The 68,669-nt window shown below is 47.2% G+C and overlaps 1 protein-coding gene and 1 long non-coding RNA gene across 2 annotated transcripts; both read left to right on the forward strand.

Moving 5' to 3' along the window:
* Window positions 1–19,852: 19,852 nt before the first annotated feature.
* Window positions 19,853–23,273, forward strand: LOC147853968 (uncharacterized). The gene is made up of 5 exons (XM_087332289.1): window positions 19,853–20,502; window positions 21,251–21,356; window positions 21,481–21,658; window positions 21,735–21,940; window positions 22,516–23,273. The coding sequence occupies exons 1-5, from the start codon at window positions 19,997–19,999 to the stop codon at window positions 22,633–22,635; spliced, it is 1,116 nt and encodes a 371-aa protein (XP_087188415.1). The 5' UTR covers window positions 19,853–19,996; the 3' UTR covers window positions 22,636–23,273.
* A 1,284-nt stretch (window positions 23,274–24,557) lies between these two features.
* On the forward strand, window positions 24,558–25,112 carry LOC147853969 (uncharacterized). The gene is made up of 2 exons (XR_015531155.1): window positions 24,558–24,828; window positions 24,915–25,112. It is a non-coding gene; the product is annotated as an uncharacterized LOC147853969 (long non-coding RNA).
* Window positions 25,113–68,669: the final 43,557 nt, after the last annotated feature.

Below are 68,669 nucleotides of genomic sequence, written 5' to 3' on the forward strand. Positions count from 1 at the left end.
TCATCCATGTGAGAAGTTAGATTATCGGCGATTAGGTCCTTTCTGTATTATTGGACAGATTAATGATATCGCTTTTCATCTCGATCTACCTCCTCAACTTCGGATACTTCCGGTGTTTCATAGTTCTCTCCTCGAACCCTACCACGAGAGCACCATCCCAGGACGTCTTATCCAACCTCCACCCCCGATCGAGCTTGAAGATGGGCCGGAGTACGAGGTTGCCGCCATCCTTGATTCCAAGATTGTTCGCAACACTCTACTATCTAGTCGATTGGCTAGGCTATAGCCCCAGCGAACGTACTTGGGAACCGATCGAGAATGTCACCAATGCTCGTGCTCTTCTTGAAGACTTCCATCGCCAATATCCACACAAACCAGGTCCTCAATCCAAGACGACTCGTGACACTCGTCGTTTTAAAGGGGGGATAGTGTCATGATATGGCAAGACTCGAACCCATGACCTTAAGTTATATAGGTCGAGCTCTTGACCATTAGATCATCTATTGTAATACGTAGGATATTATTTTCATTTACATTTTATTATAGGAAATTAGTGTATATTCAGATTTCTCTGGAACATTCTAGAAGCTTCAGGATTACTCCTGAAAACACTATAAAAGAGGGCACTAGGCATTATGTTGAACCAAATTGGTTCAACGCCAGTCTTAAGCCTTTTAGCCACCATTGTATATTCTCTTCATATAATACATATCTTTCTTATCATCGCTCTCTCTCTCTCTCTCAATCTCTCTCTTTCTCTCTGTCTCGCTCACTTCTTCCTTCTCTCGAAGAAGTTCCACACCTCTCATAGTACTAATCCTTCATTTAGTACTAATTCCTTCTCTGTCTCAGTACTGTTCATGACAGTCCGGGCGTGGAAAATGGGGTTCTTCACAAGCTGGATGTTGCTCAGGTTGTCGCAGTAGATAGTCGTTGGATTGGACACCTCCACCTACAGATCCTTAAGTAGCCGCTTCAAACATATGGCTTCGCATGTAGCGATAGCTGCTCCTCTATACTCAGCTTCAGTGCTCGACAACGCAACTGTCGGTTGCTTCTTGCTACTCCACGCTATCGCGGCACTCCCAAGGGAGAACGCGTATCCGGATGTGGATCGGCGATCGGCGGCGTTGCCAGCCCAATCAACATCGGTGTAGCTGACCAAATGCGAGGCTGTACCGGTCCGATATAGCAGTCCCCAGTCCTTAGTGCAGCTTACGTACCGCAGTACGCGTTCCGCACAGTGAAGATGCTCCTCGGTAGGTCGCGCCATAAACTGACTAATCACCCCCACCGGATAACTAAGATCAGGTCGGGTGATTATCAAGTAGATAAGGCTTCCAACAATTTGTCAAAACCTTGTTGGGTCGCATACCTCTCCGGAATTGGGACGGAGCTTGACGGTTCTATCCAGAGGAGTCGAGACGGACTTACAGTCTGCCATCCCGAATTTGAAGAGCATATTCAACGCGTAATGACGTTGGCTGATCAGTATGCCTTCGGGGGTGCGGACCACTTCGATCCCGAGGAAGTAATGAAGATCCCCTAGATCCTTCATGTTGAACGATGCCGCAAGTTGGAGCTTCACACGGTTGATTTCACCTAGGTCGGCGCCGGTGATGACCAAGTCATCAACATAGAGTAAAATACTAACCGGACCGAGTCGACCTTTCCGGATGAACAGGGAAGAGTCTGATTTGGACGTTGCAAAGCCCATCTGACGCAGTTGTTGCGTGATCTTCGCGTTCCAGGCACGCGGGGCTTGCTTCAGTCCGTAAAGGGACTTCTTCAATCGGCACACCGCCGAAGTGTTCGTTCCGGAGTGAAATCCGGGGGGTTGTACCATGTACACTTGTTCCTTAAGCTCACCTTGTAGGAACGCATTCTTTACATCCATCAGATGTAAGTACCACCCCTTTGCCGCAGCTACTGCGAGCAAAACACGGACGATCGTCATCTTCGCAACCGGCGCAAACGTCTCATCGTAATCGATGCCGTGTTTTTGCGCGTAGCCTTTCACTACTAACCGGGCCTTGTATCGTTTGACCGAGCCGTCAGTGTTGTACTTGACCTTGTACACCCACCTACATCTGATCGGCTTCACACCCTTCGGTGCGTCAACCAGGTCCTAGGTCTCGTTTTCCGCCAATGCGTGCATCCCTTCCTCCATCGCGGCGCCCCAATTCGCGTCCTTAGCCGCTTCTGCGTAGCTCTCTAGCTCATGCACTTCCGCTACACGGGTCATGTACGCATAATGATGCACCATGTACTCGTTGTATCCGAACCGCACAACTGGGTTCTTCTGGCGGGTAGATCGGTGTAATCAGTCATTAGCCGATGTCGAGGTCTTCTCGGCCGACGCGAACTTCGCTCTTGAAGACCCATCACCGCTTCCCTCGGAGTCGGACTCGCATCGGTCTAACTCGTGCTTATTCGTGCTGGAATCCGACACCTTCTTCTTCCCTTTCTCTTTGTGTGTAAGCTGTCTCCTCGGCTTCCTGCATGGGGAATGCACGGCCGACTCTCCACTACTCACCGGCTCTTCATCGGACTGGTCAAACCGACTCAGTCGTCCATTCGGTCCACTTAACCGAAACGAAATCAGACTCTCTTCGCAGGTCCCGATTTCAGGCTTATCCGGAGGCATCTCAGCCTCGCTGACCTCATCGTCAGAACTCGGATTGGAGGTGAGGTCCGGAGTCGGAGGCAAGTACTAGGGCGCAAACTCATCAAACACAACGTCGCGGCTCACGTGCGCTTGTTTGGTGCAAGGGATATAACACTTATAACCCTTCTGCTTGTCCGAGTAACCGACCAAGATACATTTCTCGGCCTTTGTGTCCAGCTTCCTCAATTTCTCCTTCGGCACACGCACATATGCAATGCTACCGAAAACTCGTAAGTGTCGCTGTTATATTCTGACCGGACAAGGCCTAACACAAGGTGTCACGGAGACACTTCCCCAAAGGGTGATTACGGCATAGGATTAAGATTCAACGATTACACCGACTTACGTAGGTTACACGATTAGAGTGCTTTGGTTAATTACACGCGTAAGATATAACAGTAATTACAGAACGGAAATCAACACAGAAGTATAAACACCATATGCTCTATTAATTATCCGCTGCGATTACAATGGGGTCCGGGCCTTTAAATAGGTTTCCGGCCCGTAGTACAAAACGGTGCCTATCGCACCTATTCGGGATCCGTCCGGATCTGGAACGGCATACCGTTTCCAGTCCGTCCGTCCACACTATGCTTATTTACAACCATACTTAATTAATTCCTTCACTCCGTATTTTGGACTCCTTGTCGGCCGATAACACATGGCACGCCCGTGGGACAGTACCTTGTACGTCGAACCCTTCTCGGCCCCTTCATTGTTCACCCAAATTGTCCAAAATACTTTGTTCCAGAGTTTCCACTTGTTCTTCCGGTTGTGGTTGTTGTGGCTGTGCTTGCTGCTGCTGCTGTGGTTGCGGTTGGGACTGAGGCTGCTCCGGCTGCTCTATAGGCGGCTGCTCCGTTTGTTTCTCTGACTCCGGCATCCCCGTTTGACTGCTTCCGGTCCGGTCTCCTTCCAGTAACGGTTCCTCATCACTAAGGTTGACCGTAACCGGTTCTCGTGCTTTCTCTTCCCGGATCCGGGACCTCTCGTAGCTTTCAAACTGGATCTGCGCCTCCAGCCTGTCGTCGTCCAGCTGAGCTACAAGTTGCCGGACTTGCCCTAGTTGGTCCTCTGCCAAGGCTTGAAAGTCTTCGGCCAGCTCATCTCTTATGCCGGTGAAGTCTTCGGAAGTCAGCATATAGCAATCATCTCCCTCCTTCCGCCGGTTCTCTACGTCGGCCCGGAGCAATTGGAGTTCCGCCGCGTTCGTGGCCCACTTGGTCCACCATTTGACGGAACCGTTGTCAATCAAGCTCTTGGTCTGGTTCAACCAGGCCCGCATGATATCCTGGATGCGACTTGCTCCCATTTGCGCTCTACTTTCCACAACTTGTCGTTCCTCCTTCAACTGCTTGATGAGATTAGCCGTATCCTCCGCCTGCTCTCTGTAGCGCGTCAGCTGCCCTTGATATGTTGTTTGCAGCCTCTGCAGTACCTCCGCCGCTTTTTCTTTTTCCGCCTGCTGTTGCCTGAGGAGCTCTGTCCGAACCTTCTCCGCCTCTTCCAACCGTCTTCTGGTTTCCGCTTGTTCCTTAGCGTATGCCGTTGCGGTCCGATCAACTGCTTGCCGGAGCTCATCCGTCCGTTCCTTGTGCTCCGTTTGCAACCGTTTATACTCCCGGTGCAAGTGCTCAAATTCCTCCGTTTTTTGTTTGAGCTTGCCGTTGATCTGGCGATGGTTCCGGTCCTCCCGGTCCTTTAGCTGCCGGAGTTCCTCTTTCAGGCGTTCTACTTCTGTTTCAGCGTTTCTCCGGAGCCTGTCCTTCTCTTGCAGCATTTTCTCCTTCTCCTCCTTGAGCCGGTCGTACGCTTGGTGGCCTTTTCGTAAGCTCTCCTCGGCCCGACGTAGATTCTCAGCAGTCTTTTTGAGTTCTGCCTCCGCTGCCGTCTTCAACTCTCTTTCGCGGCTCCTCAGCGCTTCTTGGGCAGCTAGCTCATCCTTTAAGTCCGCAAGCTCTTGGGCTTGTGCCACATTTCTCTCCGGAACGGTTTCCGTTGCCGGGGTCTGATTGCTATGTACAGGTTGATCTGACGCTTTATTCTGTACATTGCCCGGAGTCACCGGTGCTTGGACTTGTGTTGTCAAAGCCAATTGAGCCATTTCCCTTGTGACCCTGTCCAAGTCTTGTTCAAGGCTCCGGATTCGGGACCGGGCCGTCTCTAGATCTACGGTTGTGACGAGCAACCGTTCGTGGTGCGCTCTCTCCTCCGCCTCTATGTACTCGACCGCTCCGGCGATTTGCTCGCCTACCCACCGTAGCCACATGCTACCGGTGCCTTGCTGCTGTACTGGTCGGGTCGGCTCGTTCACTGTGGAATTGTCTGGCCTGAGTGCCTGTATCTGCCGTTCTGGTTCTACTCCTTGGCCGCCGTGTGTGCTGGCTGGGCTCGCCGGCTGTTGAGTTCCGGTTCTCGCCGTCTCCGGAGCCGTTGGAATGACTTCTTGTATAGAAGTCGACAAGGCCGGTTCTATACGCACCGGTTCCGGTTCCTCCCTTGTGGTTTGCTCAGGTTGAGTTGGGGGCGTTTCTTCCTTTTGCGGGTCCGAACGCTCCCCCGATGTCCCGGCGGTCCTACTTCTTGACCGTCGTTGGAGGTGCTCCACTGGCTCCTCCGTTTCCTCTTCCTGGGTAACGGCATGTATCTGTGCCGTCAAGGGTTCCGGTTCCTTCTGTCCCGATCGCCGTATGGTTATCTTAACGGGTGGGACCGGTGACACCTCCTCCGGTTCTGGGAGTCGTTTCTTCCCTTTCGTCGCCTTCGACGCTAGCAGCTGCTGTCGTTTGGACGCCGGCTTCGAGGTGCTTCCTTCCGATAATCTTGGCCACTTCTTTGGCTGAACGGTCTCGACCGGCGGCACGAGCAATGTTATCCACTGAGCTACGGCATGCCACAGCTTCCGGCCCTCCTTGCCGTCCTTTCCTCGTACCATGTCGATTGCCGCGCACAAACCGTCTGCAATCAACACCGGCCAATCCACCTTGATCCCTTCATAGGTGGCTATGATCATCCCTTCCCGATTTTTTGGCATGACAGGGGGTCGGGGGTACACGTGGCCGTACTCATGGAGCACTCGAGCTATCTCCTTGAATAGCGGATCTTCGCCGCCCTGCGTTCGATAGCCTTTGCCGGCAACAGAGTATTCACCGAAATATCGGATGAGTTGCTCCGAGGTTGGGTTATCAATCTGAAAAATACCTCCCTCCGGAAGGCCTGTTAGCGCACGGATCGCTTCCTCGGTGATGACTTCTTTGTCGAGCTCCTTGATGACCTGGTCGGCTTCTTTGTGCGGTGGTGCCTCCATGATGGTCAAGAACCCATCCAGTCCGTGTTGCCTGAACCATTTCCTGGCCGCTTCCGACAGCGTTTGTGGTTCCATGTCTGCTTCGAGGTCGAGGAAAGATGGCGAGGTAGAGTGGTGATGAGAGTGAGAGCGAGAGAGAGAGCGTTCCGAACGTGGGGGTTCTCTGAGTGCAGGTTCGCGTTTGCTAAGCTTCCATTGCCTTGGTGCTTCTGTGCTTCTTGGCTCGCGAAAAAAAAAGGTCTCCATGCGTTCTTCTTTTTCTCTGTGCGTCTTGGCGCCTTTTTCGAGCATGCGCACGTCGTGTACCAATTTAGTATTAAGTAATGTGGCGGCTCTTAAATGCCCACTACGTACCTTTTCGCTCCTTGCTTTCACGTCCGTTCATACCTCGATTTTTAATGATTTTTTTTTTCTTTTCTTTTCTTTTCTTTTCTCTTTTTAATGACGGTATGTGATCTTACACATCCGTAGGTCCCTTCGGACCTTACCGTTTTCCTTACGGGTTGCCGTGTCTTCCTTCGCCTCTGCTACGGGTTCCCGGTGGGCTGCATAAACGGGTTACTTGGCATCGGTCCTTTATAGGGCTTTAGTCTAAATCCGTTGACCCACTTGCCTAGCACTTCACCGGCAAGTGTCCCTAACTGATAGGACCCGTTGTACTCCCGTGTCAGCCAATACGGGCCTGTCCATCTAAACCGGAGTTTACCCGGCATCTTGCCCATCCTTGTTTGGAATACTAGCACCGGCTTTCCGATTTCGAACATCTTCTCATTACCTTTCCGGTGACGGTCAACGAACGCTTTCCGTCGTCGTTGCTCCAGTTCCATGTGTAGGATGCTGGCCAGCTGTTGCTCCTCCAGTTCGCATAGTGTTGCTAGCCGCATTTCCTCCGACTCCTTTTCATTCAGCCGTTCCCGTAGTTGGATCCGTAAGCTTGGTACCTGAAATTCCACCTATCTTCTGATGCCACCGTGTCGTCCGTTGCCGTTTCCGGGGTGATGCGGAATAACTCTGCGTCCGGGAATTCATCCAATACTCCGTCGCCTGATTCTCCGGACTCTAACCGGCTCAGGTAGTCCGCTACGGCATGCTGGATACCGGGCCGGTGGAAGATCTCGAATTCGAACTCCTGCAACAGCAAGGTCCAACGGGCCAACTTACCAGTCAGGGACGCCTTGGACACTAAGTACAGGAGCGCCGAGTGATCCACATGGAAGGAGAACTTCCTTCCCAATAGGTAATGACGAAACTTTGTGACACTGTAGATCATGCCCAGGGCCTCCCGTTCCGTAGTCGAATAGTTCTTCTCCGCTTGGGACAGCTTCCGGCTGGCGTAATATACCGGCCGGTACCATTTTGGCTCCGTAAGTTGCATTAAGGCGTTGCCGATAGCGATGTCGGAAGCGTCAACGAACACATGAAATTCCTTGCTCCAATTCGGAGGCTGCACGACGGGTGCTTGCGACAAAAGTACCTTCAGGGCGTTGTATGCCTTATCCTCCGTATCCGTCCATTGGAACGGTGTCCGATGAACCGCGGTGTGTAATGGTGTAGCCAAGTCAGCCAAGTGACGGAGCATCCGGCTGTGCCACCGGATCTGTCCTAAGAATCGGCTTAGTGCTTTGGCCGTTTTCGGCGCCGGTGCCCCTAGTATCGCGTTTACTTTGTCCGGGTCGACCGCAATGCCCTCCTTACTTACAATGTGTCCCAGTAAGATTCCACTTGAAACCCCAAAGATGCATTTTGCTGGGTTTAAGCTTAGTCGGTATAACCTACACTTTTCAAGGCATAACCGTAGGTGCTGCAAATGGTCTTTTCCCCGGCTATAGACTGCAAAATCATCCAGGAAAACCTGCATGAAGGCAGGAATGTATTCGCCGAAGATCTCCATGATGATTCGCTGGAAAGTTGCTGGTGCCGTTTTTAGGCCGAACATCATTACTTCGGCCACAAACACCCCCCATTCGGTGACGAACGTTGTCTTCTCCTGGTCGTCCGGGTGCATCCGGATTTGATTGTATCCGCTGAACCCATCTAAAAAGCTATAAACTTCGTGGCCGGCGACGGCATCCAGTACTCCATCCGTGAACGGAAGAGGGAATGCATCCGTAATTGTGGCTGCATTTAGTTTCCTGTAATCTACACACACGCGGATTTTACTGTTCTTCTTTGGGACGACGACGATGGGGCTCAGCCACGTCGCTTTCTTTACCGGCCGGATGAAGCCCACTCTTAGGAGTTTGTCGATTTCCTCCTTCACTTTGGCGGCATAGTTGGGGTTCATTCGGTAACGTCTTTGCGCCATTGGTTTCGCGTCCTTGCCTAAGTGGATCTGATGCTGATATAATTGAGGGTCCAACCCTCGCATGTCTTCGTATGACCAGGCGAATACGTCGCGAAACTCCGTGAGAAGTTTGATCATCGCCGCTTTATCTTCCGGCTTCATTTCTTTGGCGATGTGTACCGGCTTAGGAACTGGTGCATGTTTGTCAGCCACCTATCTTCTGATGCCACCGTGTCGTCCGTTGTCGTTTCCGGGGTGATACGGAATAACTCTGCGTCTGGGAATTCATCCGATACTCCGTAGGCTGGCCCATTCGTTGGCATAGGTCACATTCCTTAGCGTACTTGACGGCGTCTTTTAACGTCGTGGGCCACCATAAGCCGCTCTGCCATACTTTCCTTGCCGTCGCTTCCCCGACATAGTGTCCTCCGGCAACCCCACAGTGTGCTTCCCATAAGATTACTTGTTTCTCGTCACTACGGACTGCCCGTCTCCATATTCCATCTGCTCCTTTGTGGTAGAGAGTGTCCCGTAACAGACAGAAATTGCGGCTCTGCACCGCCAGTCGTTTCCTCTCGTCCCGGTTCATTTCCTCCGGTGGCAGGCCCGTGCTTGCTCCGTTTATGGACCACGGCATAGAACGTTGTTAAGCTTTCAACTACCTGGCCGAGGTAGTGCCCTCCTTGGTCGCTGATTAATTCAATCGGACATCCATATCGGCACCAAATGTTCTCGTACAGGAATTTTGCTGTGGATGACGCGGTGTTGTCTCTCAAGGCCTTAGCCTCCACCCATTTAGTGCAATAATCTGTTGCCACGATGACATAACGATTACCCGTTCTCATTGCCGGTGGCTTGAACGGTCCGACAAAATCCAACCCCCACTTCTGGAATGGCTCTAGTGGAAGTACCGGTTGGTGTGGCATCCGTTTATAACACTCTGTCGGCTCGGTTCTATACGCACCGGTTCCGGTTCCTCCCTTGTGGTTTGCTCAGGTTGAGTTGGGGGCGTTTCTTCCTTTTGCGGGTCCGAACGCTCCCCCGCTGTCCCGGCGGTCCTACTTCTTGACCGTCGTTGGAGGTGCTCCACTGGCTCCTCCGTTTCCTCTTCCTGGGTAACGGCATGTATCTGTGTCGTCAAGGGTTCCAGTTCCTTCTGTCCCGGTCGCCGTATGGTTATCTTAACGGGTGGGACCGGTGACACCTCCTCCGGTTCTGGGAGCCGTTTCTTCCCTTTCGTCGCCTTCGACGCCAGCAGCTGCTGTCGTTTGGACGCCGGCTTCGAGGTGCTTCCTTCCGATAATCTTGGCCGCTTCTTTGGCTGAACGGTCTCGACCGGCGGCCCGGAGGACGACGGGTCGGATACCGTGCCGACTCCAGAACCGGAACCGCTCGACGAGGGCTATCCGGAACCGCAAACGGAAGCCGTCAACCCACCAACACCGGAAGTGGAAGAAGCAAAGCCACCGACACCAACGAAAGAGCTGGCAAAGGTACCGGAAGAAGAGCCGGCGAAGGAACCGGAAGAGGAACCGGAAAAAGCACCGGCAAAACAACCGGAAGTGGAACCGGAGAGAAAACCGGCAAGATATCAACAAACGCCACTAAACCGCGGCCTAATACTGGACGACGACATGCCGTTCCAATACTCAAAGTATCGCGATGATCCGGACGCGGAAGCGCATGTTCATGCCTTCGAGCAGACATGGGAAGCAAATCACACGTCCCAGCGAATGACACCGGAGGAAGAAGAACGCTCGAAGATAGCGGAATTCGGGGTCACGTTGGAAGGACCAGCGACACGATGGCGGCGGACGCAGGACCCGGCGACCATCACAACCTTTGCAGAATTAAAAGCAAAATTCTTGCATTTTTTCCACAAGGAGGTCGACCAGACGACAATGGTGGGCCTGTTTTATACGATCCGACAAGAGGCAGGGGATAGCATTCCCCAATTCGTCATCCGTTTCCAACGAATGCATAGCCAGCTTGCCCGTGCACCCCCGAAGGAGGAATTACGAACGATATTTTTAAACGCACTCCGGGAACCGTTACGCACGGTGTGTACGGTGATCGACTTTCGAGGAAGCACCATTGACCAGGTCATTGACCGGGTCAGAGAAATGGAAAAGTCAAGCTCATGGCTTACACTGGGAGCACTGCAACGGGCGTTACCCACAGATGAAGATCTCCGGTTCCGGCAGGCAATTCAATGCACAATCTGCTTAAATGCCGGACACTCGGCAGTGGAGTGCACCATGCGAACCCAGTGTGTGATTTGTCAATCCAAGAATCATACAACGGACCGGTGCGAGTATAACCTGTTAAACCAACAAGCACCACCCGTCCGACGGATCGAGCCAAGAAGCAACCGAGACGAAGATGACGATCGTTGGCAAAGAATGAACCGGTACCGACCGGCACAGGATGTTCGGTACAGAGACAGACAAGAGAATGATGGCCGGTACGGGAATCGGCATGATAACTACGACCGGTATGAGCGATCGGACCGTTATCGGGAGTCCAACAGACGACACGAGCAATACGACAGAGACCATTCCCCTGGTTACCGAAGGCACCAGGAGGACTACGGCCGATTTTACGATCCACCACGACCGGACTACCGAAATAAAAATAAGAATAATAAGAAACGTAATTTCAAGAAAGGTGGTCACACTAGGGACCCGGAACATGGAACCCCAAGGAGCCAACCGGCACAGAACGCACCACTCACTACGGGACCGACTCCGGATACCAGCAATGCTGAATCCAGCAATACCCGTAAAGAGTACTGCTATTACTGCAGGCAGGAAGGCCACTACAGTAACCAGTGCCCGGCAAAGAGCTACGATAAACGACCAGCAGTTAATATGGTGGTTCCGGAAGTGGCGGATTTACAGCAAGTAACCACACGGTCGAAAGGCATGGCCAAAGAGTGGGAAACACAAGAGGCCATACGAAAATAGGCGACGGAATGGGTGAAGGAAGCCAATGAAAGGAACGTCGCGGACGCGGAACGGCAAAAGGCGAATACCGTAGGGAGTGCCGGCGGTAGCCACGCAGAAAACGAGACATGGCAAGCACTGCAAGAATGTCAGATCACGTTGCCATTAGGAAGACTCTTGCAGCTCGTGCCACGATTTACGGAAGGACTAAAAACGGTCATAACAGACGGTATAGCCCCACCGGCACCAGTCCTCTTCTCGAATCCGGAGGAGGGACCGACGGTGGTGGACACTAGTAGTCCGGTGATTACAGCTATCGTCAAAGGGCACGAACTTCCCGGCACAGTAATCGATGGAGGTTCCGGGGTGAACGTAATAAGCCTCCGCACGTGTGATGCCTTGGGTATACATGAATGGGAGCCATGTCCGTTCTGGCTACGGATGGCGGATACGAGCTCTGTACGGCTGACAGGCTTAATACGGAAATTGGAAGTCACCATAGGAGGTCACACATTTCACATCTCGGCTGTCGTGCTGCAGCTACAGGCGCAAGGCGCATACCCACTGTTGCTGGGCAGACCATGGTTGAAAACAGCACACATCAAGCAAAATTGGCGGAAAAATATGATTACCTTCCGGCGCGGAAAAGCCAAGGTCCGGGTACCGACACAACCACGGACGAGCAACGGTAAGGAATGCACACCGCTGTATGCGGAATGCGTGAACATGCTCGAAGGGTTGGCAAACGACGAAGAAGCCCAGTACTTGGAGGAACACCCGAAGATCGTACCACTCTTCGAGATTGACGTAGCTGAAGCCGTAGCGCCATACTTGCCGCAGCGAGACGACACCGAAGCCGAACCAGACAAAGATTCGATTCGGGAATTACGGCAAGCACAGGAAGCGTTGGAACGGGAAATGGCCGTGTCCCAACGGGTAAAAACATCCCAGCTCGACGAAGTGAACCTAGGAAGCAAGGACGAATCAAAGCCGGTAACATACGCGTGTAATTAACCAAAGCACTCTAATCGTGTAACCTACGTAAGTCGGTGTAATCGTTGAATCTTAATCCTATGCCGTAATCACCCTTTGGGGAAGTGTCTCCGTGACACCTTGTGTTAGGCCTTGTCCGGTCAGAATATAACACAGTTTTGGCGACCACGATGGGGTCCGGGCCTTTAAATAGGTTTCCGGCCCGTAGTACAAAACGGTGCCTATCGCACCTATTCGGGATCCATCCGGATCTGGAACGGCATACCGTTTCCAGTCCGTCCGTCCACACTATGCTTATTTACAACCATACTTAATTAATTCCTTCACTCCGTATTTTGGACTCCTTGCCGGCCGGTAACAGTCGCAAGTTCGGCTTCGTTCCGAAGTATAGCTCGTGTGCCGACACTTTGTCTCCGATCCGGTTCTGAATGTATACCGCGGTTCGTACCACCTCGGCCCAATAGAACTTGGGTAAGCTCTTTTCTTCCAGCATTGCCCGTGCCGCTTCCACAACCGATCGATTTTTCCTCTCGCCCACGCCGTTTTGCTCCGGCGTGTATCTACAACTGAACTCGTGCCGAATTCCCATCTATTGTAGATAACCGTTGAATTGACTGGAAAAGTATTCTTTTCCGCCATCTGACCGCAGGCACTTGATCTTTCTTCCTATTTCTGTTTCCACGAACCCTTTGAGGTCCCAGAAATAGTCGAAGACTTCGCTCTTCCTCTCAATGAGGTAGATCCACATGTGCCGCGTGTAGTCGTCGATGAAGGAGACGAAATATCGGCTCCCGCCAAGACTAACGTTTTGTGTCGGCCCCCACACATCGGAGTGTATCAAGTCGAGCTTATTCCGGCTCTGGTTACGCTTGTTGGGGAAGGGAAGTCGATGTTGCTTCCCAAGCTGGCAGGCTTCACAAATTTGTGTCTTCCGGCCACTAAATTTGGGCAATCCGAATACCACCTGTTTCAATTGCAGGTCTTGAAGCCGTTGGTAGTTGACATAGCCTATCCGCTTGTGCCATAAGTCGATGTCCGACTCGAATTTTTGTCCCTTCGCAAACATTGCGATGCCACCGTCAGTAGAATCGAGGATGAACATCCTCCCATCTTTGCGCCCTTGCACAATAACATGGCCTTCTTCCTCAATGAAGCACCCAAGGTGTGTAAACCGAACCTACATCCCCTGGTCGACGATCTGCCCGACCGACACCAGATTCTTCGTGATTGTCGGGACCTTTAACACGTTCATAAGTTTCCCTTTCTGCCCGACATGGCTCAAGGGAACTTCACCGACATTCACAATCGGACGCGGAGTGTCGTCTTCGGTTGTGACTACTCTTGGTTCCGTCGGTTTCTCAAGGTATGAGAACCACTCCTCGTGGCATGTCATGTGGTTTGACGTGCCTAAGTCGACGTACCACACCTCCTCTGACTTCGGGGTGATCTTATTCATTGAGTTTGCTTCGTGTTTCGTCACGAAGACTGACCCTTTTCCGGCTTCTCCGGATCCTTCGGCATAGTGCGATCATTGCCGATTTCCTTTGACGGTCTATCCGGAACTTGTTCCGAACCCGGTTCTCTCCGAATTAGCGCGTTTTTTCCAACACTCGCTCTCCCTGTGGCCTTTCTTGCCACAGTACCAGCATTCCGCAGCGGATTTCCCTTGCCGGTTCTTGTCGCCTCGACTCCCTCTGTTTCCGGAGGGTTCGGAATTGCTTTCGGCATCACTGTGGTGCCTTCTTCCTTGATTCCGTCGGCCGCCTCCATTGCGTACCGACTCACCTCGTCCGCCACGACCACTGGGACCTCTCTCCCTCCGTGTATAACATCTTGTTGTTGGCATGCGTGCTTGTCGACGCACCTGCGTGGTTCCCTCTATAAGGAGCATCGACTGTAAGTTGAAAAACGATGACGTATTCTCCCGTGTACACACAGCAATTCGGAACGCTCCGAACTTTGACGCCAAACCCCCGAGACAGACCTGGACCATCTCGCTTTCCTCGATGTTCACATCGATGGAAGCTAAGGAGTCGCATATGTCCTTGATCATCGAGGTATAGTCAGCCACCGACAAATCGCGTTGTCGTAGGTTGCTCAACTCCTGTCGAAGCTGAAGCTTCTTGGCTGTGGTGCTCACAGCGAAGATCTTCTTCAGATTTTCCCACGCACCCTTCGACGTTTTTGCATCACGAACGTAGCTTAATAGTTGTTCGCCCACACAAGACGCGAAACAGTACAACACTTTGCTCGCCGATTGTTCCCACGCCGGGAAGTCTTTGTGTGTCGAATCGGGTGCTGTGTCATTTGCTCCATCGACATAGCTCTAGTAACCGTGTCCGAGCAGGTACTGGTGCATCTTGTAGGACCAAGATGCGTAGTTCGTTTTGTCAAGCTTCTCTGTCGGAAGCGAGCTAGCCATTCCTCTTTCCATCGGTTTTCTTGTTCTTCTTCGTTGGTTTTTCCTTCAAGCAAAGTCGACTGCAAAGGTTCTCAACCCTCGCACTCTGATACCATGAAAAGAATGGCGTGCGGAAGCAATATAGGAAACCGAACAACAGAAAACGCAGGTTTAATGGAAAGCTTAGGTTTGCACAGTACGCACGGGAGAGACAAAGAGAGAGTAAAAACAAGAACTTAATTCAAGAATAATACTCGATTTGTACATAGGACGTGCTCAGTGAGCACTTTTATACAAGCCCTGATAATCGGGCTGACACAAGTACTGACAGTACTTGACTGCTCATAAGTGAGCATCGACACTCACTCCCAAAATTATTCCTTTACGAGGAATATCTCTCTAACGACCTTTCAGTTTACACACCAATACGGCCTCTCGTTACACATCGGTTTGCGTACCGGTTTACGCATCCGTTTTACGCACCGGTCCGGCCTAACCGATCAATCCCAACCGATCCGGTCCTCGGCTTGCTCAGCCGATTCGGCTGATGTTGAGCTTGTCTCTCAACATATTTGATCCTATATGTCGACGACATGTTGATTGCAGGAAGCAATCAAGCAGAGGTTAGTAATCTGAAGCAAAGCCTTCACACAAAGTTCGCGATGAAGGAACTCGTACAAGCCTGACACATACTAGGCATGAGGATAGAGCAAAATCAGACGACCAAAACTCTCCGACTCTCCCAGTTCGAATACATCTGCAAGGTGCTGAAGCGCTTCAACATGGAGAATGCGAAGCTAACACCAACACCACTTCCGACGTTGATTGGACTATCAGACAAAGACTCTCCTTCGACGAACAAGGAGAGAGAGCTTAATGGAAAGATACCCTACGCATCGGTAGTAGGAAGTATCATGTACGCAATGGTGGCGACCCGACCCGACCTAGCCTATGTCGTAGGGGTGGTCAACCGGTATATGTCAAACCCAAGAAAGAAGCATTGGGAGGCCGTCAAGCACATCCTTAGGTATCTAAAGGAACCTTGGATGCACACCTAACTTTCGGACCGACGACCTCAACCGAAGTCGAAGGCTACACCGATCCGACTATGCCAGAAATGCAGATAATCGGAAATCGACATCAGGCTACATCTTCACCTATGGTGGTAGGGCGATATCATGAAGGTTGAAACTTCAAGAGTGCACGACTCTGTCTACCACAGAAACCGAGTACATAGCAGCATCGGAAGCAACGAAGGACGCGATCTGGCTGCACCGAATGACTGCCGATTTCGGAACTGCAAACCGAAACGACCGACCAGTACCGACCATCTATTGCAACTTAGAGTGCAATACACCTCATCAACAATCCCGTCTATCATGTGAAGACGAAGCACATTGAGGTGCGGTATCATCATATCTGGGAGCTCATAAATGAAAAGAAACTCAAAGTCCAGAAGATTGACACCGAGGTGAACATTGTTGATTGCCTAATGAAGCCACTCCCAGATCTACGCTTCGGCACACTAAGGACGAAAATGGGGCTACGACAAGTGACTGAGCAAAAGAAAGCTGAACGAGGAGCAGAAGGTAAGATCTAATCGGAACAATAACCTACCGACTCAGCTGCATGCCGACCGACTTGTAACATATAAACTTAGACCAATTTTGTAATCTAGGCTTACGGGGGAGATAACTCCAAATACTTGTACATGCAAGAAAGAGTAGTCCTTTTACTGGGGATTTTGTTGGCATAAAAGGTCGACTTCTTCCAAGTTGTATCGGTCTAAGTGTGAACTCATCAATAAGTTAGGGCTTAGTATATACGTGAATACCTAACATTGTATAGAATGATGAGTGACAAAGTGACAAAGTGTTTGTGCATTGTATCTCAGAGAGAGAGTGACAATGAAGCAATAAAGCTTTCCATTAGAGCTTGCACTGTGTAAGTCCACACCTATTCTATTTTCTATCTGCGTTGTTTGCTGTTCAGAATTGACACTGTATCCACACACGTTTTCGCGAAGTGCACTCGTTACCGACACTAAGAGGGTACTTCGGAACGTTTGTGGGACGATGGATTTAGCCATTATGTACAAGTCAGATACGATCATTCGGCTCGAAGGGTACATGGATGCAGACTGGGTTGGTTATAAGGCTAATATATGATCAACGCCAAGTTTCGTCTTCTCCCTCCGCAAGAGAGCGAACTCCTAGAGTAGCAAAAAGTAGTCGACAATCGCACTGTCGAGCACAATAGCCAAATACAAGGGCACGACAGTCACCACATGCAAGGTCGTTTGGCTGAAGCGCATATTGAAGGATCTGGGCGCTCCCATCAAGGATCTGATTCTCCTATATTGCGGCAACATGAGCAATATCTACATGGCTTAGAACCCCGTGTTCCACGCGCAGACTAAGCATACGAAAGTTCACTACCACTTCATTCGGGAGTGCGTTCAGGCTAGAGATATTGATTTACAACACATCAACACGAATCTTCAGGTGGCCGACATCTTCACAAAAGCCCTGGGTATCGACAAGCTGCGACAATTCACGTCTATATCTCAATAACTGATCAACCGCACTTGAGGGGGAGTACGGTAGTCGTAGCCGATCAGCCGAATAGAGGAGTCGAAGTACAATGATAATCAAGCCAAACAAGGAGCACAAATCAATTGCATAGTTGAAACCAATTTTGACTGACCATTTGTGCAACAGAACCGGACAACCAAGTCAACTCGAAAGCCGAAGCCGATTTGGCCGGATTGAATGTTTTTGAAGATTGAACCGAACCAACTTTTCAGCATCCAGAAGTTGTGTTCGAAGGGGCGTGTTGAGAATCGAACTCAACTTCCCATATAGATAGTGTTCACACTAGTCAATGGATATCATACTAGGCTAGTTTTGTAATTAGTAGAAAGGGCACTTGCCCTAGACCAGATGGTATTTAAACCAACTCTTTGTAACTTAGTTATTGTTGGATGTAGTTCATTCTCTTACGCAAATATACAACTTCTTGTTTAAGCTCTCTCCCTCTCTCTCTATCTTGCCTTACGTGCACTCACACACACACACATAGCTCTCTTTCGTTGCACAACATCACCTACATCTCTCATTCTTCACAAGATGCAACACTGAGCGAGGATACCAACAAGAGAGGAGACGATCGAGGGACAAACAAACCCGAAGATAGACCAAGGATCCAACGAGGAGCACAGGAATGAGCACGTAGAGGGAACACACGATCGACTAGAGGCCAAGAGTTGGAATTGGACATGAGTTGAAATGAACGAGTCGATTCAAACACAAGCCGATCCGAACCATATGATCCAACCGACCCATTCCAACCAACCCGAGCAACATATGATCCGGATGACTTGCCGAATTAGGCTAGATTCCGACTATACCTCTGCCAATTCCGTCGAATGTTGACAGACTTGTATGCATACACTTGTAAACTATAGATTAGACTTGTAATCTAGGGTCATGGGGGAGATAACCCCACTTACTTGTATACATAGGAAGAGTATCCCTTTTATGGGGGAGCTTGTTGGCATAAAATGTTAGAGTTAGCTACTAATGTAAGCAAACGAGATAAGGATAATATAGATAAATAGATAAGAAAGGAGAGAGAGAGAAAGAAGGGTGTCGATCCACCCGACCAGCCCCAAGCGAAGGGATCGAGACGGACTCGAGCCTCGATCGGCATCCCATACCACCATCGTGGCGTCGAGTCGTACCTGGTACTGGCGCGCTTGGTACAAGAGTTGATTGATCACAAGGTTAGAGTCTTGACATAGTCAAGAGATATCAAATGAGGGTAGCTAGGCCCCATATTTATAACTAGACCTAAAGCCCCCATGCAAGTTCACACTTGGCCTAATGGGTTGTCCCAATCCCAAGGATTAAACGTAATCCTTCCCTTATTTACCCTCTCGTTTAACCCACAGACTTTAGCCACATGTATAGAAAGAATACTACGGTAAAACTTACCACGAGATATTATATGGTCATGCCTGTAACATAAAAGGTCGACTCCTTCCAAATTGTATCTTCAAGTGTGAACACGTTACCAAGTTAGGGCGTGAGTATATAAGCTCAACTGTAACATTGTAAACAAAGAGAGAGTTTTATAGAAGAGAAATATAGTTTCCATTAGAGCTTCAACTGTGTATCTTGTTTCTTACCTACCATCTTCTTCTCTATTTCATCTATGTTGTTTTCTTGACACCGATGGACAGGTCCTCAACATATTCTTCTGCGGCACCAACATCCTCACTTATCTACAACATGTCTGAGAACCAACATTGATAGGGGAAGTATGTAATACTCCAATTTTAACATTTTAGCATTTTGCCACTTCATCATTGTTGCCTCTAATTATCTATCGTCGATGATCACATACTTCAAAGCATCACATGAGAGCTCCAATAGATATTTTACACCGCATCATTTTAACCATTTTATAATGTCAATAACCTAGCCAACTAAATTTTAATTTTTTGGTACCTTGCATTTGATATTCCAACCATGTTTTGAAAATCCATGGTCGGGCTTATTCTTCACCTTTGTGATATACGTGTATGCTCTTTGCATGGTTAACAACTTTCAAGGATGAACACCTATTACAAGATAGGATGATGATGATTTAACTCCCAATTTTCTACGTAAGAACAAAATTCGAAATTCCTTTATTCCATTTGATGCTCTAAGTGAGAGATAGTGCCACCCTATACTTCCAACCATAAAGAAACGCTTGGACCACCATAGCATTGAATAACATCTTGGAAGTATCACTCTCATTGAAATGAGTCTCAAATGTATATCATGTTTGAAGTCGAGACTCATTGCATACATTCCACCTATTTGCCGATAGAACATTAATGCCAAGGTATATTTATTACACACATATCACCACCACCACCACCCAAGAAGAAGAAGAAGAAGAAGAAGAAGAAGAAGAAGAGGAGGAGGAGGAGGGAGAAGAAGAAGAATGATGAAGAATTGAATGAATATGATTTAGGAAGAAAGAAAGAATGAATATGGGCGGAAAATGTAAAGGAAACGATTTTAAGTAAGTAAGTAAGTAATTAATTGATTGATTTATTATTATTAGCCCAAATCGTCTCTCTCTCTCTCTCTCTCTCTCGCCTTTTCGATTTGTGTTTTTGGTTTTGGTCTGTTTTCTTTTGTGTGTGTGTGTGTGTGTGTGTGTTTTCCCTGCGCCGAAACCCTAATTCCAACAGCAAACAGGAGATGTCGAAATCCCGCCATTCTTCTTCCGTCCAAACGTAGGTAGGGCTTCCCTCTCCAGCCTTCGCAAAAGCAGGACCAGACGGAGAAGACGCAGGCAGAAGCAGAGGAAAGAAAGAAAAGAAGCGCCAGCAGAAAGAAGGATGGTGGTAATCACTGATGAGCAAATCGTGCAAAGGATCGTGGAAGTTCTGCAGAGAGCTGATCTGACTACCATAACCTTTGCTGCAATCAGGAGGCAGTTGGAAGAAGACTTCAGGATTGATCTGGCGGAGAAGAAGGCTTTCATCCGAGAGCAAGTGGACCTCTACCTCTACCTCCAGCATCACAAAAACTATCAGCACCAGCAACAACGCCATTATCAACAGCTACAACAGCTACAACAGCTTCAACAGCAGCAGCAACAGCAGCAACAACAACAACAACAACAACAACAACAACATCACCAACAACAACTTCAGCATTTCAGAGATCCTCAGCAACTGCAGCCATTCCTCCGCAGACGGGATGAAGGCCTCTTCCTCGCACCTCATGCCTCCCACGAAGAGATTGACGACACTGTGCAGATCATTGTGGAAGAAGAATACGAAGACCATCAGCCGGATGCCACAAATTTCCAAGGAAATTCTTCGAATAGCAGCAAGAAAAAGTAGGTTTCAGCACCTTTAGTTTTACGGTCATTTCCTGCGTAATTATGCCTCTGGTGATGCCTCTGGTGAATCTGGAGATGTTTTATCTGGAAAAAAACCAAAAGAAAGAGAAATACAACCTTATTTTTCCTCTGGCCAAGCTTGATTGAGGCGTGTTAGGATTAGATGCAATTGATTTACAAAGCCACTGTTTCTGACTATCATTCCATGTGCGTAGCTTGGTGACTGTATGTAATGTGAGCAATGTTTGATTTCTGCAGACATTCTTTTTAAGTTGCAGTCCGTTTCATTTCCAAGTGAATAGAAGGGAACATTCTCATATCATGATTACAAATTTTATTTGCTAAAAAGAATGATAGATGATACTATGGTGATTGCATGGGAGGTAATCCGGCAATCAAACTGTACTCTACTAAATTTTAAAACATGTCTACCTATATTTTATTAAGGACATTCTGGCTAATAAACTTTTATTCCTAAAGGTGACTAAGTAAATATGCTTCTGATTATGATCTGATAAATTTGATTCATGCATGCCAAGTGACTTAGTTAAAATGCAAACTCTTTTTTATCTACAAAGTTCTAGCAAAATTTGTTAGGATCAAGCAGTATGCTATGACTTTAGAGACAGCATACTATAGAGTAAAACTCCAGTATGGAAAATGATTAACTCGCTGGAACAAAGGATAGTAGATTATTAAAATGACTCATCCAAGCTTATTTAGAATTTTTATATGCTAACTCCAGGGGGCCAGAGAAGAAGAAGAGAACTGGAGGGGGTTTAGTAAAACCATGTGGACTTTCTGAGGAGCTTCAGGCTATTTTAGGGGAGAGGGAGTTGTCAAGGATCCAGGTACGCTAGTGACTATCTGTTTTTTGTAATATACTTTTGCATCTTCTGAATAGCCTTGATAATTTTGTAGCATGTGTAACATATTTCTGTGTATGAAAAAATAAATATCATAATCTCGAAGCAGGTTGTGAAATCGCTTTGGGTTTACATTCGAGAAAAGAATCTACAAGATCCAGAAAACAGGAGGAAAATAATCTGCGATGATGCACTACGAGGATTGCTTGGATGTGAATCGACCGACATGTTTCAGATGAACAAGCTGTTATCTAAACATATATGGCCACTTGTTGATGGTCAAAGAGGTAAATTATGGCAATCCGTCTATTTTGCTAACCAATGTGAATTTAAAAGAATTGAAACAAAACATCATGTATTCAGATGGGGAAGAGCCCAAGCCGAAAAGGGTGAAACCAGATAAGCGTGCTCATCGAGATATTGGAGGGTCAGGCAAATTGAATCGCTTCATGGCCCCCAATCAGCTTTCTGAGGCACTCATAAATTTTCTAGGCACTGGAGAGAGTGAGCTTCCGAGGACAGAAGTGGTCAAGCGCATGTGGGATTATATAAAGGGAAATCAGTTACAGGTTTGATGAACACGGCTAATTCTAATCATGAACATTGTTTTTTACTTGTGATACTCAATTAAAGCTTCAACTTCGTCAATAAATTGGGCCAATACAAAGTCCTTATGCAGTACAAATTGCAGTGTTTTCACCAAAGACAAATTTAGATAACTTTGTTGGTGCTTCCCAAAATTAAAATAAATGGGTATTAGGCATCTGAAACTGTTATATAGTGAAGCAACTTTTTTGTGCTTTTCTGCAGTTGCATGTTAAAAGAATCTGAATAAACTTAACATGAGAGATCTTGGTTTAATATAACAATGGGATGCATCAGTAAATGATTCAGTGGGTTTTGTGAAACATCTCGAAATAGAAAGAGGTATAAGGTACATGTCAGAAGGACTCACAAGTATTTCTGGCATTAACGAACAAGTTAAGAGGCAACCAGCCCAAAAAGTTTGTAAAAGCAAAGCAGACTACCCCATCATGATTCTAGGCATTAGCTCTCGTCAAAATTCATAGGTTTAGATTTGTGATCTTTAAAAGCTGGCTGTCTTTTCTTACTTATATCATCTAGAATTTTAAAAATTTCACAGGATCCTGCTGACAAAAGGCGAATAGTCTGCGACAGCAAGCTTCAGGAACTGTTTGGTTGTGATACTTTCAATGGGTTTGGTATGGCAAGATATTTGTCTCCTCATTTTATCAAGAGTTGAGGTTACAGTCTCCCATCATTGCAGCCGTGTATAAAAGATTGTGCTTCCAGTTGGTGTTGTCAATGCCTTACAACTCAGATGTGAATCACTGTCTACCTCCAAACCAAAGTTTATAGGTAATGCAAATTTCAATCGTATAGTCATGGGCTACAACAACTTTGATGTGAATATCAGTTATCACTAACCCGAAAACGTCTAGGTCTAGAAATACTCAGTAATGAAGTTATCTCCGTATACACAGCCATTTTACCTGCTGATTCCTTTTTTGACTGCCCACTACTAAATTTATATATTCTGTTCTCGGAGAAGGCACGATTTTAGCTTTTAAGTCAATAGTCTGGTCAATCAAACGCTGACCCTTTTTGCAGAATCAGTTTTATGTATTTAACTGCTAGCACATCATTCCCACACTTGCAATGTTCTTCTAGGACTTGGGCCATTATTACTGTTTTGCATTGTAATGAGAGAATGAAAAAACTTTGATCAATATGAAGCAACTGCTCTGTATTCAGAAAATGCCGTGTACCTAGTAATCAGAACAATGATCCTGGCAATGAATCCTTAATATGTAACCCTTGCTCTTGCTCTCTCTGTAAGAAGGTAAACATGACTCCTTTTAACAAGTAGACATCTCTGATCCATACATTTTTAGTTCCATCCACACATTACTATATTGCTTTAATAAAAGTACCATATTAATAAACATCAGCAGGTAGACTTTTGCGAACGTGAATCATCTCGTTTTTTATTGTTCTTATTGATTGCAAAAAATGTTTGGCTGTGATCTCATTTTAGGTCTGATGCGTTGATTTTGCGATGAAGAGTATACAAGCGTTTTATTTGGGCTGATAATTGAATAAGTGACTGCTTATTCTTTATTCATCTAATTTAGCAGTTTTTCTTGTGTAATCAATATTGCTATCATCCATGTATTTGATCTAAATTTTCTTCCGTGGTTTCTCATTTCGCCCTCATCATGACATTAGTTATGTTTCTGGCCGTCAATTTCAATAAGTGTTTAGGGATATTACTTTTTATGTGAAGTTACTGTTATATATATTTTGAACTAATGATTATAAAGCAATAAACAGAAAGTCACAACTAATGATTATAAAGCAATAAACAGAAAGTCACAACAGTTACCTATAAAGCAGTAGAAAATCAACATTACTGGTCTTTCATGTAGATATTAGATGAATATTCTGATTACACTGCTAGAAATTCATATACTTGATAATCTAATTGAGTATTTTATTAAATCTTATATAATAATGCACACTTAGTGGGTTTAAAGCCTTGCAAATGATTAAAGGGCTAGAGTTTTATTAGGTTTTTTTTTCCAGGAAAATTTTTATTACATTTTAGGCATTTGGTAATGCTGGAAGATAACGATGATGAAATGTTGCGAGCTTCTTTTGAAAGTGACAAGTAATTCTATGTAAGATGGAATGGAAAGATTTTTGTTGTGGAAATAATCAATGCAAGCAAACATATCACATTTGTTTTGGAGATGGAATAGATGGAAATTGTAAGTCAAAATCTCCACATTGCATGGTTTATATGAATTAAGTTGATGTTAATGTATACTTGAGGTGGAGTTCATGTCTTGATTGTGTTTTACAAACATGGTTCTCATGATGATATTGTTTACATATGAGGCCTAATCAAGTCAGTATGCTATAATGATAAATAGACAGCAATGCATATTAACAATAGCCAAAACCCAATAAAGATGCTCACTTAGTTTGCCAATACACTTGTAAAATGGTGTAGTGTCATAGTAAGTAGTTTAGGAGTTTCACAATTGGCATTGAATAGTGAACACATTGTACTTACTTGGCAAGTGTGTCATGGGTATATGTTCAGATGGAGGTTTTGTTAAATTTATGTGGATATATATAACTAAAGAAGACAAGGTGTGTAAACAAAAGGATTTAGTTAGAATGTTTCTCAAACCAAGAGATTTGTCCTCTTTTTTTAGTATCTCTAAAAAAGTTCATTGTGCACAACTTCATTTCTTATGGCAAGCCAATCAGTTCAAGACTTCATATTCGATTTTCCAAATAATATAGTTGTCTCAGTAGTAAGTTTTGCAAAGAATTATACATTTATGGAGCAGAATGAAATTCAATCCAGACTGGTGGTCAATATAGGCAGCAATTTTTATTCATATAATCTATTATCGAGTTTCAGGTGATGTAAAGAAAGTAATTCATTTCTTTATATCTAATGATGAAGCATGATATTTTGTTTGTCCAACATTGTTTTAAATTACACAGGAAATGGTTGTTGGATCAACATTTGGAGCTTACTCAACATTGGGTTTGGTTTGATCGAATTGCTTCACAATTCAAGGCTAAATGATCATTCTATTTTATTGGGAGGTATCCTTGTGAAATGAGATTGGATATGACATGGAACTTTTTCGAGCCCGGCAACGGAAAAGGTGAACATGATGGAGTAGGTGCATTTATAAAGCGAGCACTTATTAATGAACAACTAAAGGTCGATGATTTGCATATAAATTGTGTCACTTGTGTTTACTCATATGTTCGGGATATCAAACGCGTATTTTTAGAAAGTGAGGCTAGATGAAGTAAATAGAGAGAAGACATGGGAGTGCCAAGGAATCCCTCAACTGCAACCTCTCCACTTTGTTCATGGTTATTCCAAAAATGATGGTCAAAATATTGCAGTTAGAGAATTAACATGTTTTTGCTACCATTGTGTACAAGGTGATTGGAGGCAATGTCCAAACAAAGCATATATTCATAATTGGGTATAATCATATACCATACACTGGTGGACAAGGAAGCAACTGAAGCAGAGCTAGAAAACACTCAAAAGGAGTTCACATATTAGGGTTCTAGGACACTCTAAGTGCTATCGTATATGTTGGTGATAATTTCAGCCCAAGTCCTAGCCTTCTTCTTCACAGCTCTGCTACCTTCGGCCTTGCTTCCTTGTCATTCGGTTGGCTCAAGTTTTGGCTCTCTCTTTCCGCCGCTCCCCCTACAACCGGCTAGTCCGCACTTAGCCATTTTAATTCCACTTGTCTTCTTGTTTGACGTGTCCTCGGCCATTAGAGTTATGATCTTATGTAAGCATATGATAAAAGATAGATAAATAAGAAAGGAGAGAGAGAAAGAAGGGTGCCGATCCACTCGACCACCCCCGGGATCGAGTCAAACTCGAGCCTCGATGCGGTGGCGTCGAGTTGTACCTGGTGCTGGCGCACTCGCTACAAGAGTTGACCCACCACAATGTCAGAGTCTCGACGTAGTCGTTAATGTGTCCAATGAGGGTAGCTAGACCTCATATTTATAGCCAGACCTAAGGCCCCCAGGCAAGTTCACACGTGGCCTAATGGGTTGTCTCAATCCCGAGGATTAAAAGTAATCATCCCTTTCTTTACACTCTCGTTTAACCCTCACACGTTATCCATGTGTATAGAATATTACGATAAATTCTCACCACGGGATATTATATGGTCATGCTCGTAACATACTCCCCCTCTTTAAAACATTGCACTCTTGCAATGGAAAGTTAGGGAAGTTAGTTCTAAGAGTATTTTCGCATTCCCATGTGGCATCTTTGATAGATTTATCCATCCATTTAATTTTAAATTCTCAGATTATTTTAGAACGCAATTTTTTTGTTTAACATCAAGAATTCTTTCAGGTACATGTGGTTTAGAAGATAATTCTTCAGAAGTAACCAGAGTTTCAGTTGTAACTGTATTGTCGCAAGAACCTAGAAGTTCTTTTAGAAGTCTTACATGAAAAACTGGATGAATTTCAACGCCATCAAGAAGAGCGAGATGATAGGCCGATGAACTAATGCATTTGAGGGCTGTAAAAGGTTCACAAAACCGTGGGGCTAACTTAGCGCACTTATCTGTAGACAATGTCTTAGAATTGTGAGGTACATGTAAAAATACCTTCTATCCAGGGTTGAATACACGAGGTTGCCTGTTATGATCGGCATAAAAACGCACTCTATCTTGAGCAGTTTTTATATTATCTCGTGCAATATGCAACATATCTTGCATATCCCGAAGAAAGTTTTGCGTACTTCACAACTCATCATGATGTATATTAACATCAATCGGGGCTCGTGGCTGAAAACCATACATCAACATAAAAGGACTATATCCCGTCAATGTATGTTTAGAGTTGTTATAAGCAAACTCCAAAATTGGGAGATAACGTTCCCAATTTTTTGGTTTTGTACCAACATATGCACGGAGCATGTCCTCAATAATTTGAGTTACTCGTTCTGTCTGTCCATTGGATTGAGGATGATCAATGGAGCTCATGCTCAATGTAGTTTCTAACTTCTTAAAGATTTGCATCAAAAAGTCGCTATTAAACTTTGGATTTTGATCACTCATGATATCCATTGGTAATCCATAAAAATGAAATAACTCGTCAATGAATTGATAAGCCAATTCATGAGCTGTTACCGTGGTTTTAGTAGCAATAAATCTAGCCATTTCAGTTAGTCGATCAACCACAACCCAGATGGCATCATGACCTTTTTGGATGTGAGGAAGGCTAACAATAAAATTCATGCATATACTTTCCCATTTATTATTGGGAATGTCCAAAGGATGTAAAAGTCCAACAGCTTTAAGTCGCCCGACTTTGTTAACTTGACACTGGTGACATTTTGTCACATAGCTATGTATGTCAGGACGCATCTTAGGCCAATACAATTGAGTGGAGATGAGAACGAGTGTACGATGTATTCCAGGGTGCCCTAATGAGGGTACATCATGACATTAAAAAAGAATTCTCTTTTTGACCTCAGGCAAATTCGGAACAGAAACCTTCCCATTACGGCAGAGCAAACCGATATCAATGTGGAAGGATTCCTTCGAGGATGTGGTGGTGTTTGTTCCAGACTTAACTCTTGCCCAATATTTTGCAAAATAACTTCCATCAGGATACTTTCCTCGAAGGTGATGATAAAGATATGATGTTATTTCAGTGAAGCTAAGCATGTTAACTTCACGGATGCGACTTAGTGCATCAACGATAGTGTTCATGGAACCTTTACGATATCGTATGGAAAAATCAAAGTCCTAGATGAGATCTACCCATCGTGCCTTACGACCTTTCAGGTCTTGTTGGTCACAAAAATATTTCAAGGACTCGTGGTCCGTAGTTACCACAAAACGATTTCCATAAAGATAATGGCGCCATGTCTTGAGCACATGAATAACTGCAAATAATTCCTTTTCTTGAATAGTATACCGACATCGAGCAGAATCAAGTTTCTTACTCTTGATTGCTATTGGTTTACCATCTTGATATAAGACAACACCTATAGCATAATCACTTGCGTCGGTTTCAACCTGACAAGGTTTTAAAGGATCTGGTAAAAGAAGTGAAGGAGCCTTGCACACCAAGTCCTTGAGTTCCTTAAAGGTGAGTTCAGTGTAACATTCCACACAATAGGTTTTGTAGACTTACGCGTTTCGAACTTCTCGAATATTCCGAAGTGTGGGCCAAAGTTTGATTTTCTCAATGCGAGTGTCATGATATGGCAAGACTCGAACCCATGACCTTATGGTATATGGGTCGAGCTCTTAACCATCACACCATCTATTGTAATTTGTAGAATATTATTTTCATTTATGCTTTATTATAAGAAATTAATGTATATTCCAGATTTCTCTGGAACATTCTAGAAGCTTTAGGACTACTCCTGAGAGCACTATAAAAGGAGGCACAAGGCATTGTTTTGAACCAAATTGGTTCAACGCCAATCTTAAGCCTCTTAGCCACTTTGTACTTATCCTTCACATAATATATTAGCTGTTATCATTATCTCTCTCTCTCTCTCATCCTCGTTATCTCTCTCTCCTCTTCTCTCTCTCTCTCTCTCTCGGGAATCTTACGCAGTCCCGTCCTCTTAGTACTAATAGTACTTCTCTTCTTTAGTACTAATTCTCTCTCTGCTTTAATACTATTCCTGATAGTTTGAACCAATTTGGGTCCTCAAGTCTACTTATCGTTCTCCCTCATCCTCCTACCCTTTTCCCTATACTATGGCTACTGTTAGCGCCCAAGAATATCAATCCGTTTTCTTCGAGCTATAATGCCTAAAAGAAAAATTTGTTGCCTTGGAACAAGAAAACCAACGGCTGATAGGGGATCTGCAACAAATCGCTCTAGAAAAACAACAAACGTAGCAACAACATGGGGAGTTAGCGTTACGGGTACAACAACTCGAAGCAGAGCATTGCAACAACAAGGATCAAGTCCCCAAGGATTTCATAAAGAGCCGAAGATTAGACTTCCTATGAAATTTAATGGAACACGATCGCAATTAAGGGGATTCCTTAATCAGGTACGATTAGTCATCCAAATGCATCCTTCCCGATACCCCACTGATGCATCCCGAGTCGGCCTAATAGGCACGTTGCTTAGTGGCTCAACCTTAGCATGGTTTGCTCCGCTTCTAGAAAAACAATCGCCCTTGCTTAATAACTTTGAAGATTTTATTAGTGAGTTTAAAGCCTGCTTTGGAGACACCGACAACATCAGGACGACAATCAACAAGATCCGACGATTGCGTCAAGGCGATCGTCCAACCTCTGCCTACACGACGGATTTCCGTCTACTCGCCTCAGATATACCCTGGGATGATTAGGCACTAATGGAGCAGTTTTGCTACGGCTTGCGATGTAAAAGATTTACTTTTAACCTTCCTCGAAGAACCAAAATCTCTTACAGAGGCAATTAGTCGAGCGGTTCGATATGACAACCGCCTTTTCGAACGGCGTTCCGAACGTCAATTACAAATACCACGCTCTAGGCCGGAGCCCACATACGCCTCAGTCGCGGCTAAAGCGTTCGCACGCGACGTACCTCAAGCAAATACTCCGACACCGATGGAGATTGACACCATGTGTCGAGGTGGCCCGTTATCGGAAGAAGAAAAGCAACGACGCCGTGTGAATCGATTATGTCTTTATTGCGGTGGACCAGGGCATATCGCAATCAATTGTCCCCATAGGCCAAGAAGACAGGTAAATCAAATTGTAGCATGTACTAAACCCGAGTCAATTCTTCCCTTAGGAGTGTCTGATAGTATTAATAGTACTAATAGCCCAAGTATCTCAAACAAATTTGAAATCCTTAGTCAATTAGATGAAGAGTTAAACGATTGAGTCCAGCCAAAATACGAGCCGTTTAGTTGGACAACCCTAGATCTGTACAACCCATTAGTGGTTCCATTCCCTCCAAGCAAGTTAGCAATGTGTTCCTAACCCAAGTCATGGTTAGTACTAAAAGTACTCCCCTAGTACAAGTCCTAACACTTTTAGATTCCGGAGCCAATTCCTGTTTCATGGATCGAAATTTTCCCCAAGCTTCTCAGATATCCTTAAGAAACTTCCTTGCCTTGCATCTGTAGTAGTCATTGATGGTCGTCCCATTGCTTCCGGGAATATTGTAGAAGAGTCAGAACCCATTCAGGTTGTCCTAGGTAGTTTTGTGTGTGTAGTATCATTTAATATAATTAGTAGTCCAGAGCATCCCATTGTCTTGGGATTACTTTGGTTTGAACTACATAATCCAGACATACATTGGAGAACAAGAGAAGTCCGATATCGACAACCCCAAGGATCTACTCATCGAGTTTCGACCATTTCACTACGTGAACTATGCGAAGAAGGACACAAGGAGGCAATGTTCCTATTCGCCATATCAGTACATCCTTCCAGCAATATTAAGGAGGAATCCTTAGTGCAACTTCTGGCGAAATATCATCCTTATGCCGACGTATTTGACAAGGTAAAAGCTGGTACTCTTCCTCATCATCGTCCCTACGAATCCCTATGATTTACAACCAGGAGTAGAGCCACCATGGGGACCAATCTACAACTTGTAACCCACCGAGTTAGAAGTCCTTCGAGCCTACATAGAGGAGAACTTGGCAAGCAGGTTTATTCGTCATTCGAAATCTCCGGCCGGAGCACCCATCTTCTTTGTCAAGAAGAAAGATGGCTCACTTCGTCTGTTCGTTGATTACCGTGGCTTAAATAAAGTCACCATCCGGAATAGGTATGCACTTCCTCTTATATCAAGTCTTTTAGAGCAAGTTAATGGTGCCAAGTTTTTTACAAAAATCGATCTACGAGGAGCGTATAACCTCGTGCGGATCCGACCGGGAGATGAATGGAAGACCACCTTTCGCAAGCGGTATGGGCATTTCGAATATACTGTTATGCTGTTCGGTCGAACCAATGCACCCGTAGTCTTCTGTAAACGTAAGTGTTTGCAGAAGCGTAAAATAGAGAACAACACAGAGAGAGAGAGAGAGAGAGAGAGAGAGAGAGAGAGAGAGAGAGAGAGAGAGAGAGAGAGAGCAGAACACAATTTCAAAATTATATCAAGCCTCCTTAACAACACACTGTGCTAAGTAGCACTATTTATACAAGTCCTCTTGGGACTGACAGAAGTACCATGTACTTCAATGCTCACACGAGCATCTGACACTTACTACGAGACTATAGCTACCTAGTGGTCTATCCTATACTAGGCTTCCGATTGGACTGCCGGTTACGGATTGCACCCGGCCTCCACTGCTTGCCGGTTCGGTTGCTCACCGTCATACCGATCCGTTTCGCCCGATCCGTCTCGCTTACCGGCTCCGGCTTATTCAGCCGATCCGGCTCCGGTTGAGCTTGCCGCTCAACACTCCCCCTCAAGCTCAACCTGAGGTGGGGTCGTAGTGTCGACCTTTGTGGCAGTCGGTTCTTCCAACCGACTTCTCCTGGCGACACTCCGCCTTGCTCGCGCTCCTCGTCCGGTTCGGTCCCGTTTGCCGCGACCCCTTTGGTTCTGCGTGCCTCGACCCTCTCGGTCAGTATGTCTGCTCAATCGGCCCATCTCAGCAGTCACGTTGCTGTGACTCCGGCGCTTGCCGATCCGTCGGTTCTCCCACGATGGCATCGACTTCCGCTGTGTCCGTGTCCCCTTGGCCTTCAGTCGATCCGTCTCATCCAGATCCACCTGTTGATTCGAGTCAGATGTCTCCGACTCGTTTCGGCTCTTGTCAGAATCGGTACACTCCGATTCGACTTCCGGCGTCAGGCCTCTCACCACATTGGACCACTTCCGAGTCCTGGCCTTCTCCATGCTTCCCTCGGCTTCTTCAGCCGGTGAACCGAAATCGAATTCTTCATTCGACTCTGTATCATGGTCAGTACCGTCGTGATGACCTCCGCACAACATGCGCTTCTCTTCCTGAGTGCACAACTCTTCTTCACAGCCGCTTGCTCCGACCTGTTCGGATGTGTCGACTTCCTTCGTCGACTCAGCTTCCTTCAGCTTCTTGTCTCCTCTTCTTCCGGCTCTCCTCTTACTGACGGGTTCAACAGGTTTTTGGCCTTTGCCCGTTTCGGTAGAGACTTTGCCCTTGCTTCTCCCCCTCAAGTGCGACACGTCGAGATGCTGAATACCAAGCATGTCGGTAAAGTGCTGCAACTTGTCCCATCCGAGCGGCTTGGTGAAGATGTTGGCAACTTGCCGATCCGTATGAACATACCGTAGGTCAACTTCACCGTTCAGGACCCGCTCACGCACGAAGTGGTAGTGCACCTTGATGTGCTTTGTGCGTGCATGGAACATAGGGTTCCTGGCGAGCTGCAGGCTGCTCATGTTATCGCAGTAAATTGGGATCGGGGTCGGTACCTCGATCCATATGTCTCGCAACAGTTGCCGAAGCCAGATGGCTTCATAGGTGGCAACGGTAGCGGCCCGGTACTTAACCTCAGTGCTTGACAAAGCCACTGTGGGCTGCTTCTTGCTGCTCCACACAACGGCCGCGCTACCTATGGAGAACATGTATCCGGAAGTGGAGCGGCGATCAGACGCATCGCCGGCCCATTCAGCATCTGTGTAACGGACAAGCTCTTCGGGTATACCTCGCCGGTATAGCAGTCCCCGGTCCTTAGTGCCGCTGACATACCGTAATATTCGTTGCGCGCACTGAAGGTGCTCCATGGTCGGCTTCTGCATGAACTGGCTTACCATGCCGACCGGATAGCTGATGTCGGGTCAGGTGATGGTTAAGTAGATCAGGCTTCCGACAACCTGTCGGAACCGTTTCTCATTGCAGGCCGGTCCGGAGTTGGGACGGAGCTTCTGGTTCCGGTCCAGGGGTGTGGAGACAGGTCGGCAATCCGTCATGCTGAACTTATACAACATATTCAACACGTAATGTCGTTGTGAGAGCAATATGCCGTCAGGGGTCCGGATCACTTCGATCCCAAGAAAATAATGAAGGTCCCCCAGGTCCTTCATTTCGAATGCTTCCGACAACTGGGACTTGACGCGGTTGATTTCGGGAAGACCCGGTCTGGTGATGACTAAATCATCCACATACAAGAGTATACATACCGGACCGTTAGAGCCTTGTCGGATGAACAACGAAGAGTCCGACTTAGAGACAACAAACCCCAGCTTACGCAACCGGTGCGTGATCTTCGTGTTCCAAGCTCGGGGGGCTTGCTTCAAGCCGTAAAGCGACTTCTTCAGTCGGCATACCGCCGACTTGTTCATCTCCGAGTGAAATCTGGGGGGTTGAGTCATAAAGACTTCTTCTTCAAGCTCACCTTGAAGGAAGGCGTTCTTCACATCCATCTGGTGAAGATGCCACCCCCTTGCCGCAGCAACCGCCAGTACCACACGAACCGTCGTCATCTTCGCCACAGGAGCGAAGGTCTCGTCGTAGTCGATTCCGTGGGTCTGCGCGTATCCCTTCGCCACTAACCGGGCTTTGTACCGGTTAACAGAACCATCGGCGTTGTACTTGACCTTGTACACCCACTTGCATCCGATCGGTTTACAGTGACGGGGAGGATCAACTAGGTCCCAAGTTTCGTTGGCATCGAGCGCCCGCATTTCTTCATCCATAGCGGCATGCCAATTTGCGTCCTTTGCCGCTTCTGCGTAGCTCTCTGGCTCATGCACTTCTGTCACCTTAGTCATGTATGCATAATGATGCACCATGTATTCATTGTACCCGTACCGTATGACGGGATCCTTCTGGTGGGTTGATCGGCGCAACGCACCATCACCTGATTTGAGGCCTTTCTTGGCCAATTCGGTATTCGTTACTGAAGATCTGCCTTTCTCCTTTCCGGAGTCGGATACACACCGATCCGACTCATCGTTGCCGGTTTCGAATTCCGGCATCTTCCTCTTCCCCTTCTCTTTGCGCGTGAACCGTTTCCTCGGTTCCTTGCGTGGGGAGAGCACGGCAGAGTCTCCACCACTTGCCGTCTCTTCATCCAACTGGTCCAACCGACTCAGTCGCTCGTTCGGTCCACTCAACCGTAACGATTCCGGACTCTCATCTTGAGTCTCGGCTTTATCATCCTCTGCCAGGGCTGATTCAGGCTCATTGGCCTGATCTTCCGGCATTCGGTTGGGATCGGAAGTCGGAGTCGGTACGGAGTACCAGGATGCCGATTCATCAAACTCGACATCCCGGCTAATTCGGACTTCCTTCGTCCGGGGGTTATAGCACTTATACCCCTTTTGCTCTTGAGCATAGCCGACTAGGATGCATTTTTCCGATTTTGCATCCAGCTTTCTCCACTTCTGATCCGGCACATGCACATACGCTATGCTACCAAATATCCGAAGGTGTCTTAAGTTCGGCTTGCGCCCGAAATACAGCTCATGAGCTGACACCTTATCACCAATGCGGTTTTATATGTAGACGGCCGTCTGGACCGCCTCCGCCCAGTAGAACCGGGGCATGCTCTTCTCCTCCAGCATTGCCCTTGCCGCTTCGACGAGTGTCCGGTTCTTCCTTTCGGCCACACCGTTTTGCTCCGGTGTGTATCTGCAGCTGAACTCTCGCTGAATTCTCTTCTGCTGTAGATAACTAGTGAATTGGCCGGAAAAATATTCCTTTCCGCCATCCGACCGAAGGCATTTGATCTTCCTCTCCGATTCCCGTTCCACCATCTTCTGGAGGCTCCGGAAACAGTCGAAGACTTCGCTCTTCCGCTCAATGAGGTAGATCCAAGTATGTCGAGTAAAGTCATCGATGAAGGAGACGAAGTATCGGCTCCCGCCAAGGCTTACACTTTGTGCCGGTCCCCACACATCCGAATGGATGAGATCGAGCTTGTTACGGCTTCGGTTCCGTTCGGTGGGGAATGGAAGCCGGTGTTGCTTCCCAAGTTGGCAAGCTTCACAAATTTCGGCTCTCCGGCCGCTGAACTTCGGCAAACCGAAAACGACTTGTTTCGTTTGCAAGTCTTGAAGCCTCTGGTAGTTGACGTGGCCTATCCGCTTATGCCACAGGTCGATGTCCGACTCGACCTTCTGTCGTTCCGCGAACAGAGCGGTGCCAAAGTCATTGGTGTTGAGGATAAACATCCTCCCGTCTCTGCGCCCTTGCGCAATGACTTCGCCCTCATCCTCAATGAAGCACCTGAGGTGCGTAACCCGCACCTGCATCCCCTGGTCGACAATCTGACCGACGGACATCGGGTTCTTCGTGATTGTCGGAACGTGTAATACGTTCATCAGCTTCCCTTTCTGTCCTACGTGGCTTAGAGGGACTTCTCCGACGTGCATGATTGGGTGAGGAGTGTCGTCTCCGGTTTCGACTACTCCTGGTTGATCCGGTTTCTCCAGAAAGGAGAACCACTCTTTGTGGCTTGTCATGTGGTTCGACGCGCCGGAATCAACATACCACACTTCCTCCGTTTTGGAAGTGGTCTTCTTCATTGAGTTTGCCTTGTGATTCATCACCAAGGCTGGCCCCTTACCGGCATTTCCGGTTCCGGATTCTCCTGATCCGTTTGCGTAGTGCGAGTTTTGCCGGCCATCCTTATTGGTCTTGTCGGATCCGGATTTGTCCGAATGGGCACGCTTTCTCCAGCAGTCACTTTCCTTGTGGCCTTTTTTGTCACAGTACCAGCATTCCGTAGCGGATTTGTCTTGCCGGCCTCCGGCACCGCCTTGACTCCCCCTGCTTGTGGAAGTCCCGGAACTGCTGTCGGCACGCTCATAGTGCCTCCGTTCCTGCTCTTGCCGGCCGCCTCCATCGCGTGCCGACCCACCTCTTCCACCACGCCCACGGAGCCGATCCGTTCCCGTGTACAGCATTTGGCTGTCCGGGGATGCACTGGTAGATGCACCGGCGTGGTTCTCCTCTACAAGGAGCATCGATTGTAAGTCGAAGAATGAGGGGGTATTCTCCCTTGTACACACCGCAATCTGGAACGCTCCGAACTTGGATGCCAGGCCTCCGAGACATACCTGCACCATCTCGTCTTCTTCTACGGTAACATTGATAGAGGCGAGCGAGTCGCAGATCTCCTTTATCCGGCCCGTGTAGTCTGCCACGAACATGTTCTTCTGTCGAACATTGCTCAACTCCTGTCTGAGTTGCAGCTTCCGGGCAGTGGTGCTTGCGGCGAAAACCTTTTTCAGGTTCCCCCAAGCATCCTTCGGTGTCTTGGCGTCACGGATGTGGCTGAGCAACTGATCGCCGACACTGGACGCGAAGCAGTACATCACCTTGCTTGCCGCCTGTTCCCATACCGGGAAGTCCTTGTGTGCCGTGTCTGGCGCCGCATCATTCGCTCCTTCGACATAACTCCAGTACCCGTGTCCAAGCAGGTACTGGTGCATCTGGTAAGACCAGGATGCGTAGTTGCTCCTCTCGAGCTTCTCCACCGGGAGCGACGTAGCCATGCCTCTATCCATGTCTTCTACTGTGTCTGTTTTTGACCTGTTAGGGTTTTCCTCTCAAGAGTAAATGTCTGCAGCAGAGGTTCTCAACCCTCGTGCTCTGATACCATGTAAACGTAAGTGTTTGCGGAAGCATAAAACAGAGAACAACACAGAGAGAGAGAGAGAGAGCAGAACACAATTTCAAAATTATATCAAGACTCCTTAACAACACACTGTGCTAAGTAGCACTATTTATACAAGTCCTCTTGGGACTGACAGAAGTACCATGTACTTCAATGCTCACACGAGCATCTGACACTTACTACGAGACTATAGCTACCTAGTGGTCTATCCTATACTAGGCTTCCGATTGGACTGCCGGTTACGGATTGCACCCGGCCTCCACTGCTTGCCAGTTCGGTTGCTCACCGTCATACCGATCCATTTCGCCCGATCCGTCTCGCTTACCGGCTCCGGCTTATTCAGCCGATCCAGCTATGGTTGAGCTTGCCGCTCAACATCTTCCAACACATGGCAAATGATATATTCAGAGACCTCTTGGATATTTGTTTGATCATCTATCTGGATGATCTAGTGATTTATTCGAAAACCCAGGAAGAGCACGATTCTCATGTACTATTAGTACTAAATCGACTCCGCAAGAATGGTCTTTATGACAAGCTAGAAAAATGTAGCTTTGACTGCAAACAAGTGGAATTTCTAGGCTACGTTATCTCCTCAAAGGGCATCTCCATGGATCTAGCTAAAGTCCAAACTATGCTAGAGTGGCAAATTCCACGGTCAGTACGAGATGTACAATGTTTTCTAGGTTTTGCTAACTTCTACCGCAAGTTTATACAAGATTACTCGAAGATTATTTTACCTCTCACACAACTTACAAGGAAGGGACAAGCATTTCTTTGGTCCAATGAAGCGGACATGGCTTTTCGGCATCTTAAGAAAGCCTTTACATCATCACCTATTCTAGCTCATGTGGATACAAGCAAACCATTCATCATGGAGGCCGACGCATTAGATTTCGCCCTCGTAGCATCCTTTCTCAACAACAAGATACAGACGAGTTACATCCTGTGGCTTTCCATTCGTGCAAATTCGATGTTGCAGAAATCTACTACGAAATACATGACAAGGAGTTATTAGCCATCGTGGATTCATTTGTGCAATGGAGGCATTTTTTGGACGGCTCTCCACATCAAGTCATCGTCTTCAGTGATCACAAGAATCTTTCTTATTTCCAGAATGCTCGTGTGCTAAATCGACGGCAAGCTAGGTGGGTTCAATTCCTCACACGTTTTGATTTCAAAATCGCATATTGACCAGGGAAGCAGCAAGGAAAGGCAGATGCACTATCACAATGTTCATTTCTTGCACCTCGTCTTGGTGATCCAGCGTTCGATAATCAAAAGCAAGTAATCTTGGGACCAACACAATTGCACACAACGCGGATTTTTCACACCCCAATGGATTCCCAGATTATCGACACCATACGTGCGAACTTGAAGATGGGCAATTTTGCTCAAGACATTCTGGCGCACACTGATACCTCTCAGGCATCATGTACCTAAGGCGCACACTGATACCTCTTAACCATCGTCGATCGATATACAAAGATGGCACATTTTGTGTCGTGTACTAAGGCCATCACTAGCGAGGAAACCGCCGCCCTTGTCATGCGTGAGGTATTTCGGCATCATGGCCTCCCAGACAGTATCATTAGTGACCGAGGACCGCAATTTGTCTCCAAATTTTGGCAGCATCTCTTCAAGATGCTCAAGTTCTCTTGCAACCTCTCCTCTGGCTACCATCCTCAGACCGATGGGCAGGTGGAACGAACAAACCAAACGCTGGAGCAATACCTCTGGTGTCTCCTGAGTTATCAACAGGACGATTGGGCCAAGATTCTCCACTTTGCGGAGTTTGCGTATAAGAATATTGTTCACTCCTCGACTCGAGTCTCCCCATTCTACACTTATACTGGTTCTCATCCTCGTTGGTCGGTGATCGACACCCCAGAGCTACCTACCAATCCTCGTGCCGAGGATCATTTGGAGAGACTACGCAAGATCCAGATGGATCTCTCTACTCATCTTCGTCATGCTCAACAGACACAGAAGACTTATGCGGATCGTCATCGGCTTCCCTCCTGTATATTCCAGATTTCTCTAGAACATTCTAGAAGCTTTAGGACTACTCCTGAGAGCACTATAAAAGGAGGCACAAGGCATTGTTTTGAACCAAATTGGTTCAACGCCAGTCTTAAGCCTCTTAGCCACTTTGTACTTACCCTTCACATAATATATTAGCTATTATCATCATCTCTCTCTCTGTCATCCTCGCAATCTCTCTCTCGGGAATCTTACACAGTCCCGTCCTCTTAGTACTAATAGTACTTCTCTTCTTTAGTACTAATTCTCTCTCTGCTTTAGTACTATTCCTGACAGCGAGAAGGATCAATTTCAACTCCTTGTTCGGTTATGAGATGTCCAAGATAAGTAATTGATACCTTGTTCGGTTTACTTTCGATCAGGTAGATCCACATGTGCCGGTTGTAATCGTCAATGAAGAAGAAGAAATATCGGCTCCCACCAAGACTAACATTCTATGTCGGTCCCCATACATCCAACTGGATTGAGTTGAGCTTATTACGGCGTCGGTTTCTTTCGATGGGGAATGGAAGCCGGTGTTGTTTCTCGAGTTCACAAATTTGAGCCTTCCGGCCACCAAATTTTGGCAATCCAAAAACAACCTGTTTTGATTGCAGCTCTTGAAGCCTTTGATAGTTGACGTGGCCGATGCGCTTGTGCCACAAGTCGATATCGGACTCGACTTTCTATCCTTTTGTGAACAAGGCAGTGCCTAACGCTACGGAGTCAATGTACCACACTTCGAGCGATCTGGAAGTGGTCTTCTTCATTGAGTTCGCCTTGTGCTTCATCACGAAGGCTGACCCTTTTCTAGTCTTTCCAGTTCTAGATCCTTTTAAACCTTCTGCATAGTGCGAGCTCTGTCGGTGTCCTTATCTGGCCTTACTGGATCCAGATTTATTTGAATCGGCATGCTTTTTCCAGCACTTGCTCTCGCGGTGGCCTTTCTTGCCACAGTACCAACATTTTGTGTCGGCCTTCCTTTGTCGATTTCCAGTGCCACTTTGACTCCCCCTGCTTGTGGAGGGTCCGAAACTATTGTCGGCACCATCTCTGTGCCTCTGATTTTGCTCTTGCCGGCCGTTGCTATTATGTGTGGTACCTAGCTCGTCCTCCATGCCCACGAGGCCTATCCACCTCAGTGTATAGCATCCGATTGTCTGATTGAGTGGTCCTTGCCCCATTCGCTGGTTTTTTTCAACCATGAGCATTGATTGTAAGTCGAAGAAGGATGGTGGACTAGCCTGTATCGTTGTGTTAGACCACCGAGACAAATCTCAACCATCTCTTCTTCGTCTACCGTCACATTGGTGGACCCCAGCGCATCACAGATCTCCTTGATCTTTGTGGTGTAGTCGGCGACGAACATGTCCCGTTGCTGGATATTGTTGAGCTCTTGTCAGAATTGCAACTTCCGAGTCGTGGTACTTGCGGCGAAAATCATCCAGAGATTTTCCCAGGCCTTTTTCGGTGTTTTTGAATCCCTGGTGTAGCCCAGCATCTGGCCATGCACACAGGACACAAGCAAATACAACACTCTGCTCGCTCCTTGCTTCCATGCCGGGAATTCCTTGTGTGCCGAATCCGGCGCTCTTACATTCGCTCCTTCCACGTAGCTCCAGTATCCGTGCCCCGACAGGTACTGGTGCATTTTATACAACAAGGACGCATAGTTGCTCCGGTCGAGCATTTTTGTAGGAAGTGAGCTCGCCATGTTTCTGTCCATATCTTTCTTCTCTCTTCTGTTCTTTACCGGTGATTAAGGTTTGTTTGTCTCGAGTAGTTATCAACAACAGAGGTTCTCAACCCTCGCGCTCTAATACCATGTCAAAGTTAATATGTGGAAGCTTTGACAAACCGGTTTATCTGGATAGCAACAGAATCATAGAGAATGAAGGTTTAATAGAAGCTTAAGAATACACAGTACACGGGAGAGACAGAGAGAGCAAAATAGCACAAAACTCAATTCAAAATAATAACACTCTATATCTATACAAATGTCCTACAGAATACTTTTTAGACAAGTCCTTTAGGACTGACAGAAGTATTGACATGTACTTCAATGCTCATACGAGCAACTGACACTAACTCCAAGGAATATGCCTACGTACTAGGTGACGTGGAATACACGGAATAATCTCCGGCTACAACCGAAGGGTAAATCACTTGATAACAATCGAACACAGAAGAAATGGGAATGGAGGTAAGTGCACAAATAGGAAAAAGAGAATACACCGGATATTAACGTGGAAAACCCTGAGAGGGAAAAACCACAAGAGTCCACAGACTCCAAACTATCACTATGTAAAGTAATACAACAGGGAGCACCGAGGCAACAACCTCTTGCTCACAATCTTCGCCTCGCGGCGGTTACAACAGAGACACAATCTCTGTATATCACTCTCTCTCTATCTTTTACGCACTGTACAGAAGTTACACCAATAACTCTATCATCATCATTATTAAGTTTTCCCTAGGTCATATTTATACTAATATGACTTTCGGGCTATTTACAAATATAGCCCAAGTGGGCTCTCTGGAACATATTTACATATATGTCCCTTCCATCCGATGAGAGGTTCTCACCGGGTCTGCAACATCCGGTTCTCACCGGATCTTCCGTTGTCGGGTACTCGTCATCCAGTTCTCACCAAGTCTTCCGTTGACGGGTACTCGTCATCCAGTTCTCACGGGGTCTTCCTTGCCGGGTACTCGTCATCCGGTTTCGGCCTCGACCGAGTTGCTCATCAACACTGTTCTTCTCAATTCCCATCCGGAGGGACTTGTTTCCTAACAAACTCCCCCTTCACTCCGGCATGGAATGTCTTACTAGTCCGATCCGCTTTCGACATGCATCCAACTTGTCGGGTATCAGTACTTTGGTCAGCATATCTGACCCGTTCTCGGCCGTGTGGATCTTCGTCAGCGCGAACTCTCGATCTTCTACTCGCTCCCGGATCCAGTGATACCTACACTGGATGTGCTTCGTCCTGGAATGGTACGCTGCATTCTTAGCAAGGTGGATGGCACTTTGACTGTCGCAATAGAGCCGGTATTCATCTTGCCAGATACCGAGCTCACCGATGAAGTCCTTCATCCATAATATTTCCTTGCCGGCTTCCACAGTTGCCATGTACTCCGCCTCCGTGGTTGACAACGCAACCGTCTTCTGCAACCTCAATTGCCACGAAACAGGTCCTCCTGCATATGTCATTACATACCCGAATGTAGATCAGCTGGTATCCACATCAATCGACATGTCTGAATTGATAAAACCGTCAAGTTGAGGTTTACCGGAGCCGAATCGGAGACACATATTCGAAGTGCCCTTCAAGTACAGGAGTATCCATTTGACCGCGTTCCAGTGCTCCTTGTCGGGATTGCTCATAAACCGGCTCACCACTCCGACTGCGTATCCAATATCTGTTCGAGTACACACCATTGCGTACATTAAGCTCCCAACGGCAGAGACATATGGCACCTTCATCATATCCGTCTTCGGACTTTGCTTACCGGATAGTCTACAGTTTGCCGGGAGTGTCGATCCGATCAGTTTTGCTTCTAACATGTTAAACCGCTGAAGCGCCTTTGTCACTTATTTCTCCTGTGACAGCCACAATTGCTTCGTTGGCCGGTCCCAGATGATATGCATCCCCAACATCTGTCTTGCCAGACCCAAGTCTTTCATTGCGAAAGTTCAGTTGAGAGCCTTCTTCAGCATCCGTATTTTGGTTTGGTCCCATCCAACGATCAACATGTCGTCCACGTACAGAAGGAGTATCAGGAAGTCACCTAATTCAAACTTCTTCACAAAGATGCAATGATCAGCCTGCGTCTTGTGGTACCCTTGATCGGTCATGAAGTAGTTGAACTTCCGGTACCATTGTCGAGGAGCCTACTTCAGTCCATACAGTTCTTCAACTGGCAAACCAGGTGCTCCTTCCCTTTCTCCACGAATCCTTCCGGTTGCTGCATGTAGATCTCCCCTTCGGGGTCCCCGTTAAGGAATGTTGTCTTCACGTCCGTCTTTAGGTCCATGCTTGCCGCTATACTCAACACCGTCCGAATGGAGGTCATCTTTACTACCGGGGCAAATATCTCGTTGAAGTCCACACCCTTCTTCTGCTGGAACCCCTTCACCAAGATCCTGGCTTTGTATCTCGGGGGTTTGTCGGCATCTCCTGGTTTCAACTTGTACACCCACTTGTTTTGGAGTGCCCGCTTTCCTTTCGGCAACTCCACCAATTCATACGTATGGTTCTCATGCAGGGAATCCATCTCATCCTACATGGCACTTAACCATTTGCGGCTATGGGCGTCACTTTTAGCTTCCTCGAAGCTTTCTGGCTCCCCCTCATCGGTTAGTAGCACATGCTCCGCATCTGGAAATCTCTGGGAGGTCCTTCTCTCTCTGAGAGGATATCTCCGTCTTTGGCTTTCCGCAACCGGCTCCTCTATTTGTTCTTCATCCGAAACCGATTCGGGGTCTTGGCCGGTTTTGATTTCACCTATTCCTTCTTCTTCGGCCTGTCTTGTCTCCTTACCGTCACCGGCCGGTTCATCGAGTGCTAACCAATCTCTTGCCGGTTGGGTCTGCTCATCGTAGAATCGATCCTTACCGGTTGACTCAGAGTTCATTATCTTCTTCTCCGACTCCAGTCGGCGAGCGTCTTCTCCTCCATGAAGATAATATCTCGGCTCCGGAATACCTTCTTGTCGACCAAGTCCCACACTCGGTAGCCGAACTCATCGTCGCCGTAACCGAGGAATATGCGTGGCCGGGTCTTCGGATCTAATTTTCCTCTCTAGTCCTTAGCTACGTGCACATACGCAAGACACCCGAATACCTTCAGATGCCGGTAGGACACTTCATTACCCGTCCAGACTCTCTGTGGCGTGCTCCGTCCAAGGGTACTGAGGGTGATCTGTTTATCACATATATCGCCGTCGACAGTGCCTTAGCCCAAAACTTCTTGGGTAGTTTTGCATGCGCCAACATACTCCGGACCCTCTCCATTATGGTCCGGTTCATCCTCTAGGCCAGTCCGTTTAGTTCCGGCGTCTTCGGCACGGTAAATTCGAGCCGGATTCCCTTTGAGCGACAGTACTCCTCGAACTACCCCCGGTATTCACCTCCGTTATCTGCTCGAACCGCCTTCAGCTTCCGGCCGGTTTCTCTTTCCACTCTCGCGTGGAGTTCTTTGAAGATGAATAGCACCTCATCCTTCGTCTTCAACGGTGTGGTCCACATATATGAACGTCACGAAGTACTGCGATCCGGCATGTGACTTCGTGTCCACTTGACACACATCAGTATGCACCAACTCCAGTGGTGCATTACGTCTCATCGGTGGCCTTGGTCGGAAGGAGGTCTGGTTTTGCTTACCGGCCAAACAATCAGTGCACTTCTCCAAGTGCACGTTCTTCACCGGAATGAGGTTATTGTTTGCAAGCCTCTTCATCCCCTTCTCACTCATGTGACACAACCTCTTGTGCCACAACTCACCGTCAGTGTCGGATGCCACGTTCACTTCTTCCGGGCATAATCAAGCATTCATCAGGTACAACGTGTTGACCTTCCGGGCCCGAGCAATTATCAGGCTCCCTTTGCTGAATTTCATGACTCGGTTCTGGATGCTACCCGTGTAGCCTTCATCATCTAGCCAACCGGCTGATATAAGGTTCAGAAGAACCTCCGGAATGTGTCGGACATCCTTCAGCAACAGCTTGCATCCGGTTGGTGTTGTCAACCACATGTCTCCTATGCCGACAATTCGGCATGTACCTTCATTCCCCATCCGGACACAACCGTGATCACCGGTTGTGTAGGATGAGAAGTATTTACGGTCCGGGGTAAGGTGGAACGATGCTCCGGAGTCAACAACCCACGTTGTCTCGTCGCCGGCAAGGTTCAACTCACTCTCCTCGGTGATGAGCATCAACTCTTCTTCGCTTGCCGCGATTGCCGTCGTTCCCTTCCGGTCCGTTCCCCTCCGGTCTTTATCGTTCCGGTCCGGTGTCCGCTTCGAATCAGTACTATCAGTTTCCTTGTCTTTTTGGAACTGTTGACGGTTCTTCTGGAAGTGTCCCGGCTTGTCGCAATAGGAGCAAGTAGGCCTCCCCCTTGACTTTGACCGTGTCCCCGACTTCTCCCGGTTCTGGGGACTACGGTTCCTTTGTCTTCCGCGTTCCGATTCGGTAAGGAGCGCTTTGGAGTCGCAGCTCGTATCTTTATCTTTCCGACGCGCCTCCTCATCTAGCAAGCTCGACTTCACTCTTGCTAGGGATAACCGTTTCCCTTCCGGCCCGGCGTTGCCCAAAGTGACAACCAACGTCTCCCAGCTATCTGGGAGGGAACCGAGTAGGAGCAGCGCTAGTACCTCATCGGCAAGAGGTACTTCCAATGATGTTGCCTGGTGGATCAGCCCCTGGAAGGCATTCATGTGCTCCGCCATGCTGGAGCCATCTTGGTACCGGAGTCTTACTAGCTTCCGAAATACCGAAACCTGATTAACAACATTTTTGTTCTAAAACATAATGCCGATCTTCTCCCAGAGCTCATGAGCCTTGCTCTCTTCATTGAAGTTGTTGGATAGACTCATGTCAAGGAAGCACCATATGTACGCCGTTCTCTTCATGTGCATCACCTCCCATATCGTGGCATCGATTTTGTCCGGTCTCTTGTCCCCGAACTGAACCGTCAACCAAAGATCTTTAACCACGAGCATGTCCCTCATCTTCGACTTCCACACGGAATAGTTGGAGCCGGCGAGCTTGAACATGCTTCCCAACGAATCGTCCATTTTTCTGTGTCGTTTCACTCTGATACCAATTTGACGTGGAATACACGGAATAATCTTCGGCTACAACCGAAGGGTAAATCACTTGATAACAATCGAACACAAAAGAAATGGGAAGGGAGGTAAGTGCACGAAAAGGAAAAAGAGAATACACCGGATATTAATGTGGAAAACCCTGAGAGGGAAAAACCACAGGAGTCCACAGACTCCAAACTATCACTATGTAAAGTAATACAACAGGGAGTACCGAGGCAACAACCTCTTGCTCACAATCTTCGCCTCGCGGTGGTTACAATAGAGACACAATCTCTGTATATCGCTCTCTCTCTATCTTTTACGCATTGTACAGAAGTTACACCAATAACTCTATCATCATCATTATTAAGTTTGCCCTACGTCATCTTTATACTAATATGACTTTCAGGCTATTTACAAATATAGCCCAAGTGGGCTCTCTAGAACATATTTACATATATGTCCCTTCCATCCGATGAGAGGTTCTCACCAGGCCTGCAACATCCGGTTCTCACCAGGTCTTCTGTTGCCGGGTACTCATCATCCGGTTCTCACCGGGTCTTCCTTGCCGGGTACTCGTCATCCGGTTTCGGCCTCGGCCAAGTTCTTCTCGCTTCCCATCCAGAGGGACCTATTTCCTAACACTAGACTCCAACCGTAGGCCCCAACGGCCTACCGGTTCTCACTATTCCGGAGTACGATCCGGTTCTCCGGTCCGACACTAGGTTCCAGTTCTCTGTTTTGAATACCGATCTGTCTCTGGCTTACTTCAGCCGATCCGGATCTGGTTGAGCTTCCCTCTCAACACCTTTTTCTGCAGATAACTTGTGAACTGGGCAAAAATGTATTCTTTTCCGCCATCCAATCTTAGACACTTGATCTTCCTCCTAGTTTCCCGTTTGACAAGACTCTTTAAATCCCGGAAACATGAGAAGACTTCGCTTTTCTTCTCAATCAAGTAGACCCAAATGTGCCGGCTAAAATCTTTAATGAAGGAGACGAAGTATCAGCTCTCGCCTATGCTCATTCATTGTGTCGGTCCCCATACATCCATGTGGATTAAATCGAGCCAATTCTGGCTCTGATTCTTCTCATTAGGGAATGGAAGCCTGATGGGATCAATTCGTAGATCAGTGAGGAAGATATGTTGAAATGTACAAACAAAATGTGAAAACAATAGATACAATGCACACACTTTTACATGGAAACCCTAAACGAAGAAAACCACGGGAACCGAGATTCTACTATATCAAAAATATACACGACAGAGTAAGTTCTGCAAAGTGTAATAGCTACACAAGGATCTTGGCATCTAACCTCACTCAATTATGGCACCACTCACAATCTCTCTCACTATATTCTGCACTTTCTGTTCAACTCTAACTTGAGTTCTACTCTTTGTGTTTTCCCTAAGTGTATTTATACTTACACATCATATGGGCTATTTACAAATGTAGCCTCTACCACTATTATTATTATTATTATTATAGTAATAAGAGTAACAGTTAATTAGCCGGTTAGTCAACTAGCCAACTCCTATGTTGACTATCCAATCAGCTCAACTAGTCGCCGGGTCTTCGACTTGGATCACTTATACAATGTCATCGACTCTCTTAGTCGACTCTTCTTGTCATCGACTGTCAACTCTCAGCCCGACTAGTTGGCTACTCCTTGTCTTTGATTGTCGGCTCGAACATTCAGCTCCTCCCACATGAGGGACATATTCCTAACAAACTCCCCCTTCACTCCTGTGGGAGGGAGTCAACTAGTCCCATCTTTTGTCAACAGACTCAAAGTTTTTCTATTGGTAGGTTCTTCATGAGCATGTCGGATCCATTGTCGTCAGTATGGATCTTCACGAGGATAAACTCCCCTTCATCCACTTTCTCTCGCAACCAGTAATACCTTCTCTGTATATTCTTGGTCCGGTAGTGGTATGCAACGTTCTTGGCTAGATGTATGGCGCTCTAATTATCACAGTGGAGTCGGAATCACACTTGCTTCATTCCTAGTTCACTGAGAAAATTTCTCATCCAAATCAGCTCTTTGCCAGCCTCTACCATTACCATATACTCTGACAGGAACTCAACGCTCCTTATGCGCAATGCTCGGACACAACCGAGCTTAAAATCATACACAGAAAAATGGGAATGAATGCACGACACAAGAGAAGAGACGAGTACGCAGGATGTTTACGTGGAAAACCCAAACTAAGGGAAAAACCACGGCAGCCCACAGGCTGCAAACTATCACTATGCTAGAATGTACAACAATGAGTTCACGGAGGCAACGACCTCGTGCTCACGATCCTCGCCATAGGCGGCGGTTACAACAGAGGCAACGACCTCTTTCTCTCTCTCTCTCTCTCTCTCTCTCTCTCTCTGTACATGGTTACACGCTATCTCTCTTCTTGCACCAACAAGAATAACAACAACTTCAAAAGTTTGCCCTAAGTCATATTTATACTAATATGACTTTTCGGCTATTTACAAATATAGCCATGATGGACTCTCAGAATATTTACGAATATGTCTCTTCATCCGGTGAGCACTTTTCACCGGGTCTACACCATCCGGCTCTCCGTAACCAGGTACTCCTCATCCGGTTCTCACCGGGTCTGTACCATCCGGCTCTCCGTAGCCGGGTACTCGTCATACGGTTCTTCTCCCTTCCCATCCGGAGGGACCTGTCTCCCAACAAACTCCCCCTTCACTCCGGCATGGGGTGTCTTACTAGTCTGATCCGCTTCCGGCATGCATCCAGCTTGTCGGGTATCAACACTTTGGTCAGCATATCTGACCCGTTCTCGGCTGTGTGGATCTTCGTCAGCGCGAACTCCTGGTCATCTACTCTTTCCCGGATCCAATGATGCCTTCGCTGGATATGCTTCGTCCGGGAATGGTAGGCCGCATTCTTAGCAAGGTGGATGGCACTTTGACTGTCACAATAAGGCCGGTATTCATCTTGCCGAATACCGACCTCTCCAATGAAATCCTTCATCCATAATATTTCCTTGCCGGCTTCCACAGCCGGCATGTTCTCCGCCTCCATGGTTGACAACACAACCGTCGTCTGCAGCCTCGACTGCCACGAAACAACTCCCCCTGCATATGTCATTACATACCTGGATGTGGACAAGCTGGTATCCACATCAGCCGACATGTCGGAATCGGTAAAACCGTCAAGTTGAGGTTTTCTGGAGCCGAATCGAAGACACATATGCGAAGTGCCCTTCAAGTAACGGAGTATCCATTTGACCGCATTCCAGTGCTCCTTGCCGGGATTGCTCATGAACCGGCTCACCAATCCGACTGCGTATCCTATATCCGGTCGGATACACACCATTGCGTACATCAAGCTCCCGATAACCGGCATATGGAATCTTCATCATATCCGCCTTCTCTACTTTCGTCTTCGGGCTTTGCTTACCGGATAGCCTGCAGTTTGCCGGAAGTGTCGATCCGACTGGTTTCGCATCTGACATGTTGAACCGGTGAAGCACCTTTGTCACGTACTTGTCCTGTGACAGCCATAACTGCTTCACTGACCGGTTCCGGATAATATGCATCCCCTGCATCTGTCTTGCCGGACCCAGGTCTTTCATTGAGAAAGTCCGGTTGAGAGCCTTCTTCAGCATCCGTATTTTGACTTGGTCCCGTCCGATGATCAACATGTTATCCACGTACAGAAGGAGTATCAGGAAGTCGCCTCCTTCGAACTTCTTCACAAACACGCATAGATCGGCCTGCGTCTTGTGGTACCCTTGATCGGCCATGAAGGAATCGAACTTCCGGTACCATTGTCGGGGGGCCTGCTTCAACCTGTAGAGGCTCTTCTTCAACCGGCATACCAGGTGCTCCTTCCCTTTCTCCACGAATCCTTCCGGTTGCTACATGTAGATCTCCTCTTCGAGGTCGTCGTGAAGGAATGCCATCTTCACGTCTAGCTGCTCTACCTCGAGGTCCATGCTTGCCGCTATACTCAGCACCGTCCGGATGGAGGTCATCTTTACTACCGGGGAAAATATCTCATCAAAGTCCATGCCCTTTTTCTGCTGGAACCCCTTCACAACGATCCTGGCTTTGTATCTCGAGGGGTTGCCGGCATCTCCCGGTTTCAACTTGTACACCCACTTGTTTCGGAGTGCCCGCTTTCCTTTCGGCAACTCCACCAATTCGTACATATGGTTCTCATGCAGGGAATCCATCTCATCCTGCATGGCACTTAACCATTTGCGGTTGTGGGTGTCATTCTTCGCTTCTTCGAAGCTTTTCGGCTCCCCCTCATCGGTCAGCAGAACATGCTCTGCATCCGGAAATCTCCGGGGCACCCTTCTCTCTCTGAGAGGATATCTCCGTCTTCGGGCTTCGGTAACCGGCTCCCCCATTTGCTCTTCATCTGAATCTGATTCGGGGTCTTGGCCGGTTTCGGTTTCAGCTTCCTCTACTTCTTCTTCAGCCTGTTCGGTATCCTCACCATAACCGTGTTAAACACAGCGCTCGGCCACAACCGAGGAATAGGATCAACTCACTGAAAACAGGAAATACAAAATGCGCGAAGACAATAGAGAGAAGAGTACACAGGATGTTTTACGTGGAAAACCCTAAATGGGAAAAACCACGGGAGTCCTCAAACTCCAACTATCACTATAAACAGAGATGTACAATGGTGAAGCTACAAGGCAACAACCTTGAGCTCACTGTCTTCGCCACAGGCGGCGGTAATACACAGAGGCAACGACCTCTTCGTCTCTCTCTCTCTCTCTCTCTATCTCTCGGCTGCTCACTTAGCTCCCTCTAAGTGGAAAACAGAAAAATGAGTAACAACTACAAAAACTGTTTGCCCTAGGTCATATTTGTACACATATGACTTTCGGGCTATTTACAAATATAGCCTCAAGGGCCCTTGGCAAACATATTCACAAATATGTCCCCGCATCCGGATCTCTCTCCGGGTACATTCGTCATCCGGCTCCGTAGCCGGGGTCATCATCATCCGGATCTGTAGCCGGGTACTCTTCATCCTCCGGTTCCGTAACCGCAACCGGGCTTGCCGTCATTCATCTCCGGACATCCCATCCGGAGGGACCGAAATCCCAACAAACTCCCCCTTCACTTCGGCATGGGATGTCTCTGCAATCCAATCCTCTTCCGGCATGCTTCCAGCTTGTCGGGTGTGAGTACCTTGGTCAGCATATCCGACCCGTTCTCGTCCGTGTGGATCTTCGTCAGCACGAACTCCTTGTCTTCTATCCTTTCCCGAATCCAGTGATATCTACGCTGGATGTGTTTCGTCCGAGAATGGTAGGCCGCGTTCTTCGCAAGGTGGATGGCACTCTGACTATCGCAGTAGAGCCGGTACTCCTCCTGCCGGATACCGAGCTCTCTAATGAAGTCCTTCATCCATATTATTTCCTTGCCGGCTTCAACAGCTGCCATGTACTCCGCCTCCGTGGTTGACAACGCAACCGTCTTCTGCAACCTCGACTGCCACGAAACGGCTCCCCCTGCATATGTCATTACATACCCAGATGTAGACCGGCTGGTATCCGCATCAGCCGACATGTCCGAATCGGTAAATCCATCGAGTTCGGGCTTACCGGAGCCAAATCGGAGGCACATGTTCGAAGTGCCCTTTAAGTATCGGAGTATCCATTTGACCGCGTTCCAGTGCTCTTTGCCGGGATTGCTCATGTACCGGCTCACCACTCCGATTGCATATCCTATGTCCGGTCTGGTACACACCATTGCATACATCAAGCTTCCGACGGCAGAGGCATATGGTACTTTCATCATGTCCTCCTTCTCAGCCTTTGTCTTGGGGCTTTGCTTGCTGGACAACTTGCAGTTTGCCGGGAGGGTTGACCCGACCGGTCTTGCTTCCGACATGTTGAACCGGTGAAGCACCTTTGTCACGTACTTCTCCTGTGACAGCCACAACTGCTTCTTCTTCCGGTCCCAGATGATGTGCATCCCTAGTATTTGCCTTGCCGGACCCAGGTCCTTCATTGAGAAGGTTCGGTGAAGCGCTTTCTTCAGCATCCGTATCTTGACCTGGTCCCGTCCGACGATCAACATGTCGTCCACGTACAGGAGGAGTATTAGAAAGTCTCCTCCTTCGAACTTCTTCACAAACACGCAGTGATCGGACTGCGTTTTGTGGTACCCTTCGTCGGTCATGAAGGAGTCGAACTTCCGGTACCACTGCCGGGGAGCCTGCTTCAGTCCGTAAAGGCTCTTCTTCAACCGGCATACCAGGTGCTCCTTCCCTTTCTTCTCGAATCCTTCCGGTTGTTGCATGTAGATCTCTTCTTCGAGGTCACCGTGAAGGAATGCCGTCTTCACGTCCATCTGTTCTACCTCGAGGTCCATGCTTGCCGCTATGCTCAGCACCGTCCGGATGGAGGTTATCTTCACTACCGGGGCAAATATCTCGTCGAAGTCGACGCCCTTCTTCTGCTGGAACCCCTTCACCACGATCCTGGCTTTGTATCTCGGGGGGTTTCCCGCATCTCCCGGTTTCAGCTTGAACACCCACTTGTTTCGAAGTGCCCGCTTTCCTTTCGGCAACTCCACAAGTTCATATGTGTGGTTCTCATGCAGGGAATCCATCTTTATCTTCCAGTCGGCGTAGTTCTGTGAGTTCAACACCATCATGCCCGGAGGCCCACTACCGACGCCTTCCATTTTCTGTGTTAACCTCGGCTCTGATACCACTTTGTTAAACACAGCGCTCGGCCACAACCGAGGAATAGGATCAACTCACTGAAAACAGGAAATACAAAATGCGCGAAGACAATAGAGAGAAGAGTACACAGGATGTTTTACGTGGAAAACCCTAAATGGGAAAAACCACGGGAGTCCTCAAACTCCAACTATCACTATAAACAGAGATGTACAATGGTGAAGCTACAAGGCAACAACCTTGAGCTCACTGTCTTCGCCACAGGCGGCGGTAATACACAGAGGCAACGACCTCTTCGTCTCTCTCTCTCTCTCTCTCTATCTCTCGGCTGCTCACTTAGCTCCCTCTAAGTGGAAAACAGAAAAATGAGTAACAACTACAAAAACTGTTTGCCCTAGGTCATATTTGTACACATATGACTTTCAGGCTATTTACAAATATAGCCTCAAGGACCCTTGGCAAACATATTCACAAATATGTCCCCGCATCCGGATCTCTCTCCGGGTACATTCGTCATCCGGCTCCGTAGCCGGGGTCATCATCATCCGGATCTATAGCCGGGTACTCTTCATCCTCCGGTTCCGTAACCACAACCGGGCTTGCCGTCATTCATCTCCGGACATCCCATCCGGAGGGACCGAAATCCCAACAAACCGGCTGGTCCCTCGAGTGCTAACCGGTCTCTTGCCGGTTGGGACTGTTCATCGTAGAGTCGATCCTTACCGGTCGACTCGGAGTTCATTATCTTCTTCTCTGACTCCCAGCTGGCGAGCATCTTGTCCTCCATGAACATAATATCTCGGCTCCGGAATACCTTCTTGTCGACCAGGTCCCACACTCGGTATCCGAACTCATCGTCACCGTAACCGAGGAATATGCATGGCCGGGTCTTTTGATCTAACTTTCCTCTCCGGTCCTTAGCTACATGCATGTACGCGAGACACCCGAACACCTTCAAATGCCGGTAGGATACTTCCTTACCGGTCCATACTCTCCATGGCCTGTCTCCGTCCAAGGGTACTGAGGGTGATTTGTTTATCACATATGTCGCCGTCGACAGTGCCTCAACCCAAAACTTCTTGGGTAGTTTTGCATGCGCCAGCATACTCTGGACCCTCTCCATTATGGTCCGATTCATCCTCTCGGCCAGTCCGTTTACTTCCGGCGTCTTTGGCACGGTAAATTCGAGCCGGGTTCCCTTCGAGCGACAGTACTCTTGGAACTGCCCCCGGTATTCACCTCCGTTATCTGCTGGACCGCCTTCAGCTTCCGGCCAGTTTCTCTTTCCACTCTCGCGTGGAGCTCTCTGAAGACGGATAGCACCTGATCCTTCGTCTTCAACGGTGTGGCCCACAGCTTCTGGCTGTGGTCATCTATGAATGTCACGAAGTACTGCGCTCCGGCATGTGACTTCGTGTCTACTTGATACACATCCGTATGCACCAACTCCAGTGGTGCATTACGTCTCATCGGTGGCCTTGGTAGGAAGGAGGTCCGGTTTTGCTTACCGGCCAGACAATCAGTGCACTTCTCCAAGTGCACGTTCTTCACTGGAATGAGGCTGTCGTCTGCAAGCCTCTTCATCCCCTTCTCGCTCATATGACACAGCCTCTTGTGCCACAGCTCACCGGCAGTGTCGGATGCCACGTTCACTTCTTCCGGACATAACCGAGCATTCATCAGGTACAGTGTGTTGACCTTCTGGGCCCGAGCCACAATCAGGCTCCCTTTGCTGAACTTCATGACACCGTTCCGGATGCTACCCGTGTAACCTTCATCATCTAGCCGACCGGCTGATATCAGGTTCAGACGAACCTCCGGAACGTGTCGGACATCCTTCAGCAACAACTTGCATCCGGTTGGTGTTGTCAACCACACATCTCCTATGCCGACAATTCGGCATGTACCTTCATTCCCCATCCGGACACACCCGTGATCACCGGCTGAGTAGGATGAGAAGCATTTCCGGTCCGGGGTAAGGTGGAACGACGCTCCGGAGTCTACCACCCAGGTCATCACATCGCCAGCAAGGTTTATCTCACTCTCCTCGGTGATGAGCATCAACTCTTCTTCACTTGCCGCGATTGCCGTCGTTCCCTTCCAGTCCGTCCCCCTCCGGTCTTTACCGTTCCGGTCCGGGGTCCGCTTCGAATCGGTACCATTGGTTTCCTTGTCTTTTCGGAAATGCCGACAGTTCTTTACCGTCCCCCTCCGGTCTTTACCGTTCCGGTCCGGGGTCCGCTTCGAATCGGTACCATTGGTTTCCTTGTCTTTTCGGAAATGCCGACAGTTCTTTTGGAATTGTCCCGGCTTGCCGCAATAGAAGCAAGTAGGCCTCCCCCTTGACTTTGACCGTGTCCCCGACTTCTCCCGGTTCTGGGGACTACGGTTTCTATGTCTTCCACGTTCCGATTCGGTAAGGAGCGCTTTGGAATCAGAGCTCGTATCTTTATCTTTCTGACACGCGTCCTCATCTAGCAGGCTTGACTTTACTCTTGCTAGGGATAACCGTTTTCCTTCCGGCCCGGCGTTGCCCAAAGTGACAACCAACGTCTCCCAGCTATCAGGGAGGGAACCGAGCTGGAGCAGCGCTAGTACCTCATCGGCAAGAGGTACTTCCAATGATGTTGCCTGATGGATCAACCCTTGGAAGGCATTCATGTGCTCCGCCATGCTGGAGCCATCTTGGTACCGGAGTCTTACTAGCTTCCGGAATACCGAAACCTGATTGACAACATTTTTGTTTTTAAACATAATGCCGATCTTCTCCTAGAGCTCATGAGCCTTGCTCTCTTCATTGAATTTGTTGTATAGGCTCATGTTGATGAAGCACCGTATGTACGTCGTTGTCTTCATGTGCATCACCTCCCATATCGTGGCGTCGATTTTGTCCAGTTTCTTGTCCCCGAACTGAACCGGGAACCAAAGATCTTTAACCACGAGCATGTCCCTCATCTTCGACTTCCACACCGAATAGTTGGAGCCGGTGAGCTTGAACATGCCTCCCAACGAATCGTCCATTTTCTGAGCCGTTTTTGCTCTGATACCACTTGACAGGAACTCAACGCTCCTTATGCGCAATGCTCGGACACAACCGAGCTTAAAATCATACACAGAAAAATGGGAATGAATGCATGACACAAGAGAAGAGACGAGTACGCAGGATGTTTACGTGGAAAACCCAAACTAAGGGAAAAACTACGGCATCCCAGAGGCTGCAAACTATCACTATGCTAGAATGTACAACAATGAGTTCACGGAGGCAACGACCTCGTGCTCACGATCCTCGCCACAGGCGGCGGTTACAACAGAGGCAACGACCTCTTTCTCTCTCTCTCTCTCTCTCTCTCTCTCTCTGTACACGGTTACACGCTATCGCTCTTCTTGCACCAACAAGAATAACAACTTCAAAAGTTTGCCCTAAGTCATATTTATACTAATATGACTTTTCCGCTATTTACAAATATAGCCATGATGGACTCTCAGAAACATATTTACGAATATGTCTCTTCATCCGGTGAGCACTTCTCACCGGGTCTGCATCATCCGGCTCTTCGTAGCCGGGTACTCCTCATCCGGTTTTCACCGGGTCTGTACCATCCGGCTCTCCGTAACCGGGTACTCCTCATCCGGTTCTCACCGGGTCTGTACCATCCGGCTCTCCGTAGTCGGGTACTCGTCATACAGTTCTTCTCCCTTCCCATCTGAAGGGACCTGTCTCCCAACATACTCTGCCTCTATGGTCAACAAGGCCACAGACTTTTGCAGTCTTGATTGCCATGACACTGCTCCACCTACATAGGTCTTCATGTACCCAGGAGTGGATCGACTTGACTCTACATCGATCGACTTGACTCTACATCCCCCGACATTTCCGAATTGGTAAATCCTTCGAGCACGGATTTTTCAATTCCAAAACCTTGAGGTGCTTTTTAGGTACCTGAGTATCCCTTTGAAAGCTGTCGAGTGTTCTTGTCCTAGATTACTCATATATCGTCGTACTGTTCCCACAACATCAAACTGATGACGGTCGAGCCATATGGTACTTTCCTCATTTCAACTTTCTCCTTTTCACTCTTTGGGCATGCTTAGCATTCAACCTGTAGTTTGTCGGCAACATAGAACCCACTGGCTTTGCTTCCGACATGTTGAATCTTTCTAAGATCCTTGTCACATATTTCTTTTGTGACAACCACAACACATTCTTAGTTCTATCTCGAACGATGTGCATCCACAAGATCTATTTAGATAGTCCAAGATCTTTCATGGCAAACGACTTTCCCAAAGCTTTCTTCAAGCTCACGATCCTCTTCATGTCTTGTCCGACTATCAACATGTCATCCACGTATAATAAGAGAATCAAGAAGTTTGCTTCATCATACCTTTTGACGAACACACAGTGATCTGCCTATGTTTTGTGGAACCTATGTTCCAACATGAAGGAACCTTTTCACTCATGTAGTCATGCCTCTTATGCCATAACTCTCTGCTTGAGTCGGTTACCACATTTGCATTCAACTTGCACAGTCGGGCATGCATCATATATAATGTGCCCTCTTTCTGTGCTTGGACCACAATCAGATTTCCCCGACAAAACTTCCATTTGCCATTTCGGAAGCTACCACTATAGCCTTCATCATCCAATCTTTCAGTTGATATCAGGTTCAATCTTATATCGGGGACATGTTGAACTTCCTTTTGAGTCAGTCGACAACCTATCAACGTTTTCAAGCATACACTTCCTATGCCGACTATCTTGCATTCTTCGTTATCTCCTATCTTTACAGAAGCACTCTCTCGAGGGAGTTATATGGAAAGATGCACCAGAGTCAATCACCTAGGTGCACTCTTCTCTTGCAAGATTTGCACTTGTTGTCACGACCCAAGCTTCAAAGACGATGTTGATTTGGAAGAAAAGAATATAATAACAAAGAAGAAGACAATAATAGGACAAAAAGACAATAATTTCTATTACCGAAAACCAAGATTTCAAGGTTGCTGAAGACTGGTGTTAAACCGAAATGGTTCAATACTAAGAAGATCTTCGACTAATATAGTGTACATCGGATTGCGCATGATCGCCATTTGGCATACATGTTATGTGCCACTTGGCATACACGCATGCATGCTATTTGGTGGTCACTTACTGTGTCTAGTGCCCCTAATTCTTGAATAATAATAATATGAAAATACATTTATTAAGATAAATATGTGTAATGGTTAGAGTGTAAGACCGTTGCCTAAAAGTACAAGTTCGAATCTTGATATTGACATTTTGTGACATCATCCTCCTTTGGCGACGAGTTCCATGAGTGGCAATGCATGAACTAGGTTTTGGTTTATGGGGATAACGAGGATGAAAATCTTGTATAAGTTTAGAGGCATTAATGATGTTCGTTGCAGGTTCCCATGTTCAATCCGCAGGCGTGTATCCAAGACAATCTAGATAATATAGCTTATTGTGGATGATCTTGGAGTCCAAAATAGCTTCTACTTCATATTGGGGTCCTTCAGCAAACTGAACAGGAGGTAGTGGTGGAATAACCCGATTTGGGATAGAACTTGATGTCCATGGTTCTAGCAATGAAACATGAAATACTGGATGAAGACGCATATGTGAAGGTAGGTCCAGATGAAATGCAACATCGTCCACGTGATGACAGATTACAAATGGACTTAGACGTTGGAAATCCAATTTGTTACATGGTCGAGTAGTTTTCACATTACGACGGAATAACCATACATAATCACCAACTTTAAACTTAGGGTCCTCAAGTCTAGAATCTAAGTGATGTTTATCTGCCACCTTCTTGTACTTGGCTTGAGGATGAAGCAAATTATAGGAAAGGTTGGCTTGAATTTCTTTGAGTTGTTTTAGACAATCCTTGACCACGAGATTGTTTGGGACTTTTGGACATTCGAGCATCATCCATCGAGGATGATATCCAGTGTTTCCAAAGAATGGAGTGAATCCCGTAGAAGAATGGATTGAATTATTGTAAGCAAATTTTGCCATATATAAGAAATTCATCCCATCATCTTGTTGATAGTTGATAAAGCAACAAAGATATTGTTCTAATGTTTGATTTGTGCGTTCTATTTGACCATCATTTTGAGGATGGTAGCTTGAAGATAGTTTACGAGAAAGTCGAAGGATCTCAAGTAAGTGTATCCAAAACTTTGCAATAAATTCTGGCCCACGATCACTAATGATTTCATCTGGAAGGCCATGGTGCTTGAAAACTTCTTGCATAACAAGACTTGTTATTTCCTGACTAGTAAAAGTCTTTCTACATGGAAGAAAATGTGTCACTTTCGTAAAGTGATCCACCATTGTAAGAATAGCATCATAGCCTTCAGAAGATGGGAGATCTATGATGAAATCGATAGAAATGGATTTCCACAGACCATTTGGAATGGGCAATGGGTGCAACAAACCATATGGTCGATGTCGAGGCATCTTTGATTGACAACATACATCACAAGTAGAAACATAGTCTATGACAAATTGACGAACCTGAGGCCACCAATAGTTTCGGGTTATTGGCTCTAATATTTTCAAAACTCCGAAATGTCCAGCTAATGGTGAATAATGGCAATGTTGCAAGACTTCAAGTCAAGAAGGTTCATCAGGAATATAAGTACGTTTGTTTCAAAAAAGCAACCCATCATGCCCATTGAAATTCCCATAATCCATGCGAGAAAACTTGGAGCGTGAACAAGAAGCATGATCTGGAACAATGTGGTCTAAAATATCTTGTGCAAAATCATCTGAACCAATGCTCGAGCAAATAGAATCAAGAAATTTTGAATCTAAATTTGTCTTAGAAACCAAGATTAAAACATTATTGAAGACTGGTTCAACGCAAAATATCAATATCAAGATTCGAACTTGTGACCTTTAAACAATGCTAGTGTACATCCGATCGTGCATGATCACCATTTGGCATACATGCTATGTGCCACTTGGCATACATGCACGCATGCCATTTGGCGGTCACTTACTGTATCTAGTGCCCCTAATTCTTGAATAATAATAATATGGAAATATATTTGTTAATTAAGATAAATGGATGTAATGGTTAGAGTGTAAGATTATTGTGACACTTGCCTATTCACAAATGAACATAATTTCTTCTTCGCTCGTAGCGATGGCTGAAGTGCCCTTTTCATAAGAAATCTTCATGGGTTCAACATCATTGCAAACACCTTTGTCCTTCTTGAGTTGTCAGCAGTCCTTCTCCAAGTGTCCAAGTTTTCCACAATAGAAACATGTAAGCTTGCCTCTGAACTTGGATTTGGCATGGGATTCGTCCCTCCTTTGTGGACTTCTCGGTCTATTCGTTCCTCTACTGGAATGTGGAGTCAGGGTCCGACGATCAATATGTAACCCACATACAACAGGAGTATCAGGAAGTCTCCTCCGTTGAACTTCTTCACAAATACGCAGTGGTTGTCCTGTGTCTTGTGGTATCATTGGTTGGTCATGAAGGAGTCAAACTTCCGGTACCATTTCCAGGGAGCTTGTTGTAGTCATGATATGGCAAAACTCGAACCCATGACCTTATGGTATATGGGTCGAGCTCTTAACCATCACACCATCTATTGTAATTTGTAGAATATTATTTTCATTTATGCTTTATTATAAGAAATGAATGTATATTCCAGATTTCTCTAGAACATTCTAGAAGCTTCAGGACTACTCTTGAGAGCACTATAAAAGGAGGCACAAGGCATTGTTTTGAACCAAATTGGTTCAACGCCAGTCTTAAGCCTCTTAGCCACTTTATACTTATCCTTCACATAATATATTAGTTGTTATCATCATCTCTCTCTCTCTCATCCTCACTATCTCTCTCTCCTCTTCTCTCTCTCTCTCTCTCTCGGGAATCTTACACAGTCCCGTCCTCTTAGTACTAATAGTACTTGTCTTCTTTAGTACTAATTCTCTCTCTACTTTAGTACTATTCCTGATAGCTGTAGTCAATATAAGATCTTCTTCAACTAGCATACCAGGTGGTCCTTCCCTTTCTTGACAAATCCCTCCAGTTGTAGGAACGTCACCGTGTAGATCTCTTCTTTGATGTCACCGTGTAGGAACGTCGTCTTGATGTCTACTTTCTCTACCTCGAGGTCCATGCTCGCCCCTATGCTCAAAACAGTCCGGATGGATTTCATCTTGACTACCGGGGCAAAGATCTCGTCGAAATCCACTCCCTTATTCTGCTGGAAGCCCTTCACCACTATCCGAGCTTTGTATCTTGGTGGATTTCCAGCATCTCCTGGTTTTAGCTTGCACACCCACTTGTTCCGGAGCGCTCTCTTTCCTTTTGGCAGCTCCGTCATTTCATATTTGTGGTTCTCATGCAGGGAATCCATCTCAACCTGCATGGCACTTAACCACTTGCGGTTGAGGGTGTCTTTCTTTGCTTAGTCGAAGCTTTCCAGCTCCCCCTCGTCGGTTAGCAGCACATGCTCTACATCCAAAAATCTCTAGGGGGGCTCTTCTCTCCCTGAGAGGATATCTTCTTCTCCCTTAGTTCTCGACCACCGGTTCCTCCATTTGTTCTTCATCCAAATCCGATTCGGGGTCTTGTCTGGTCCCGATGTCCGATTCTTCTTCTTCTTTGATCAGTTCGGTTTCTTTTCCGACTCTGACCGGTTCGTCAAGTGTCATTTGGCTTCCGGCCGGATGAGTCCTTGTATCTTCTAACCGATCTCTATCGATCGACCCGAAGTCCACTATCTTCTTCTCCAACTCCCAGTTGACAATGTTCTTGTCTTCCATGAAGACTATGTCTCAGCTCCGGAATACCTTCTTGTCGACCAAATCCCACACTCGATAGCCGAACTCATCATCACCATATCCAAGGAATATGCATGGTCGGGACTTCGGATCCAACTTTGCTCTCCTGTCCTTTGCTACATGCACATAGGCAAGACAACCGAACACATTCAGATGCTAGTAAGACACATCTTTACCGGTCCATACTCTTTGTGGTGTGTCTCCGTCCAGGGGTGCTGAAGGTGATCTGTTAATCACATAGTTTGCCATCGTCAACGCCTCAGCCACTTCTTAAACACCTTAGCATGTACAAGCATACTTCAGACTCTCTCCATTACGGACTGGTACATCCTTTCGGCCAGCCCGTTTAGTTCTGGCATCTTCGGCACGGTGAATTCGAGCTGGATTCCCTTCAACCGGAAATACTCCTCGAACTTCCCCCAGTATTCTCCTCCATTGTCCACTCGAACCACCTTCAGCTTTCGGCCGATTTCCATTTCCACGCTCGCCTGGAATTCCTTAAAGACAGATAATACCTGGTCCTTCGTCTTCAGTGGTAATACCCACAGCTTCCGGCTGTGGTCGTCTATGAATGTCACGAAGTACTGCGATCCGGCATATGACTTCGTGTCCACTTGGCATACATTGGTATGCACAAGTTTCAACGGTGGTCGGGTTCGGAAAGAGGTTTGGTTTTGTTTGCTGGCCAAAACATCGGTGCACTTCTCAAGCTACACGTCTTTCACCTCTATAATGAGGTTAACTTCGGCAAGTCTCTGTGTTCCCTTCTGGCTCATGTGGCACAACCTCTTGTGCCACAGCTCACCGACAGTGTCGGATGCCACGTTCACTTCCTCCCAACAAATCCAGGCATGCATCAGGTACAAAGTTTTGATCTTTCGGGCTCGGGCCATGATCAGGCTTCCTTTGCTAAACTTCATGACTCCGTTCCGGATGCTACCCATGTAACCTTCATCATCCAACTGATCGACTAATATCAGGTTCAACCGAACCTCCATAACATGTCAGACATCCTTCAGCAGCAACTTGCACCCGGTTGACGTTGACAGCAACACATCTCCTTATGCTGACAATTCGGCATGCACCTTCATTTCCCATCCGGACACAACCGTGATCTCCAGCTGTGTACGATGAGAAGCATTTCCAGTCGAGTGTCAAATGGAACGATGCTCCGGAGTCGTCTCATCACTGACAAGATGCAGCTCATTTTCCTCGGTGATGAGCAGCAGTTCTTCTTCACTTGTCGTGATTGATATCGTTACTTTCCGATCCAAACTCCTCCGGGCCAGACCCTTATTCGCGTCGGCATTGTCGGTTCCTTTCTCCTTCCAGAAGTGTCGGCAATTCTTTTGGAAGTCCTCTGGCTTCTCACGGTAGAAGCAAGTGGGCCTCCCCCTTGACTTCGACCTCATCCCTGATTTGTCCCAGTTCTGGGGACTCCGATTCCGGCCTCTTCCCCAATTATGGTCGTCTTCCATAACTAAGGCCTTCGAATCGGTTCCAAACTCCTGGTCCTTCCTGCGAGCTTCTTTGTCTAGCAAACTCGACTTCACTCTCGCTAGGGATGGGTGTTTCCCGTCCATCCCAGTGTTGCCCAAAGTGACAACCAAAATCTCCCAACTATCCAGGAGGGAACCGAGCAGCAGCAATGCGAGTATCTCGTCAGCTAGAGGTACTTCCTATGAGGTTGTTTGGTTTATCATCCCCTGGAATGTATTCATGTGCTCTACCATGTTGGATCCTTCTTGGTCTCGGAGTCTCACTAAGTTCCGGAATACCGAAACCCGTTTCACGACGTTCTTGCTCTCCAACATGGTGCTGATTTTCTCCTAGAGGACATGCATTGGGCCTTACTTTCTTCGTTGAAGTTGTTGTATAGTCTCTTGTCGATGAAGCATTGAATGTATGTTGTCGTCTTCATGTGCATCATCTCCTAGTTTGCGGCATCAATTTTATCTAGTCTTTTGTCTCTGAACTATACCGGCAGCTAGAGATCTTTGACCACCAACGTGTCCCTCATCTTCGACTTCCACACTAGATAGTTGGAGCCGGTGAGCTTGAACATGCCACCGAATGGATCTTCCATGCTCTGATACCAGATTGTGCGGAATAGTGCTCGGCCACAACCGAGTCTCGAACTCACAATGCAAGAAATAAACAGAAAATAGCAATGCACTTACACAGACAACAGAGACGACGCCAAATGTTTACGTGGAAAACCCTAATAGGGAAAAATCACGGGAACCCACAGACTCCAACTATCACTATGAGAGGAAGGATACAACGCGAGACTCAGAGGCAACGACCTCGAGCTCTATGTCTTCGCCAACTGACTGTTACAACAAGAAATACTTTCTCTTTCTCTCTCACTCTCTCTCTCTCTCTGTCACTCTTTGTCTATACAATAATAACAATAATAATGTCATCATAAAACACTATTTTCCCTAGTTATATTTATACTCATATAACTTATGGGCTATTTACAAATATGACCTCAACGGTCACGTTTGAACATATTTACAAATATGTTCCTATTTGCTTGTTCATACCGGATCCGGCAGGACTCGTTCTGGATCCATCCGATCCGGTATCCGGATACCTTGCGGATCCATCCAGTTCAGTTCCTCCTTTCATCCCTTCTGATCCGATTCGTCCGGTTCTCATCCAGATCCCATCCAGAGGGACTTGTTTCTCAACTATCTCTGTAATGTCTGCAAAAACGAGCATAATCACACTCACTAAGCAACAAAAATATTAGAAAATAACAATAGGACAAAACAACATTCCTTGACCAAAATAAACTATTTCTTGAATATTTCTAGACATAATCCATTACATGAGTATTCTATGCAACGGAATGAAGATGTAAAGAATCAAGTGTATAATTCTATGCAACGGAATGAAGATGTGTGTGTGTGTGTGTGTGTGTGTGTGTGTGTGATAGAGAGAGAGAGAGAGAGAGAGAGAGACCACACAATGTAGTTAGAAAACAAGAAGATCATATTATCAAGAAAAATAGCAACCAACAGTTACAAAGGAGAGGAGAAGGTGCTTATATGGTCACCTCCTCTCTACATTCTCTCACTAACTCTTGGGAAAGAGGTGGGGACTGAACTACCTACCTATCAACTATGTGTCATAGAAGTTATGATACAAAGTGGTGGAATGTTCACACACTTGGCTATTCCTATGGTGTGTTCCACACTAGGAATAAACCAATAAGGATTTTACTTGTACAAACACATGTTACTTATATATTAATCTTCAAATGGAAAGTCAACTAAGCAAGTCCACTAAATTGTGATCTGGTAGGATTTCGGTCCCTCCGGATGGGATATGAGTACCCGACAACAGAAGACCCAGTGAGAACCGGATGACGCAGGCCCGGTGAGAACCTCTTACCGGATTAAGGGACATATATGGAAATATGTTTCTGAGAGCCCATTGGGGCTATATCTATAAATAGTCCTAATGTCAGATTAGTATAAATATGACCTAGGGCAAACAATGTGTGTGTGTATCATTGTGTTGTCATTTTTCCTGTGATATAGAGTTATTTGGTGTAATTGCTATATAGAGTCCACTAAATTGTGATATAGAGTCAACTAAGCAAGTCCACTAAATTGTGATCTGGTAGGATTTCGGTCCCTCCGGATGGGATATGAGTACCCGACAACAGAAGACCCAGTGAGAACCGGATGACGCAGGCCCGATGAGAACCTCTTACCGGATTAAGGGACATATATGGAAATATGTTTCTGAGAGCCCATTGGGGCTATATCTATAAATAGTCCTAATGTCAGATTAGTATAAATATGACCTAGGGCAAACAATGTGTGTGTGTGTATCATTGTGTTGTCATTTTTCCTGTGATATAGAGTTATTTGGTGTAATTGCTATATAGAGTTTAGCAAAGAGAGAGAGAGAGAGAGAGTTAGATATATAGAGTGATTCTCTGTTGTAACCGCCGCGAGGCGAAGAGAGTGAGCATGAGGCCATTGCCTCTGTGCCCCTTGTTGTATTCTTTAACATAGTGATAGTTTGGAGTCCATGGGCTCCCGTGGTTTTTTTCCCATTTAGGGTTTTCCACGTTAACATATTGTGTACACTTTGTGGCCGAGAATTATTCCGCATATTCTCGTCAATCTGGTATCAGAGCGAAATGACACAGAAAATGGAAGATTCGTTGGGAGGCATGTTCAAGATCAACGGCTCGAACTACTCAGTATGGAAGTCGAAGATGAGGGACATGCTTGTGGTTAAAGATCTTTGGTTGCCGGTTCAGTTTGGGGACAAGAGCCTAGACAAGATCGATGCCACGATGTGGGAGGTGATGCACATGAAGACGACGGCATACATTCGGTGCTTCATCGACATGAGCCTGTACAACAACTTCAATGAAGAGTGCAAGGCTCATGAGCTCTGGGAGAAGATCGGCATTATGCTTCAGAACAAAAATGTTGTTAATCGGGTTTCAGTATTCTAGAAGCTAGTAAGACTTCGGTACCAAGATGGCTCCAGCATGGTGGAGCACATGAATGCCTTCCAGGGGCTGATTCACCAAGCAACGTCGTTGGAAGTACCTCTCGCCGATGAGGTACTAGCACTACTCCTGCTCAGTTCCCTCCCGGATAGTTGGGAGACGTTGGTTGTCACTTTGGGCAACGCTGGGCCGGAAGGCAAACAGTTATCCCTAGCTAGAGTCAAGTCGACCTTGCTAGATGAGGAGGCACATCGGAAAGACAAGGATACGAGCTCCGACTCCAAAGCACTCCTTACCGAATCGGAATGTGGAAGACAAAGGAACTAGAGTCCCCAGAACCGGGAAAAGTCGGAGACACGGTCAAAGTCAAGGGGAAGGCCCACTTACTTCTATTGTGGGAAGCCGGGACACTTCCAGGAGAACTGTCGGCATTTCCGGAAAGACGAGGTAACCGACAGTACCGATTCGAAGCGGTCACCGGACCGGAACGGCAAAGAACGAAGAGGACCGGACCGGAAGGGAACAACGGCAATCACAGCAAGTGAAGAAGAGTTGATGCTCATCACCGAGGAGAGTGAGTTGAACCTTGCCGGTGACGAGATAATGGTTGTCGATTCCGGAGCGTCGTTCCACCTTACCTCGGACCAAAAATGCTTCTCATCCTACACGGCCGGTGATCACGGTTGTGCCCGGATGGGGAATGAAGGTACATGCCGAATTGTCGGCATAGGAGATGTGTGGCTGACAACACCAACCGAATGCAAGTTGCTGCTGAAGGATGTTCGACACATTCCGGAAGTTCGACTGAACTTGATATCAGTCGGTCGGCTAGATGATGAAGGCTACACAGGTAGCATCTGGAACGGTGTCATGAAATTCAACAAAGGGAGCCTGATAGTGGCTCGGGCCCAGAAAGTCAACACGTTGTATCTGATGAATGCCCAGTTATGCCCAGAAGACGTGAACATGGCATCTGACATTGTCGATGAGTTGTGGCACAAGAGACTGTGTCACATGAGCGAGAAGGGGATGAGGAGGCTTGCTGATGACAACCTCGACTGCCTGGCCGGTAAGCAAAACCGGATCTCCTTCCGATCAAGGCCACCGATGAGACGTAATGTACCACTAGAGCTGGTGCATACCGATGTGTGTCAAGTAGACACGAAGTCACATGCCGGAGCGCAATACTTCATGACGTTCATAGATGACCACAGCCGAAAGTTGTGGGCCACACCGCTGAAGATGAAGGATTAGGTGTTATTCGTCTTCAAGGAGCTCCACGCAAGAATGGAAAGAGAAACCGGCTGGAAGCTGAAGGCGGTTTGAGTAGACAACGGAGGTGAATATCGGGGGCAGTTTGAGGAGTATTGCCACTCGAAGGGAATTCGGCTCGAATTTACTATGCCGAAGATGCCAGAACTAAACAGGTTGGCCAAGAGGATGAACCGGACCATAATGGAGAGGGTCTAGAGTATGTTGGCACATGCAAAGTTACCTAAGACGTTTTGGGCTGAGGCGCTGGCGACAGAGACGGATGTGATAAACAGGTCACCCTCAGTGCCCTTGGACGAAGACACACCAGAAAGAGTGTCTTACCGGCACCTAAAGGTGTTCAGGTGTCTCACTTACGTGCATGTGGCAAAGGACTGGAGAGCAAAGTTGGATCCAAAGTCCCGTCCTTGCATATTCCTCGGATACGGCAATGATGAGTTCGGCTACCGAGTGTGGAATCCAGTCGACAAGGTGTTCCGGAGTCGAGATATTATCTTCATGGAGGACAAGACCCTTGCCGATTGGGAGTCGGAGAAGAAGATAATGAACTCCAAGTCGACCGGTAAGGATCAGTTCGATGAGATTCGGACCTACCCAGCTGAGAGCCGGTTGACTCTCAAAGAACTGGCCGGTTACGGCGAGGATACCGAGCCGGCAGAAGAAGAAGAAGAAGAAGCAAAAACCGGAACCAGCCAAGACCTCGAATCAGATTCAAATGAAGAACAAATAGAGGAGTCGGTTGTTGAAAGCCAAGGACGCAGATATCCTCTTAGAGAGAGAAGGCCCCCTCGGAGATTTCCGGATGAAGAGCACGTGTTGCTAACCGATGAGGGGGAGCCAGAAAGCTTCGAAGAAGTAAAGGAGGACACCCACAGCCGCAAGTGGTTGAGTGCCATGCAGGACGAGATGGATTCCCTGCATGAGAACCACACGTATGAACTGGTGGAGTTGCCGAAAGGAAAGTGGGCACTCCGGAATAAGTGTACAAGTTGAAACTAGGAGATGCTGATAACCCCCCGAGATACAAAGCCAGGATCATGGTAAAGGGGTTCCAGCAGAAGAAGGGCGTGGACTTCGACGAGATATTTCCCCCGGTAGTAAAGATGACTTTCATCTGGACAATGCCAAGCATAGCGGCGAGCATGGACCTTGAGGTAGAGCAATTAGACGTGAAGACAGCATTCCTCCACGGCGACCTCGAAGAGGAGATCTACATGCAATAACCGGAGGGATTTGTGAAGGAAGGGAAGGAGCACGTGGTTTGCCGGCTGAAGAAGAACCTCTACGGTTTGAAGCAGGCTCCCCGGCAATGGTACTGGAAGTTCGACTCCTTCATGAAGGATCATGGATACCACAAGACGCAGGCCGATCACTGCGTGTTCGTGAAGAAGTTTGAAGGTGGAGACTTCCTGATACTCCTCCTGTACGTGGATGACATGATGATCGTCGGACGAGACTAAGTCAAGATATGGACGTTGAACAAGGCTCTGAACCGGACCTTCTCAATGAAAGACTTAGGTCCGGCAAGATAGATATTGGGGATGCATATCATCCAGGACCGGTCAAAGAAGCAATTGTGGTTGTCACAGGAGAAGTATGTGACAAAGGTACTTCAGCGGTTCAACATGTCAGATGCGAAACCGGTCGGATCAACACTCCCGGCAAACTACAAGTTATCCGGTAAGCAAAGCCCGAAGACGAAGGCAGAGAAGATGCATATGATGAAGATACCATATGCCTCTGCCGTCGGAAGCTTAATGTACGCAATGGTGTGTACCCGACCGGATATTGGATACGCAATCGGAGTGGTGAGCCGCTTTATGAGCAATCCCGGCGAGGAGCACTGGAATGCGGTAAAATGGATACTCCGGTACTTGAAAGGCACCTCAACTGTGTGTCTTCGATTCCGCTCCGGTAAACCCCAACTTGACGGTTTCACCGACTCGGATATGTCGGCTGATGCGGATACCAGCCGGTCAACATCGGGATATGTTATGACATATGTAGGGGGAGGTGTTTCGTGGCAGTCGAGGCTACAGAAGACGGTTGCATTGTCAACCACGGAGGTGGAGTACATGGCGGTTATGGAAGCCG

Source organism: Azolla caroliniana, unplaced genomic scaffold, assembly GCF_043228905.1.
Source record: "Azolla caroliniana isolate FFs.n. ecotype wild unplaced genomic scaffold, voAzoCaro1.0.p SCAF_16, whole genome shotgun sequence".
Lineage (NCBI taxonomy): Eukaryota > Viridiplantae > Streptophyta > Polypodiopsida > Salviniales > Salviniaceae > Azolla > Azolla caroliniana.

Bases quoted from the DNA above. Each gene is read 5' to 3' on its own strand.
- LOC147853968 (XM_087332289.1), top strand. From the start codon at position 19,997: ATGGTGGTAATCACTGATGAGCAAATCGTGCAAAGGATCGTGGAAGTT. The intron at 21,357-21,480 runs GTACGCTAGTGA...ATCTCGAAGCAG, and splicing joins GGGAGTTGTCAAGGATCCAG to GTTGTGAAATCGCTTTGGGT. The intron at 21,941-22,515 runs GTTTGATGAACA...AAAATTTCACAG, and splicing joins TAAAGGGAAATCAGTTACAG to GATCCTGCTGACAAAAGGCG.